At 44.5% G+C, this 64,578-nt stretch overlaps 2 protein-coding genes across 2 annotated transcripts; both read right to left on the reverse strand.

Moving 5' to 3' along the window:
• Window positions 1-3,070: 3,070 nt before the first annotated feature.
• Window positions 3,071-24,116, reverse strand: LOC135532893 (calcineurin B homologous protein 1-like). Its single transcript, XM_064960321.1, has 7 exons — window positions 23,688-24,116; window positions 22,188-22,260; window positions 16,420-16,500; window positions 14,116-14,243; window positions 11,010-11,071; window positions 8,876-8,998; window positions 3,071-3,547 (listed from the first exon to the last, which is right to left on the reverse strand). The coding sequence occupies exons 1-7, from the start codon at window positions 23,752-23,754 to the stop codon at window positions 3,494-3,496; spliced, it is 588 nt and encodes a 195-aa protein (XP_064816393.1). The 5' UTR covers window positions 23,755-24,116; the 3' UTR covers window positions 3,071-3,493.
• Window positions 24,117-29,574: 5,458 nt separating this feature from the next.
• LOC135532894 (legumain-like) lies at window positions 29,575-57,332 on the reverse strand. Its single transcript, XM_064960322.1, is given in 14 exon segments — window positions 29,575-30,211; window positions 32,128-32,195; window positions 33,054-33,224; window positions 35,088-35,300; window positions 41,258-41,341; window positions 41,707-41,813; window positions 44,326-44,392; window positions 46,058-46,120; window positions 47,167-47,242; window positions 47,611-47,693; window positions 48,108-48,189; window positions 53,028-53,125; window positions 54,959-55,120; window positions 57,243-57,332. Coding segments are annotated over 13 exon segments (1,359 nt in total). The 5' UTR covers window positions 55,094-55,120; window positions 57,243-57,332; the 3' UTR covers window positions 29,575-30,099.
• Between the last annotated feature and the right edge of the window lie 7,246 nt (window positions 57,333-64,578).

The following is a 64,578-nucleotide window of genomic DNA, read 5'->3' on the forward strand; positions in this document are numbered from 1 at the left end:
TCAGCAAAAGAGCACAGTACTGTATGGAGGAGGAGAGAGGGGTCAGAGAGGGGATAGAGTATGGGGAGAGGGGATAGTACTGTATGGTGGAGGAGGGGAGACAGAGAGGGAGAGGGGGATAGTACTGTATGGTGGAGGAGGGGTCAGAGAGACAGAGAGGAGGGGAGGGGCAGAGAGGGGATAGTACTGTATGGTGGAGGAGACAGACAGAGGGGGAGGAGAGGGGGATAGTAGTACTGTATGGTGGAGGAGGAGACAGAGAGAGGGGATAGTACTGTATGGTGGAGGAGGAGACAGAGAGGGAGGGGATAGTACTGTATGGTGGAGGAGGTCAGACAGAGAGGGGGAGAGGGGATAGTACTGTATGGTGGAGGAGGAGACAGAGAGAGGGGATAGTACTGTAGGGTCTGGAGGGGGTGGAGGAGGAGACAGAGAGGGGAGGGGTAGTACTGTCAGAGAGAGAGGGGTGGTGGAGGAGACAGTATGGTGGAGGAGACAGAGAGATAGTACTGTATGGTGGAGGAGGAGACAGAGAGGGGATAGTACTGTATGGTGGAGGAGGGGTCAGAGACAGAGATGGAGGAGGAGGGGTCAGAGGGAGGGGATAGTACTAGTACTGTATGGTGGAGGAGGAGACAGAGGGAGGGGCAAGAGAGATAGTACTGTATGGTGGAGGAGGAGACAGAGAGGAGGGAGAGAGGGGTCAGGCATAGTACTGTATGGTGGAGGAGGAGACAGAGTACTGAAGGGGCATAGTACTGTATGGAGGAGGAGGAGGAGACAGAGATGGTGGAGGAGACAGGGGATAGTACTGTATGGTGGAGGAGGAGACAGAGAGTATGGTGGAGGAGGGGCAGAGAGATAGTACTGTATGGTGGAGGAGGAGACAGAGAGGGAGGGGCAGAGAGATAGTACTGTATGGTGGAGGAGGAGACAGAGATGGGGAGGAGGGGCATAGTACTGTATGGTGGAGGAGGAGACAGAGAGGAGACAGGGGCATAGTACTGTATGGTGGAGGAGGAGACAGAGAGGGAGGGGCTAGTACTGTATGGTGGAGGAGGAGACAGAGAGGGAGCATAGTACTGTATGGTGGAGGAGGAGACATAGTAGAGGGAGGAGACAGAGAGATAGCATAGTACTGTATGGTGGAGGAGGAGACAGAGAGATAGCATAGTACTGTATGGTGGAGGAGGAGACAGAGATGGTGGAGGAGGAGACAGAGATAGCATAGTACTGTATGGTGGAGGAGGAGACAGAGGGAGATAGTACTGTATGGTGGAGGAGGAGACAGAGAGAGGGGCTAGTACTGTATGGTGGAGGAGGAGACAGAGAGGGAGGGAGAGGCTAGTACTGTATGGTGGAGGAGGAGACAGAGATGGGGAGGGGCTAGTACTGTATGGTGGAGGGAGGAGACAGAGATGGTGGAGGAGGAGACAGAGAGGGAGGGCTAGTAGCTGTACTGTATGGTGGAGGAGGAGACAGAGAGAGGGAGGGGCTAGTACTGTATGGTGGAGGAGGAGACAGAGGAGACAGAGAGGGAGGGGCTAGTACTGTATGGTGGAGGAGGAGACAGAGAGGGAGGAGCTAGTACTGTATGGTGGAGGAGGAGACAGAGAGAGGGGCTAGGATGGTGGAGGAGGGCTGTATAGTACTGTATGGTGGAGGAGGAGACTGTATGGTGGAGGAGGAGACAGAGGGAGGGGCTAGTACTGTATGGTGGAGGAGGAGACAGAGAGGGAGGGGCTAGTACATGGTAGTACTGTATGGTGGAGGAGGAGACAGAGAGGGAGGGGCTAGTACTGTATGGTGGAGGAGGAGACAGAGAGGGAGGGGGCTAGTACTGTATGGTGGAGGAGGAGACAGAGAGGGAGGGGCAAAGTACTGTATGGTGGAGGAGGAGACAGAGAGGGAGGGGCTAGTACTGTATGGTGGAGGAGGAGACAGAGAGGGAGGGGCTAGTACTGTATGGTGGAGGAGGAGACAGAGAGGGGGACTGTATGGTGGAGGAGGAGCTAGTACTGTATGGTGGAGGAGGAGACAGAGAGGGAGGGGCTAGTACTGTATGGTGGAGGAGGAGACAGAGAGGGAGGGGCTAGTACTGTATGGTGGAGGAGGAGACAGAGAGGGAGGGGCTAGTACTGTATGGTGGAGGAGGAGACAGAGAGGGAGGGGCTAGTACTGTATGGTGGAGGAGGAGACAGAGAGGGAGGGGCTAGTACTGTATGGTGGAGGAGGAGACAGAGAGGGAGGGGCTAGTACTGTATGGTGGAGGAGAGACAGAGATGGTGGAGGGGCTAGTACTGTATGGTGGAGGAGGAGACAGAGAGGGAGGGGCTAGTACTAGTACTGTATGGTGGAGACAGAGGAGACAGAGAGGGAGTACTGTATGGTGGAGGAGGAGACAGAGAGTAGTACTGTATGGTGGAGGAGGAGTAGGGGCTGGTGGAGGAGGAGACAGAGAGAGGGAGGGGCTAGTACTGTATGGTGGAGGAGGAGACAGAGAGGGAGGGGCTAGTACTGTATGGTGGAGGAGGAGACAGAGAGGGAGGGGCTAGTACTGTATGGTGGAGGAGGAGACAGAGAGGGAGGGGCTAGTACTGTATGGTGGAGGAGGAGACAGAGAGGGAGGGGCTAGTACTGTATGGTGGAGGAGGAGACAGAGAGGGAGGGGCTAGTACTGTATGGTGGAGGAGGAGACAGAGAGGGAGGGGCTAGTACTGTATGGTGGAGGAGGAGACAGAGAGGGAGGGGCTAGTACTGTATGGTGGAGGAGGAGACAGAGAGGGAGGGGCTAGTACTGTATGGTGGAGGAGGAGACAGAGAGGGAGGGGCTAGTACTGTATGGTGGAGGAGGAGACAGAGGGAGGGGCTAGTACTGTATGGTGGAGGAGGAGACAGAGAGGGAGGGGCTAGTACTGTATGGTGGAGGAGGGGACAGAGAGGGAGGGGCTAGTACTGTATGGTGGAGGAGGGGACAGAGAGGGAGGGGCTAGTACTGTATGGTGGAGGAGGAGACAGAGAGGGAGGGGCTAGTACTGTATGGTGGAGGAGGGGACAGAGAGAGGAGACAGGGCTAGTACTGTATGGTGGAGGAGGAGACAGAGAGGGAGGGGCTAGTACTGTATGGTGGAGGAGGAGACAGAGAGGGAGGGGCTAGTACTGTATGGTGGAGGAGGAGACAGAGAGGGAGGGGCTAGTACTGTATGGTGGAGGAGGAGACAGAGAGAGGGAGGGGCTAGTACTGTATGGTGGAGGAGGAGACAGAGAGAGGGAGGGGCTAGTACTGTATGGTGGAGGAGGAGACAGAGAGGGAGGGGCTAGTACTGTATGGTGGAGGAGGAGACAGAGAGGGAGGGGCTAGTACTGTATGGTGGAGGAGGAGACAGAGAGGGAGACACAGCTTCGGTCTTGTTCCAGCGGGCATGGTGGTGGTAGTAAAAGATCCAGCCAATCAGAGAGACAGTCCTGTCAGGAAGTGCAACCAATCGGTGTCTCAGTGCAGGAAGCGGATGCTCATCTTCTGTTCAACATCTACCTTCTCCAGAACCTGAGGAGGAAGGGAACAGCCTCAGTCGGTATCCTCAACAACATGCTATTAGTTGGCTCTCCTGTCTGCTGCTGGCAGCAGCCTTTCACCAAGTCAAACTCTGGGTATATGTCAATGTCCTTGGCAAGTCACGGCGATTCTAATTTATTACAGAGAGGGAGGGGCTAGTACATTACCAGACGTTACATTAGCCGTACTGTATGGTGGAGGATCAACATTACATTGGCCGTCAACATTACATCTTCGTCAACATTACAGAACCTTACACTAGCAATCATAATACATAACCGTCAACATTACATTAACATTACCAATCATGATACATGAGGAGGAAGGGAACAACATCGGTATCCGTCAACATTACATTGGCCGTCAACATTACGTTACACTAGCAATCATAATACATAACCGTCAACATTACATTGGCCGTCGACATTACATTACATTAGCAATCATGATACATAACTGTCAACATTACATTGGCCGTCGACATTACATTGGCCGTCAACATTACATTACAGTTGACTGTACATGTTAAAGCAGACACCAAGCCATGAGGTCAAAATTGTCCTCAGAATTGTCCGTAGAGGTCAGAGACAGGATTGTGTTGAGGCACAGATCTGGGGAAGGGTACCAAAACATTAAATCAAATCAAATTTTATTTGTCACATACACATGGTTAGCAGATGTTAATGCGAGTGTAGCGAAATGCTTGTGCTTCTAGTTCCGACAATGCAGTAATAACCAACAAGTAATCTAACTAACAATTCCTAAACTACTGTCTTATACACAGTGTAAGGGGATAAAGAATATGTACATAAGGATATATGAATGAGTGATGGTACAGAGCAGCATAGGCAAGATACAGTAGATGGTATCGAGTACAGTATATACATATGAGATGAGTATGTAAACAAAGTGGCATAGTTAAAGTGGCTAGTGATACATGTATTACATAAGGATGCAGATCGATGATGATAGAGTACAGTATATACGTATGCATATGAGATGAATAATGTAGGGTAAGTAACATTATATAAGGTAGCATTGTTTAAAGTGGCTAGTGATATATTTACATCATTTCCCATCAATTCCCATTATTAAAGTGGCTGGAGTTGAGTCAGTGTCAGTGTGTTGGCAGCAGCCACTCAATGTTAGTGGTGGCTGTTTAACAGTCTGATGGCCTTGAGATAGAAGCTGTTTTTCAGTCTCTCGGTCCCAGCTTTGATGCACCTGTACTGACCTCGCCTTCTGGATGATAGCGGGGTGAACAGGCAGTGGCTCGGGTGGTTGATGTCCTTGATGATCTTTATGGCCTTCCTGTAACATCGGGTGGTGTAGGTGTCCTGGAGGGCAGGTAGTTTGCCCCCGGTGATGCGTTGTGCAGACCTCACTACCCTCTGGAGAGCCTTACGGTTGAGGGCGGAGCAGTTGCCGTACCAGGCGGTGATACAGCCCGCCAGGATGCTCTCGATTGTGCATCTGTAGAAGTTTGTGAGTGCTTTTGGTGACAAGCCGAATTTCTTCAGCCTCCTGAGGTTGAAGAGGCGCTGCTGAGCCTTCTTCACAATGCTGTCTGTGTCGGTGGACCAATTCAGTATGTCTGTGATGTGCATGCCGAGGAACTTAAAACTTGCTACTCTCTCCACTACTGTTCCATCGATGTGGATAGGGGGGTGTTCCCTCTGCTGTTTCCTGAAGTCCACAATACATCTCCTTAGTTTTGTTGACGTGGAGTGTGAGGTTATTTTCCTGACACCACACTCAGAGGGCCCTCACCTCCTCCCTGTAGGCCGTCTCGTTGTTGTTGGTAATCAAGCCTACCACTGTTGTGTCGTCCGCAAACTTGATGATTGAGGTGGAGGCGTGCGTGGCCACGCAGTCGTGGGTGAACAGGGAGTACAGGAGAGGGCTCAGAACGCACCCTTGTGGGGCCCCAGTGTTGAGGATCAGCGGGGAGGAGATGTTGTTACCTACCCTCACCACCTGGGGGCGGCCCGTCAGGAAGTCCAGTACCCAGTTGCACAGGGCGGGGTCGAGACCCAGGGTCTCGAGCTTGATGACGAGCTTGGAGGGTACTATGGTGTTGAATGCCGAGCTGTAGTCGATGAACAGCATTCTCACATAGGTATTCCTCTTGTCCAGATGGGTTAGGGCAGTGTGCAGTGTGGTTGAGATTGCATCGTCTGTGGACCTATTTGAGCGGTAAGCAAATTGGAGTGGGTCTAGGGTGTCAGGTAGGGTGGAGGTGATATGGTCCTTGACTAGTCTCTCAAAGCACTTCATGATGACGGAAGTGAGTGCTACGGGGCGGTAGTCGTTTAGCTCAGTTACCTTAGCTTTCTTGGGAACAGGAACAATGGTGGCCCTCTTGAAGCATGTGGGAACAGCAGACTGGTATAGGGATTGATTGAATATGTCCGTAAACACACCAGCCAGCTGGTCTGCGCATGCTCTGAGGGCGCGGCTGGGGATGCCGTCTGGGCCTGCAGCCTTGCGAGGGTTAACACGTTTAAATGTTTTACTCACCTCGGCTGCAGTGAAGGAGAGACCGCATTTTTCCGTTGCAGGCAGTGTCAGTGGCACTGTATTGTCCTCAAAGCGGGCAAAAAAGTTATTTAGTCTGCCTGGGAGCAAGACATCCTGGTCCGTGACTGGGCTGGATTTCTTCCTGTAGTCCGTGATTGACTGTAGACCCTGCCACATGCCTCGTGTCTGAGCCGTTGAATTGGGATTCTACTTTGTCTCTGTACTGACGCTTAGCTTGTTTGATAGCCTTACGGAGGGAATAGATGCATTGTTTGTATTCAGTCATGTTACCAGACACCTTGCCCTGATTGAAAGCAGTGGTTCGCGCTTTCAGTTTCACGCGAATGCTGCCATCAATCCAAGGTTTCTGGTTAGGGAATGTTTTAATCGTTGCTATGGGAACGACATCTTCAACGCACGTTCTAATGAACTCGCACACCGAATCAGCGTATTCATCAATGTTGTTATCTGACGCAATACGAAACATGTCCCAGTCCACGTGATGGAAGCAGTCTTGGAGTGTGGAGTCAGCTTGGTCGGACCAGCGTTGGACAGACCTCAGCGTGGGAGCTTCTTTTTTTAGCTTTTGTCTGTAGGCAGGTATCAGCAAAATGGAGTCGTGGTCAGCTTTTCCGAAAGGGGGGCGGGGCAGGGCTTTATATGCGTCGCGGAAGTTAGAGTAACAGTGATCCAAGGTTTTTCCGCCCCTGGTTGCGCAATCGATATGCTGATACAATTTAGGGAGTCTTGTTTTCAGATTAGCCTTGTTAAAATCCCCAACAGCAATGAATGCAGCCTCCGGATAAATGGTTTCCAGTTTGCAAAGAGTTAAATAAAGTTCGTTCAGAGCCATCGATGTGTCTGCTTGGGGGGGGATATATACGGCTGTGATTATAATCGAAGAGAATTCTCTTGGTAGATAATGCGGTCTACATTTGATTGTGAGGAATTCTAAATCAGGTGAACAGAAGGATTTGAGTTCCTGTATGTTTCTTTCATCGCACCATGCCTCGTTAGCCATAAGGCATACACCCCCACCCCTCTTCTTACCAGAAAGGTGTTTGTTTCTGTCGGCGCGATGCGTGGAGAAACCCGTTGGCTGCACCGCTTCGGATAGCGTCTCTCCAGTGAGCCATGTTTCCGTGAAGCACAGAACGTTACAGTCTCTGATGTCCCTCTGGAATGCTACCCTTGCTCGAATTTCATCAACCTTGTTGTCAAGAGACTGGACATTGGCAAGAAGAATGCTAGGAAGTGGGGCACGATGTGCCTGTCTCCGTAGTCTGACCAGAAGACCGCCACGTTTCCCTCTTTTTCTGAGTCGTTTTTTTGGGTCGCTGCATGCGATCCATTCCGTTGTCCTGTTTGTAAGGCAGAACACAGGATCCGCGTCGCGAAAAACATATTCTTGGTCGTACTGATGGTGAGTTGACGCTGATCTTATATACAGTAGTTCTTCTCGACTGTATGTAATGAAACCTAAGATGACCTGGGGTACTAATGTAAGAAATAACACGTAAAAAAACAAAAACTGCATTGTTTCCTAGGAACGCGAAGCGAGGCGGCCATCTCTGTCGGCGCCGGAACTCCATACATGTTGCAGCATTGAAAGTCCCCAAGAACAGTGGCCTCCATTATTCTTAAATGGAAGTTCGGAACCACCAAACTTCCTTGAGCTGGCCGCCTGGTCAAACTGAGCAATCAGGGGAGAAGGGCCTTGGTCAGGGAGGTGACCAAGAACCCGATGGTCACTGACAGAGCTCCAGTGTCTGGAAGGAGATGGGAGAACCTTCCAGAAGGACAACCATCTCTGCAGCTCTCCACCAATCAGACCTTCATGGTAGATTGGCCAGACGTGCCTTTTACTGAGAAGTGGCCTCCATTACAGCCTGCTTGGTGTTCGCCAAAAAGCACCTAAAGAACTCTCAGACCATGAGAAACAAGATTCTCTGATCTGATGAAACCATGATTGAACTCTTTGGCCTGAATGCCAAGCGTCACGTCTGGAGGAAACCTTGCACCATCCCTATGGTGAAGCATGGTGGTGGCAGCGTCAAGCTGTGGGTTTGTTTTTCAGCTGCAGGGACTGGGAGATTAGTCAGGATCGAGGGGAAGATAAACGGAGCAAAGTACAGAGAGATCCTTGATGAAAACCAAGGATCCAGTGCACTCAGGACCTCAGACTGGGATGAAGGTTCACCTTTCAACAGGACAACGACCCTAAGCACACAGCCAAAATGCAGTAGTGGCTTCGGGACAAGTCACTGAATGTCCTAGAGTGGCTCAGCCAGAGCCTGGACTTGAAACCGACCTGAAAATAGCTGTGCAGCGACGCTCCCCATCCAACCTGACAGAGCTTGAGAATCTGCAGAGAAGAACGTGGAGACACTCCCCAAATACAGGTGTGCCAAGCAGGTAGCGTCATACCCAAGAAAACTGGAGGCTGTAATCGCTACCTATGGTGCTTCAACAAAGTACTGAGTAAAGGGTCTGAATGTTTATGGAAATGGGATGTTTCCATTTTTACCCCCCCCCCAAAACAACAACTTGTTTTTGCTTTGTAATTATGGGGTATTGTGTGTAGATTGATGAGGGGAAAAAACAATTTCATCAATTTTAGGAATAAGGCTGTGGAAAAAGTCAAGGGGACTGAACACACAAACTGAACAAATATCAACGGACTTGGCTCACACACTGCTACAAAGTCAGTCCTGTAGAACTGACAACAGAATGTATGTTCTAGGTTAGTGTTAGGTCATGACCCCCGGCCCAAACATAAATATGTTGTAAGTTTCCAACCTTGATGAACTCATTAAAGGAAATGGAGTTGTCTCCGTTCTGGTCGGCCTCCTGGATGGTTCTATCAGCGATGCTGCCCAGCTGCTCGTCAGAGATGTTCACACCAACCATCATCCTCAGAACCTGGAATAAATCACGTTCACACCAACCATCATTCTAAGAACCTGGAATAAATCACGTTCACAGCAACCATCATCCTGAGAACCTGGAATAAATCACGTTCACACCAACCATCATCCTCAGAACCTGGAATAAATCACGTTCACACCAACCATCATCCTCAGAACCTGGAATAAATCCCGTTCACACCAACCATCATCCTAAGAACCTGGAATAAATCCCGTTCACACCAACCATCATCCTAAGAACCTGGAATAAATCCCGTTCACACCAACCATCATCCTCAGAACCTGGAATAAATCACGTTCACACCAACCATCATCCTAAGAACCTGGAATCGTTCACACCAACCATCATTCAGAACCTGGAATAAATCACGTTCACACCAACCATCATTCTAAGAACCTGGAATAAATCCCGTTCACACCAACCAACCTGGAATAAATCCTAAGAACCTGGAATAAATCACGTCACACCAACCATCATCCTAAGAACCTGGAATAAATCACGTTCACACCAACCATCATTCTAAGAACCTGGAATAAATCCCGTTCACACCAACCATCATCCTCAGAACCTGGAATAAAATCTTGTTCACACCAACCATCATCCTCAGAACCTGGAATAAATCACGTTCACACCAACCATCATCCTCAGAACCTGGAATAAATCACGTTCACACCAATGTTCCCTAGGGTCTAAAGTTGACCGTTTTCTCCAAGTCTTAACAGCAGAGTTGTAAAGTACAAGAGGACATCCTAAATGTACTATACATAAAATGACAAATAATGAGTATAAGTGAGAAAAAAAAAAATATATATATATATATATATTATATACTTCATTGTGCTGGTAACATGAAGGGTGCAGAAAATGATTCAGGCTTGAAGTTCCTGTGTTGATAAGCTCTAGAAAAGGCACGTTCAATGGCGTCACGAAGAACGTCAGGCAGCAATGTTGTTTGCAAAACAAGAGATCGGTTTTCACTGAGTCATTGAACCCGGAGATTACAGTGATTGTAGGTCATAATCCCAGACCAGTCACACAGAGAAGAGCAGGGGTGTATTTATTTAGTTTAAAAGTTTATTGGACAAATTCAGGTAGGTCCCGTCCTGGTTTCCTCTGTTTGGTTCAGAGTAAAAACACCCCAGGTGTCATATTGGCTGTGCAGTGCCCTGACATGGAATAAACAGGAGCTAGAATGGGGACAATGTAGTATGACGAAAACAACATTTAGTTAGAGGGGGGGGGGGGAGAAGAGGAGAGACAGGAGGAGAGGGGGGAGAAGAGGAGAGACAGGAGGAGAGGGGGAAGAAGAGGAGAGACAGGAGGAGAGGGAGGGGGGGGATAGACAGGAGGAGAGAGTTAGATGGGGACAGGAGGAGAGGGAGAAGGGGAAGACAGAGGAGAGACAGGATTCTAAGAGAGGGAGGGAGGGGGAAGAAGAGGAGAGACAGGAGGAGAGGGAGGGGGGGGAGAGGAGAGACAGGAGGAGAGGGAGCTAGAATGGGGACAATGTAGTATGACGAAAACAACATTTAGTTCGGGTTGGAAATTGGCACAATTGTTTACTGTCCAGGGCAAATTCCCTCTCCTTCTCAATGCCAAAAACACTTGGAAATTCCCGTAAGTATGTGCTGAGCAGCAGGGCTCCTGACAAATAAATCTTTTCCTCCTTGTCCGTCTTGGTGTTAACTTCAATAGGCTCAAATTACATACTGACACGAGGAACAATCCGAAGGACAATTCTCTCTCTGCCTAAGATCTTGCTATTCAGCTCTAGGGTCATTTCTTCATCAGGGGGAACAGATACCTGGTCCCCCTTGATGCAAACTCTTAACATCAAACTACTCCACAACATTCAAGTCCTGATTTTATTGAATGAGAATATGGTGTTGAGGTCTGGCATCAAGTAGATTAACCCTGTTGGTATATAGTATTCTAAAAAAAAAACAAAGATTTCTAGTGGGGGAACCACAAGAGTGTGTAATTTTAACCCCGACTCTATTCTCACCTGTAGCAGCTCGTCACGGGAGATCTTATCATCTCTGTCCAGGTCGTACAGCTGGAAAGCAACTGGAAGGGGGGAGGGGGAGGGAGAACGAGAGACAGGAGAAAAGGGCTTTTGGAGTATTCAAATACAGTTCGAGCCTGTTGGTATATAGTATTCTATAGTAGTTATCCAATCAGGCTGTTGGTATATAGTATTCTATAGTACAGTTAACCAATAGGCTGTTGGTATATAGTATTCTATAGTACAGTTAACCAATAGGCTGTTGGTATATAGTATTCTATAGTACAGTTAACCAATAGGCAGTTTAACCAATAGGCTGTTGCTATATACAGTATATTCATTTAAGTCAGTTAACCAATCTATAGTACAGGCTGTTGGTATATAGTATTCTATAGTACAGTTAACCAACCAACAGCCTGTTGGTATATAGTATTCTATAGTACAGTTAACCAACAGGCTGTTGGTATATAGTATTCTATAGTACAGTTAACCAACAGGCTGTTGGTATATAGTATTCTATAGTACAGTTAACCAATAGGCTGTTGGTATATAGTATTCTATAGTACAGTTAACCAACAGGCTGTTGGTATATAGTATTCTATAGTACAGTTAACCAACAGGCTGTTGGTATATAGTATTCTATAGTACAGTTAACCAACAGGCTGTTGGTATATAGTATTCTATAGTACAGTTAACCAACAGGCTGTTGGTATATAGTATTCTATAGTACAGTTAACCAACAGGCTGTTGGTATATAGTATTCTATAGTACAGTTAACCAACAGGCTGTTGGTATATAGTATTCTATAGTACAGTTAACCAACAGGCTGTTGGTATATAGTTATTCTATAGTACAGTTAACCAACAGGCTGTTGGTATATAGTATTCTATAGTACAGTTAACCAACAGGCTGTTGGTATATAGTATTCTATAGTACAGTTAACCAACAGGCTGTTGGTATATAGTATTCTATAGTACAGTTAACCAACAGGCTGTTGGTATATAGTATTCTATAGTACAGTTAACCAATAGGCTGTTGGTATATAGTATTCTATAGTACAGTTAACCAATAGGCTGTTGGTATATAGTATTCTATAGTACAGTTAACCAATAGGCTGTTGGTATATAGTATTCTATAGTACAGTTAACCAATAGGCTGTTGGTATATAGTATTCTATAGTACAGTTAACCAACAGGCTGTTGGTATATAGTATTCTATATAGTTACAGTTAACCAACAGGCTGTTGGTATATAGTATTCTATAGTACAGTTAACCAATAGGCTGTTGGTATATAGTATTCTATAGTACAGTTAACCAATAGGCTGTTGGTATATAGTATTCTATAGTACAGTTAACCAATAGGCTGTTGGTATATAGTATTCTATAGTACAGTTAACCAATAGGCTGTTGGTATATAGTATTCTATAGTACAGTTAACCAATAGGCTGTTGGTATATAGTATTCAGCAAAAAAAGAAATGTCCCCTTTTCAGGACCCTGTCTTTCAAAGGTAATTCGTAAAAATCTAAAATAACTTCACAGATCTTCATTGTAAAGGGTTTAAACACCATTTTCCATGAACCATAAAACACTGTACTATAAACACTATTTATGAACCATAAACAATTAATGAACACGCACCTGTGGAACGGTCGTTAAGACACTAACAGCTTACAGACGGTGGCAATTAAGGTCACAGTTATGAAAACTTGGGACACTAAAGAGGCCTTTCTACTGACTCTGAAAAACACCAAAAGAAAGATGCCCAGGGTCCCTGCTCATCTGTGTGAACGTGCCTTAGGCATGCTGTAAGGAGACATGAGGACTGCAGATGCGGCCAGGGCAATAAATTGCCATGTCCGTACTGTGAGACGCCTAAGACAGCACTACAGGGAGACCGGACGGACAGCTGATCGTCCTCGCAGTGGCAGATCATGTGTAACAACACCTGCACAGGATCGGTACATCCGATCACCACACCTGCGGGACAGGTACAGGATGGCAACAACAACTGTTGAAGGTACACCAGGAACGCACAATCCTTCCATCAGTGCTCAGACTGTCCGCAATATGCTGAGAGAGGCTGGACTGAGGGCTTGTAGGCCTGTTGTAAGGCAGGTCCTCACCAGACATCACCGCAACAACGTTGGCTATGGGTACAAACCCACCGACAGGACTGACATAAAGTGCTCTTCACTGGCGAGTCACGGTTTTGTCTCGCCAGGCGTGATGGTCGGATTCATGTTTATTGTCAAAGGAATGAGCGTTACACCGAGGCCTGTACTCTGGAGCGGGATCGATTTGGAGATGGAGGGTCTGTCATGGTCTGGGGCGGTGTATCACAGCATCATCGGACTGAGCTGGTTGTCATTGCAGGCAATCTCAACGAGGTGCGTTACAGGGAAGACATCCTCCTCCCTCATGTGGTACCCTTCCTGTAGGCTCATCCTGACATGACCCTCCAGCATGACAATGCCACCAGCCATACTGCTCATTCTGTGTGTGATTTCCTGCAAGATAGGAATGTCAGTGTTCTGCCAAGGCCAGCGAAGAGCCCGGATCTTAATCCCATTGAGCACGTCTGGTACCTGTTGGATCGGAGGGTGAGGGCTTGCCCCCCCCAGAAATGTCTGGGAACTTGATTGGTGGAAGAGTGAGGTAACATCTCACAGCAATAACAGGCAAACCTGGTGCAGTCCATGAAGAGGAGACGCACTGCAGTACTTAATGCAGCTGGTGGCCACACCAGATACTGACTGTTACTTTTGATTTTGACCCCCCCCTTGGTTCAGGAACACATTATTCCATTTCCTGTTAGTCACATGACTACGGAACTTGTTCAGTTTATGTCTCAGTTGTTGAATCTTGTCATGTTCATATAAATATTTACACATTACAAGTTTGCTGAAAATAAACGCAGTTGACAGTGAGCGGACGTTTCTTTTTTTAACAGGGTTTAGTACTCTATAGGAAATTGTCAACTGATCTGGCCTGGGTCGCAGTTCTGTTTGTGCTGTCTTGACTCCTTGTCACTCATCATTTATTGTCAAGACGGCACAAACAGATCTGGGACTCGGGCTAGGACCCCACCCTCTGATTAGACTTACAGAGCAGCTTATTGGTCCTGCTGTTGAGAGGTTCAGAGGCAGTGGGGTCCTTGTTCTTCTCGTTGTCTTCTATAGGTCGGAAGTGAGCCAAGGTTCTCATGAAGCCCCTGAAGTTCACCTGGTCCTCCCTGAGCAAAAAAAAAAAAAACACACAGCCGGGACAACAACAATTACATCAACCTGACCAGAAGAGCCTTCATTGAGACATAGGATATTTCTATTTTTAAGCTGTATAATTTGCTGAATAGACACACAGCAAAACAGGTAATTCACATGATTGGTCATGACACCTTAGACTGAACAGGCAGTTAACCCACTGTTCCTAGGCCGTCATTGTAAATAAGAATTTTTTTTTAACTGACTTGCCTGGTTAAAAAAAGGCAATTTTTAAAATGTATAATTATTATTTTTTTTTACCTTTATTTAACCAACGCAACCTTCTAATACCAGGCTATTCATTGTGGCCCACATGACTAGGGCTGTTTAGCAGCGGTCATTTAGCAGACACTATCTGCTTGGACTTACCGTGGTATTATTTTATAGTATTTACAATACAAGTGATCACAACTGAATAAAAATAGATTTCCGAGGGGAGTGTGCAAACGCATCAATTCCATGTTGAGCAATTAACAAAGACAGGATTTGAAACTGGTCCTCCTATAATAGGGTTAAATTACAGTTGATTATACAACACTAGTTATGATAGAAACCTTAGGCTATACACTGACCAGGTGAATGCTACAATCCCTTATTGATGTCAAGTGTTAAATCCACTTCAATTCAGTGTAGAATGAAGGGAAGGAGACGGGTTAACTGATATTGTTTAAGCCTTGAGACAATTGAGACATGGATTGTGTATGTGTGCCATGTAGAGTTTAAATGGACAAGACAAAAGATGCCTTTGAAAGTGCCTTTGAACAGGGAATAGAGCCCTGAGTACCAGGCCATTAGGACCTGGAGGGACAATAGAGCCCTGAGTACCAGGTGATTAGGACCTGACGGAGGGACGATAGAGCTCTGAGTACCAGGTCAATTAGGACCTGATGGAGGGACAATAGAGCCCTGAGTACCAGGCCATTAGCAACCTGATGGAGGGGAAATAAAGCCCTGAGTACCAGGCCATTAGCAACCTGATGGAGGGGAAATAAAGCCCTGAGTACCAGGTCATTAGGACCTGATGGAGGGACAATATAGCTCTGAGTACCAGTCCATAGGACCTGACGGAGGGACGATAGAGCCCTGAGTACCAGGTGATTAGGACCTGACGGAGGGACATTAGCAACCAGGTGATTAGGGATGGAGGGAAATAAAGCCCTGAGTACCAGGTGCCCTGATGGAGGGTACCAGTCCATTAGGACCTGATGGAGGGACAATAGAGCCCTGAGTACCAGGTCATTAGGACCTGATGGAGGGACAATAGAGCCCTGAGTACCAGGCCAATAGCGACTGGTCGTTAGCAAGCTTGGTAGGCTACTAATGACCATTTACATTTACATTACATTTAAGTCATTTAGGCTTATCCAATGACCATCAGCAGCATCAGAGCGCCGTTTTAGAGAAGCCTAGTTACTGTGACTCAAATGGTCACATGGAATTTGACTGCGGCCATGACATTGTTAAAAGCTAAAATTAAGTTGTCTACACACTACGTTTTGGGATTGTAATGATATTAGGTCTATCCGAGGCTGTTTGTTTTGGGATTGTAATGATATTAGGTCTATCCGAGGCTGTTTGTTTTGGGATTGTAATGATATTAGGTCTATCCAAGGCTGTTTGTTTTGGGGTGTAATGATATTAGGTCTATCCGAGGCTGTTTGTTTTGGGAGTGTAATGATATTAGGTCTATCCGAGGCTGTTTGTTTTGGGATTGTAATGATATTAGGTCTATCCAAGGCTGTTTGTTTTGGGATTGTAATGATATTAGGTCTATCCGAGGCTGTTTGTTTTGGGATTGTAATGATATTAGGTCTATCCAAGGCTGTTTGTTTTGGGATTGTAATGATATTAGGTCTATCCGAGGCTGTTTGTTTTGGGATTGTAATGATATTAGGTCTATCCAAGGCATGTTGTCGAAAAAAACATGAAACTTTCATGTGAATTTCAAAGACCAGCACAACCGGTTTTACGCACTTAAAAACTTAAGAAAATGCATTACAATATAAATACAATGTTAAGGTAGACTCAAACAAAGGAATGTCTACTGTATGTTTAACATACATTACTAAATGGGTTTGTTCGTGTGGTGAGTGACTCGAGTCAAAGCTATGTGCATCTTTAAAGGAAATCAGGGAAACATACTACTCACCCTCGGGAAAGAAGGCATTGATGATTCTGTCTCCCAGAGGATTGATGGCCAACTCCGGGATCCGTTGGAAATCTTCCCGACTTCAGAAACAGGAGAGGAGAGGAAGAATTTACCCAACGACAACAAAGGGAACTATTTTCCCAAGGCTGCGTTTACACAGACAGCCCAATTCTGATCTCCCACCCCCCCAACTAATAGGTCTTTTGACCAATCACATCTGATCTTTTTCAGTGCTGATCGGATTGGTCGAAAGATCAATTAGTGAAACATATCAGAATTGGGCTGCCTGTTTAAAAACGCATCCTATGAGTTTGACCCCACTTCCAATCACACACCATGGATCAAAGACCAGCAGATGAGTGGAGAGATACTGACATCACTCTGGGCAATGTCTTGTAGAAATGATATCACACATCACTCTGGGCAAAGTCTTGTTGAAATGATATCACACATCACTCTGGGTAATGTCTTGTTGAAATGATATCACACATCACTCTGGGTAATGTCTTGTTGAAATGATATCACACATCACTCTGGGCAATGTCTTGTTGAAATGATATCACACATCACTCTGGGCAATGTCTTGTTGAAATGATATCACACATCACTCTGGGTAATGTCTTGTAGAAATGATATCACACATCACTCTGGGTAATGTCTTGTTGAAATGATATCACACATCACTCTGGGTAATGTCTTGTTGAAATGATATCACACATCACTCTGGGTAATGTCTTGTTGAAATGATATCACACATCACTCTGGGCACTCTGGGCAATGTCTTGTTGAAATGATATCACACATCACTCTGGGTAATGTCTTGTTGAAATGATATCACACATCACTCTGGGTAATGTCTTGTTGAAATGATATCACACATCACTCTGGGTAATGTCTTGTTGAAATGATATCACACATCACTCTGGGTAATGTCTTGTTGAAATGATATCACACATCACTCTGGGCAAAGTCTTGTTGAAATGATATCACACATCACTCTGGGCAATGTCTTGTTGAAATGATATCACACATCACTCTGGGCAATGTCTTGTTGAAATGATATCACACATCACTCTGGGCAATGTCTTGTTGAAATGATATCACACATCACTCTGGGCAAAGTCTTGTTGAAATGATATCACACATCACTCTGGGTAATGTCTTGTTGAAATGATATCACACATCCCTCTGGGTAATGTCTTGTAGAAATGATATCACACATCACTCTGGGCAATGTCTTGTTGAAATGATATCACATTTCACTTAGGTCAATTTGAGGTGTACCTTTGGATGTATTTCAAGGCCTACATTCAAACCCAGTGCCTCTGTTTGACATCATGTGGAAATTAAAAAAAATCAGCCAAGACCTCAGAATTTTTTTGTTGTAGACCTCCACAAGTCTGGTTCATCCTTGGGAGCATTTTCCAAACGCCTGAAGGTACCACATTCATCTACAAACAATAGTACGCAAGTATAAACCCCATGGGACCACACAGCCGTCATACCACTCAGGAAGGAGCGGTCTCCTAGAGATTAACGTACTTTGGTGTGAAAAGTGCAAAGGACCTTGTGCGGATGCTGGAGGAAACAGATACAAAAGTATCTATATCCACAGTAAAACGAGTCCTGTAGACATAACCTGAAAGGCCGCTCAGCAAGGAAGAAGCCACTGCTCCAAAACCCCCATAAAAAAGCCAGACTACGGTTTACAACTGCACATGGGGACAAAGGTTGTACTTTTTGGAGAAATGTCCTCTGGTCTGATGAAACAAAAATAGAACTGTTTGGCCTTAATGACCATCGTTATGTTTGGAGGAAAAAAGGGGGGGCTTGCAAGCCGAAGAACACCATCCCAACTGTGAAGCACGGGGTGGCAGCATCATGTTGTGGGGGTGGTCTGCTGCAGGAGGGACTGGTGCTCTTCATATAGATGGCATCATGAGGCAGGGAAATTATGTGGATATATTGAAGCAACATCTCAAGACATCAGTCAGGAAGTTAAAGCTTGGTCGCAAATGGGTCTTCCAAATGGACAATGACCCCAAGCATACTTCCAAAGTTGTGGCAAAATGGCTTAAGGACAACAAAGTCAAGGTATTGGAGTGGCCATTTGTGGGCAGAACTGCACGCTAGCCCCACTGTATACCCCAATACCGACTGGACGCCAGCTCCACTGTATACCCCAATACAGACTGGACGCCAGCTCCACTGTATACCCCAATACAGACTGGACGCTAGCTCCACTGTATACCCCAATACAGACTGGACGCTAGCTCCACTGTATACCCCAATACAGACTGGACGCTAGCTCCACTGTATACCCCAATACAGACTGGACGCTAGCTCCACTGTATACCCCAATACAGACTGGACGCTAGCTCCACTGTATACCCCAATACAGACTGGACGCTAGCTCCACTGTATACCCCAATACAGACTGGACGCTAGCTCCACTGTATACCCCAATACAGACTGCGCTAGCTCCACTGTATACCCCAATACAGACTGGACGCTAGCTCCACTGTATACCCCAATACAGACTGGACGCTAGCTCCACTGTATACCCCAATACAGACTGGACGCTAGCTCCACTGTATACCCCAATACAGACTGGACGCTAGCTCCACTGTATACCCCAATACAGACTGTATGCTAGCCCCACTGTATACCCCAATACAGACTGCATGCTAGCTCCACTGTACACCCCAATACAGACTGCATGCTAGCTCCACTGTATACCTGACGTGGCTGTAGTGTTGTGTCAACTGATGAATGATTAAGACAAGTCACCTTGGATTCACCGGACCAGCTTTAAAATCCGGCCCAGCGCCACTGTATACCCCAATACAGACTGGACGCTTCATTGAGAGGACATAGAAAACCCACACTTGTTGTGTGTAAACAGACAAAGTGGTGCAGTTACTTTTCAGTATTACACCCGGTTAAATGACCCCCCCACCCGACTTAATAGTCAGTAGTAACATCATTTCATAGACGGACTGGATAAATGGGGTCAATGTGTGGCTGGAATCCCGGAGGTTTCTTTCTGCATAGTGGGTGAAAACTATAGAGCCTCGGCCACTCAGAGAGAGAACAGAGCTGGAGTTGAACTGTGATGGGATTTAAAAATGACCGATTGTTTTCCCTCTGAAGGTCAGCGAGCAATTGAGATCTCAGAGGTCAATCACACCGTCTCCCACGTCTGTTAGCAATGTCGTGCTTACTCGCCATCACTAGATGTGGAAATAAAGAACTACATAGTGAGGTCTGTGGCACGCAAGTGCTGCAGTTCATATCGAAGTTCGAGTTGTCAGACTCCGGTCAAAACAATCTGTTTCTTCTAGACACAGTGACACACACCAGTATGGGTAGTAGGGTACTGCAGGCAACGCCCGAGCCAAGAGTGATGAATCTTGGGAAGCCTCTTGAACCAAAGGAGTAGTGTTTTCACAGACCAGAGGTTTTTTATTTTACATTTATTTAACCAGGCAAGTCAGTTAAGAACAAATTCTTATTTCCAATGGCAGCCTAGGAACAGTAGGTTAACTGCCTGTTCAGGGGCAGAAAGACAGATTTGTACCTTGTCAGCTCGGGATTTGAACTTGCAACCTTTTGGTTACTAGTCCAACTCTCTAACCACTAGGCTACCCTGCCACCCCAGGTCGAGGCGACAAACTTCAAAATCACATCAGCTCAGAACATTCTGTACTTACACGGCCACTTTGAAGTAAGGAAAATGGTCACGTGCCTAGCTAAGCGATATTCACTGGCATGGAGGCATACTGTGTTCCTACACAACATTGCCAAGTTGGCTCTGATGGTCACAGAGAAGTGATATGGGGACGAAGGGCAATCATGAACACAGTCAAGTAAATGTCTTACAGCTGTCTCACATCCTCAATACTCTCTTAACGAAGAGACTACATTCCATAACCAATAGAACGTAAAGAACAGCAGCTATCGGCATAAATCAACTATTTTCCAGTGGACAAACACCATTAGCTCTAATTTAAATGAATTGTAAATCATTTACAATGCCTCCTAGGGCTGGGAATTCCCAGGAACCTCACCGTAGGATATTATCACCATACCTAGGTGCTATTTTGAAATTAACTACACATGTGTGATGCTATACGAATAGTGAGATTCTCCATGAATAGTGTGATTCTATATGAACAGTGATTCTACATGTATTCTGAGTCTATACGAATAGTGAGATTCTACACGAATAGTGAGATTCTATATGAATAGTGAGATTCTATATGAATAGTGTGATTCTACACGAATAGTGTGATTCTATATGAATAGTGTGATTCTACATGAATAGTGAGATTCTATATGAAGTGAGAATCTATATGAACAGTGTGATTCTATATGAACAGTGTGATTCTATATGAACAGTGTGATTCTATATGAACAGTGTGATTCTATATGAACAGTGTGATTCTATATGAACAGTGTGATTCTATGAAGTGAGATTCTATATGAACAGTGTGATTCTATATGAACAGTGTGATTCTATATGAACAGTGTGATTCTATATGAACAGTGTGATTCTATATGAACAGTGTGATTCTATATGAACAGTGTGATTCTATATGAACAGTGTGATTCTATATGAACAGTGTGATTCTATATGAAAGTGTGATTCTATAAGAACAGTGTGATTCTATATGAACAGTGTGATTCTATATGAACAGTGTGATTCTATATGAACAGTGTGATTCTATATGAACAGTGTGATTCTATATGAACAGTGATTCTACATGTATTCTGATTCTATATGAATTTGCGATTCGATACTGTGATTTGATGTTCCAAACATATTCCTCACTATATCTGCTGTAGAGAGACAAGAGCGTAAGAAAACTAAAATAAAGGAATAAGTGCTGATAAAAGGCCCCGCTATTTTATTTACAATGACTGAGAACAAGCTATAGGATTAAAAATAGCTGAGTTTTGGCTAACACCACCTACAGTTGCAACATACATACACACACACACAAACACACACACACACATACATATATATATTAAATGATACAAGTCAAATAGATTTAATATCGTCCAAAAATAATATTGCAACTATGGATCCCCCACATCACTAATGCCCCCCACATCACAGATTCCCTTGTCCTCCTTTCTGTGTAGGCCTATCATGTCATGGCTATGACTTCAGTGTTTGGCTGGAAGTCTGAGGGTGTGTTCGTAAATTCAATCTGAAGTGCAAGAGAGCGTTCAGAGTGGCGCTCTGGGCATTGATCTGGCTGTGGGAAGAAACACACCTGTCAGTACATTCTGAGCTTTTCGCTCTCCGGAGCGTTCAGAGTGCACACTGGACGCTCTGGCCAAGGAGAAGGGTTGATCCGATCGTTCTGACCCAAGCTAACGTTGGCTAGCTTGTCAGCTACTTCCAGACACAAATGACAGAACATCTCACACGGAACATTTTACTTCTCCCTAGCAGAGCTGGTTAGGCTGTTTTCATGTTATCCAGAGCGTTGGTGACTGTAACTCTGCTGCTGGCAACAATTTATTTATGCTTTTTTTGCCAAAGTTTACAGACACCGGTCATATTCAGCAGTGTTGAGTGTTCTTAAATTCATCAGTTATTCTGCCCTCTGGCACACTCAGGCGAGAGTGCTCTGAAAATCGGAGTAGACAGCCAAAGTGAATTTACGAACGCACCCTGGGAAGTGTTTCATCAAGCTTGTTGTGTGTGTGTGCGTGTCCCAGTGGCATTGCGTGATGGGGCTGCTGTCTGTACCTGAGTGTGCCGTTCTCTCCTTTGTCCAAGCTGGTGAAGCGACTGTAGAGCCGGGTGATCTGGCTGTGGGAAACTGCAAAGAAACACACCATGTCAGTGACAGGGATAGTTGGGATCATGCTTTTATTAAAGGCCTCAGGTCTTAATGTACGAACAACACTTCTACACAGGACTACGATAATGTAAAGGAGATTGGTAGCTTGTCCATACTTTGTCAGTAGTTTGTTTCATTGTCGTGATCCACTGGACTAACACACGCGTGTAATGATTTAGTAGAGCTTTCCTCTGGTAACAATAATGGCTCTGCTCAAGTCACAGATCAGCAGAGAAACCTAAAACCCACCAGGCATAACATACCACAACACCAGTATACATAACACTACATGAACAAAAGTATGTGGACACCTGCTCGTCGAACATCTCATTCCAAAATCTGGGAAGGCATTAATATGGAGTTGGTCTCTCCATTGCTGCTATAACAGCCTCCACTCTTCTGGGAAGGCTTTCCACTAGATGTAGGAACATTGCTGCTGGGAAGGGGGGACTTGCTTCCATTCAACCACGGGCATTAGTGAGGACGGGCACTGAAACAGGAAAGGGCATTCCTCAAACTGTTTCCAAAATATTGGCTGCACAGAATAATCTAGAATGTCATTGTATGCTGTAGCATTAAGATTTCCCTTGACTGGAACTAAGTGGCCAAGTCTGAACCATGAAAAACAGCCCCAGACCATTATTCCTCATCCACCAAACTTTATAGCTAGTACTATGAATTGGGGCAAACCCAGATTAGTCCGTCGGAGTGGCAGATGGTGAAGCGTGATTCATCACTCCAGAGAGCGTGTTTCCACTGCTCCAGAGTCCAATGGCGCGAGCTTTACACCACTTCAGCTGACGCTTGGCATTGAGCGTGGTGATCTTAGGCTCGTGTGCGACTGCTCGACCATGGAAACCCATTTCATGAAGCTCTCGTCAAACAGTTATTGTGTTGAAGTTGCTTCCAGAGGCAGTTTGTAACTTGTTATTGAGCGTTGAAACCAAGGACAGACTATTTTTTTTAACGACCTACATGCTTCAGCACTCGGCAGTCCAGTTCTGTGAGATTGTGTTACCTACCACTTCGGTGTTGCTCCTTGACATTCCCACTTCACAATAACAGCACTTACAGCTGACCGGGGGCAGCTCTAGCAGGGAAGAAATTTGACAAACTGACATGATGAGAATGTGTCACCCTATGACGGGAGCTCTTCAGTAAGGCCATTCTACTGCCAATGTTTGTCTATGGCTGCGTGCTCGATTTAATACACCTGTCAGCAACGGGTGTGGCTGAAATAGCCGAATCCACTATTTTGAAAAGGGTGCCAACATACTTTTGCATATATAGCTTAACTAGTTATGTGAAATAACAACGTGCTATGATATTACAAGATAGTGAGAGCTTGTCATTAACGGCTCGTTGGCCCCACACCCGCTTTGGTAAAAGTGGAGAAGTCAACTCACAGCCTGTCTCCTTTTTGATTTCTTCAATCTCCTCTTCTCTCAGTAATGTCGATGCTCTGGATCCCATTGTAAAGTCCTTCCTTCACAACAAAAGCAAAAAAAAATATATAATATAATAACAATAATAAAATAAAAAAAATCCCTAGTTACGCTAACAAGTTGTTTGACGCAGGTTTCGAAGAGATTTGTTAGCTAACGTTTGCTGATTCGTGCTAACTAGCGGAAGAGAGAGACAGAGAAAAGAAACTGGATATAAACGAAGCAAGCTAGCAAATTTCGCAACGTTTCGATAGTCTACGTTGAATCCAATTGTCTACCGTTAATAATTTCCTTATAATCGTTCTTTTTAATGATTATTCCGAGTTTGCCTGTGAAACAGCTGACCGGAGAGCTGTCAGTTTGCTCTGTTCAGCACTGTGAAGAGGTCAGGCGGGGTCACGCCTGAAGCGCCGAATTCATGACGTAGTCACGCAGAGTGAGTCGAATGGAAATTAAATGATTATAATAACATTTTTTTCTATGATTACAATTGCACTAGAATTGTTTATTTAAAAAATATGTTTCGTTTGTTTGTTCCAGTATTTTCTCATTAATACCTGCGTTCTGTTTTGCTGTAATGTAAGAACGTAAATTGTTGATCTGTATTTTGAATTAAAAAATAAAATAGAAAGAGCACTTCAACGCTGCGATTGGGTTGGTCTTCATTTAAGTTTAGAGTTACGCATACGATTAGCAGTGTGGTTAAACTCATGGTTTAGGATTCAAATCTGAATTTAAGAAGATAAATTGTAGGAATAGGCGGGGTTTAGGCAATAATTATGACTTTGTGGCTGTGGGAACAAGTGACAGCCCGTGATTTTACTACACACTCCAGTACAGTAGGTGGCGGCACTTGTTAGCGGACAGACACAATATTATAGAAGAGCCTTTCGCAGAGCACCTCGACACGAGACCGTTGTACTGGTCATTCGTAACGGGTTGCCGTTACGTTACCTAATTGGCATGTCACGATGGCATCCAGATGACCAATATCAAAATAGACATAACTTTATTTGACAAGTTTTAACTAGCGCCATGCTGCTATTTAACCTTTATTTAACTAAACAAATCAGTTAATAACAAATTATTATTTACATTGATGGCGAGTGGGTTAATGGGCCTTGCCTTGTTCACATTTTACCTTGTCAGCTAGGGGATTCGATCTCGCAACCTTTCAGGTTCAATTCCAACGCTCTAACCACTAGGCAACCTACCATAAACTTGATTGTTGGGAAGGGCTCATCAGCACCACTTCTTCTATGGTATATTGGCGATTATAAACTGGGTGGTTCAAGCCCTGAATGCTGATTGGCTGACAGCTGTGGACGACGCAATGCGGAGTTACCATATACCTTCTCTGGCCTTATTGCTTAATTGCACGATTTAATGTACATTCCGTTACCTGCTGGGCAGGATGGAAACAGGATTCCAAAAAAAAAAAAACATAACTACATATATCAATGGAGGCTGCTGAGGGGAGGACGGATGGCTCATTATAATGGCTGGACTGGAGAGAATAGAATGGTATCTAACACACCATGAACACTTTGTGAAGACACTGTAGTTATTGTACAGGCTTTGCATTGAAAGGTGTGACTTGGGCCAGCAGCAAATCACCCAGCATCCCACTGCTACCTTGGCTCTGAAGCTAATGTCACCGATGTGAAATGGCTAGTTACTTTGCGGTGGTGCGGGCTCACGGCGTTTCAATCGGTGACGTCACTTGCTCGCGAGACCTCGAAGTAGTTGTTCCACCATTGATTTGTTTCTCTTTTGGTCCATTCGACAACAGAGCGATACGATCCGTGTTTCAGCAGGATGTTGTATCTATACCTTATGTCATGTCATGCCTTATTGGAATGGATTTATTGATAATATCTCTTGGGAAAAAGTTTGGATGTTGCCACACACATACCTACTTGTTAACAAAATTAAGGAAGTTTCCTTTAAAATTATCCATAAATATTATCCTGCCAACCACTATATGAAGAAGTTTAAGGAAAACATCAACTCAAATTGCTCCTTTTGTAATGACCACCCAGAAACAGTTTGGCAATCTTTTTTGGCATTGTATTAATGGAAGAAAACTGGCAAGACATCAGTGGGTTTATAATTGAACACATTTATGAAAATTTGACACTTTTGTGGAGAGATGTACTGTTTGGATTCTTTACATACAATAGAAATAAGCGGAAACATTTTTATGTAATTAATTTCATTATTCTTTTGGCCAAATTTCATATACACAAATGTAAATTTACAAACAGAAAACCACATTTTCGTACCCTACAAAAATAAATTGAACTGTATTTCAAGACGGTTAAATGCTCTACGAACAAAACAGCTGTTAGAATTGTAAGTATATGCATGTCCCTTAAGGTCCGTGTGTAATTGTAATGTGATATTGTACATCCTAGCTCGATTGTCTATTGTTTGTTATCTATGTATGCTTGTGTTCCCTCATGTGCTTTATGTATTGATTTGTTGTTAATTAATAATAAATAAAAAGTTGTTCCACCATTGCTCTGCAAAGGCATTTTTTGTGGACTGATTGGTAACGATGCTTCGTGGGTGTCAGTTGTTGATGTGTGCAGAGGGTCGAGGAGAGGGACGGAAGCTATACTGTTACACTAAGCAGGGTTGGTCCAGGGACTGACCCCCTGGATGGGAGACCAGATGCTGCTAGAAATTGGAATCCAAGTCAAAATCATTTTTTTCTGCCTCCTAACTCAGGATTTGTTTAACCCTCCTGAGTAACATTTGTGTTCCCCTTCCTGTAGAATGTAGTTCTCCGGGAGATAATAGGTGCAGATTTTCACTGCAGGATTTCAAAAGAAAATAATCTGGCCAGCTAGACTTTGTTGATGGCAAAAACCAAACATCAACGTGGAAGAATAGACATTGAATTGACATCTGTGCACAATTTCTTCATTGGAGGTTCTGGGATAAAACAAATCAGTAGTTTGTTTTATCAGCAACCAGCAGCATACCACCCTGCAGGTGTACCAGTTGTTAAAGTACTATGTGAATTTCACCAGGTTCATATATCAATATGTTGTGTTGATTTGTTATGCATGCCTGCATCCTGGGAGAAGGGGAGTGTGTACTTACGTCGAGGTAGGCACGCTTTTTCTGTCTTCAGAAAAGTTTGATTCTTTTAAGTACAAAGTCATACACACAGTGTTTTGTTCATGAATAATGATGTATATTTAGAGGTTACTCATAAGTGGATGGTATTGTTACGATGCACTTGTAATTGTACTTTTTAGGATGATGTCAACATTCTGAATTCAACATGTGGTTAATAGCTAGCTAAGGTATTAGCAGGCTATTGTATGTGTGAACGATGTTTAGCTCCTCGAATAATCCCAGTCCCTCCTATTGTTCATCTGTTGTAGAAAGAGGCGACGATTCTCAGAACATATGTGGCTCTACAAATGTTTTATTTCCTTTTGGATGCAGACTTCAGAGAGTGAATTCTGCTTGATTAAAACGTCCTGATCTCCAAAGTCCACGTCTATAGTCTCAATCAACCAACACAACGCAGAGCTACAGTGGTGCAGCATAGCACCGGTTTGCTTCTGAAGCTAAGCAGGGTTGGTCCTGGTCAGTCCCTGAATGGGAGGCCATGCTGCTGGAAGTGGTGTTGGAGGGCCAGTAGGAGGCACTCTTTCCTCTGGTCTAAAAATAAAAAAGGGTAGTGATTGGGGACACTGCCCTGTGTAGGGTGGTGTCTTTCAAATGGGATGTTAAACGGGTGTCCTGACTCTCTGTGGTCACTAAAGATCCCATGGCTCTTATCATAAGAGTAGGGGTGTTAACCCTGGTGTCCAGGCTAAATTCCTAAACTGTCCCTCATACGGGCACCTAATCATCTGACTTAGAATACGTGGACAACTACAAATACCTAGGTGTCTGGTGAGACTGTAATCTCTCCTTCCAGACCCATATCAAACATCTCCAATCCAAAGTTAAATCTAGAATTGGCTTCCTATTTCGCAACAAAGCATCCTTCACTCATGCTGCCAAACATACCCTTGTAAAACTGACCATCCTACCAATCCTCAACTTTGGCGATGTAATTTACAAAATAGCCTCCAATACCCTAAACAAATTGGATGCAGTCTATCACAGTGCAATTTGTTTTGTCACCAAAGCCCCATATACTACCCACCATTGCGACCTGTACGCTCTCGTTGGCTGGCCCTCGCTTCATACTCGTCGCCAAACCCACAGGCTCCATGTCATCTACAAGACCCTGCTAGGTAAAGTCCCCCCTTATCTCAGCTCGCTGGTCACCATAGCATCTCCCACCTGTAGCACACGCTCCAGCAGGTATATCTCTCTAGTCACCCCCAAAACCAATTCTTTCTTTGGCCACCTCTCCTTCCAGTTCTCTGCTGCCAATGACTGGAAGGAACTACAAAAAGCACTGAAACTGGAAACACTTATCTCCCTCACTAGCTTTAAGCACCAACTGTCAGAGCAGCTCACAGATTACTGCACCTGTACATAGCCCACCTATATTTTAGCCCAAACAACTCTTTCCCTACTGTATTTAATTTTATTTATTTAGCTCCTTTGCATCCCATTATTTTTATTTCTACTTTGCACATTCTTCCATTGCAAATCGACCATTCCAGTGTTTTACTTGCTATATTGTAATTACTTTGCCACCATGGCCTTTTTTTGCCTTTACCTCCCTTATCTCACCTCATTTGCTCACATCGTATAAAGACTTGTTGATACTGTATTATTGACTGTATGTTTGTTTTACTCCATGTGTAACTCTGTTGTTGTATGTGTCGAACTGCTTTGCTTTATCTTGGCCAGGTCACAATTGTAAATGAGAACTTGTTCTCAACTAGCCTACCTGGTCAAATAAAGGTGTTCTCAACTAGCCTACCTGGTCAAATAAAGGTGTTCTCAACTAGCCTACCTGGTCAAATAAAGGTGTCCTCAACTAGCCTACCTGGTTAAATAAAGGTGTTCTCAACTAGCCTACCTGGTTAAATAAAGGTGTCCTCAACTAGCCTACCTGGTTAAATAAAGGTGTCCTCAACTAGCCTACCTGGTTAAACAAAGGTGTTCTCAACTAGCCTACCTGGTTAAATAAAGGTGTTCTCAACTAGCCTACCTGGTTAAACAAAGGTGTTCTCAACTAGCCTACCTGGTTAAATAAAGGTGGTGAAATAAAAAAATATAAATAAAAAATCCCCAGTTTACAATTGGCTCATTCCTCTCCTCTATAACTATTCCCCAGGTTGTTGCTGTAAATGACTACTTACCTGGTTTAAAAACAAACATTACTATTAAGAATGTCATGGCAACCATTAAACAATACTGAATTATGAGCAAACCAATCTCCACTTCAAAATGGGTGTTTTATTCACACAATTGCTGGAGTCTGCTCCTCAATTCCTTCCACCGCCTCCTAGACGAACATTCAGAAACCTCACCTTTTAAAAAAAGAGCATCGTGTCTGTTGTACCTATCCTCAGCAAAACCAGGTACAGCAGCTGTATCGTTTAACTCAAAACAATCCTAATATGATAACAATTATCTGACTCGGGCAATATCTTAATTAAACCTTGACTAGATATAGAAGGTTCCGACGGCGAGAGCAATGACTAGTCCACAGCGGTTTTAGACTGTCCAGGTTATATTTCAAAATCCGTGTGACAACATCAACATAACCCAATCTCCTGTTTTTAAAGGATCAGGCTATATTGCAGATCATGTGTGATGCTGCAGGATTCCACCTCCAGGTCAGTCTCGCTCAGGGGTGAAGTCCTTCTCGGATCTGCTTCCCCTTCTACAAGTCATAAACTTAACCATTAGTGGGAGGGGGGGGAGCAGAACTGACATTAAGATCAGAAACTAGGTGAACTTCACCCTACTGCAGCAGAGCTACCAGCAGAGCAGAGCTACCAGCAGAGCAGAGCAGAGCTACCTGCAGAGCAGAGCAGAGCTACCTGCAGAGCAGAGCAACCAGCAGAGCAGAGCTACCAGCAGAGCAGAGCAGAGCTACCTGCAGAGCAGAGCTACCAGCAGAGCAGAGCTACCTGCAGAGCAGAGCAGAGCTACCTGCAAAGCAGAGCTGACAACCAAGTGGGCAAACTGGCTCCAGATCTCCTCTCAGTGTTCATAGAAATCAGAGCAGTAAAAAAATAAAAAAATAGAAAAACATTCTTCTCATCAAAATCAAAACAAACTGTCACAGGGATATAGTGAATTTCAACATAAAAAAAAAAACATATTTAAAAAAAGGTCTCATTAAAACTGGAGGGGAAAAAAACAAGTTTGAAATCAAAGCTATGATTAGAAGAGAGTAGTGATTAAAAAATAAAAAAGATTCAAACTTTATTTCTTGTCAGTGAAAAGACGAGACTCGTCTTCTCAGACACCCCTGTCTGTAGACACAGCAACCTGATTGGAGGTTTCTCTCTTCAACTAGACACACTTTCTCGATTGTCATCAGGATACTGAGGGGGGAGACAGAAAAATAACACGATTAGACCATGGAAGCAGCTCACTGGAAATGAAATAAACCTTAAACAAAAAAACAATTTTTTATTTTTGTTGGTCAAATCGTACATTAGTGAAACTTGTCTTCATTGAAAAGCTTGAATTTTAACATGTAACGCAAGGTTGGGGTCACTTCCAATTACAGTGCCTTGCGAAAGTATTCGGCCCCCTTGAACTTTGCGACCTTTTGCCACATTTCAGGCTTCAAACATAAAGATATAAAACTGTATTTTTTTGTGATGAATCAACAACAAGTGGGACACAATCATGAAGTGGAACGACATTTATTGGATATTTCAAACTTTTTTAACAAATCAAAAACTGAAAAATTGGGCGTGCAAAATTATTCAGCCCCCTTAAGTTAATACTTTGTAGCGCCACCTTTTGCTGCGATTACAGCTGTAAGTCGCTTGGGGTATGTCTCTATCAGTTTTGCACGTCGAGAGACTGAATTTTTTCCCATTCCTCCTTGCAAAAACAGCTCGAGCTCAGTGAGGTTGGATGGAGAGCATTTGTGAACAGCAGTTTTCAGTTCTTTCCACAGATTCTCAATTGGATTCAGGTCTGGACTTTGACTTGGCCATTCTAACACCTGGATATGTTTATTTTTGAACCATTCCATTGTAGATTTTGCTTTATGTTTTGGATCATTGTCTCGTTGGAAGACAAATCTCCGTCCCAGTCTCAGGTCTTTTGCAGACTCCATCAGGTTTTCTTCCAGAATGGTCCTGTATTTGGCTCCATCCATCTTCCCATCAATTTCAACCATCTTCCCTGTCCCTGCTGAAGAAAAGCAGGCCCAAACCATGATGCTGCCACCACCATGTTTGACAGTGGAGATGGTATGTTCAGGGTGATGAGCTGTGTTGCTTTTACGCTAAACATAACGTTTTGCATTGTTGCCAAAAAGTTCAATTTTGGTTTCATCTGACCAGGGCACCTTCTTCCACATGTTTGGTGTGTCTCCCAGGTGGCTTGTGGCAAACTTTAAACAACACTTTTTATGGATATCTATAAGAAATGGCTTTCTTCTTGCCACTCTTCCATAAAGGCCAGATTTGTGCAATATACGACTGATTGTTGTCCTATGGACAGAGTCTCCCACCTCAGCTGTAGATCTCTGCAGTTCATCCAGAGTGATCATGGGCCTCTTGGCTGCATCTCTGATCAGTCTTCTCCTTGTAAGAGCTGAAAGTTTAGAGGGACGGCCAGGTCTTGGTAGATTTGCAGTGGTCTGAGACTCCTTCCATTTCAATATTATCGCTTGTACAGTGCTCCTTGGGATGTTTAAAGCTTGGGAAATCTTTTTGTATCCAAATCCGGCTTTAAACTTCTTCACAACAGTATCTCGGACCTGCCTGGTGTATTCCTTGTTCTTCATGATGCTCTCTGCGCTTTTAACGGACCTCTGAGACTATCACAGTGCAGGTGCATTTATACGGAGACTTGATTACACACAGGTGGATTGTATTTATCATCATTAGTCATTTAGGTCAACATTGGATCATTCAGAGATCCTCACTGAACTTCTGGAGAGAGTTTGCTGCACTGAAAGTAAAGGGGTTGAATAATTTTGCACGCCCAATTTTTCAGTTTTTGATTTGTTAAAATTGTTTGAAATATCCAATAAATGTCGTTCCACTTCATGATTGTGTCCCACTTGTTGTTGATTCATCACAAAAAAAATACAGTTTTATATCTTTATGTTTGAAGCCTGAAATGTGGCAAAAGGTCGCAAAGTTCAAGGGGGCCGAATACTTTCGCAAGGCACTGTATCTTCAATGAGGAAAATGTGGAATTTTCTGAATAGAAATTGAATTGATCTGAACCCTTGTGGGAAGGTGTAAAAAGAGGTATGAGATGGATACAGTACCAATCTGTTCGATATCCTGACCCACACAGGTTGAACAACGCATACAGGTGCCGCAGATGATACCCATACTGCAACACAAGAACACACGTCACAACTTCCACATACTGTACTCTGATCTAACTTAAAATCACAACAATGACAACTGGGACAGAGCTGTGGAGAGACTTGGGGGCTGGGGCTGGGTCAGAGCTGGTGAGGGCTGGGTCAGAGCTGGTGAGGGCTGGGTCAGAGCTGGTGAGGGCTGGGTCAGAGCTGGTGAGGGCTGGGTCAGAGCTGGTGAGGGCTGGGTCAGAGCTGGTGAGGGCTGGGTCAGAGCTGGTGAGGGCTGGGTCAGAGCTGGTGAGGGCTGGGTCAGAGCTGGGGAGGGCTGGGTCAGAGCTGGTGAGGGCTGGGTCAGAGCTGGTGGGGCTGGGTCAGAGCTGGTGAGGGCTGGGTCAGACCTGGTGAGGGCTGGGTCAGAGCTAGTGAGGGCTGGGTCAGAGCTGGTGGGGCTGGGTCAGACCTGGGGAGACCTGGGGCTGGGTCAGAGCTGGGGAGGCCTTGGGGCTGGGTCAGAGCTGGGAGACCTTGGGGCTGGGTCAGAGCTGGGAGACCTTGGGGCTGGGTCAGAGCTGGGGAGACCTGGGCTGGGTCAGAGCTGGGGAGACCTTGGGGCTGGGTCAGAGCTGGGGAGACCTTGGGGCTGGGTCAGAGCTGGGAGACCTTGGGGCTGGGTCAGAGCTGGGGAGGCCTTGGGGCTGGGTCAGAGCTGGGGAGGCCTGGGTCAGAGCTGGGGAGGCCTGGGTCAGAGCTGGGGAGGCCTGGGTCAGGCTGGGGAGGCCTGGGTCAGAGCTGGGGAGGCCTGGGTCAGCTGGGGGGCCTGGGTCAGAGCTGGGGGGCCTGGGTCAGAGCTGGGGTACCCTGGGGGCTGGACGGGCTGTACGTACCTCAGTGGAAAACCAGTCTGAGCAATGTGTCTTGTAATGACTGACAGCATCCTTGTAGCACTGGTGCTGCGTCAGATCCATCTTCACACTCAGAATTTTCGGATTCTCGTGGTTAACGCCCGTCACACACTGCACCACCTTCACCATCTTCTGTCTCAGCTGCTCAACCGCCTAGTGGACACACAGGACACAGACAACCAGAACAGTTCTCCAAGGTCCCCACTTCTATTAAATAACAGAAGCATCTTATGATAAAGCCCGGGTCATGTTCATTAGGCACTAAAACGGAAAACGATCCGAAATAGAGCGAAATGGGGAGGTACCATGCGACTTCATTGAGAAACACTTTGGTTTCCATTACCGTGTGCCCAGATACATACAACCCAGGTTCGTCAGGAAATAATAAAAAATAAAAAAAAAGTTTAAAGAAGTGTAAAGTAAACACTATTTCCTGTCCATTACGCCTCTCAGAGATGGAACGCAGTGGTTAGAGTGTAGAGGCGGCAGGGTAGCCTAGTGGTTAGAGGGGAGGGGCGGCAGGGTAGCCTAGTGGTTAGAGTGTAGAGGCGGCAGGGTAGCCTAGTGGTTAGAGTGTAGAGGCGGCAGGGTAGCCTAGTGGTTAGAGGGGAGGGGCGGCAGGGTAGCCTAGTGGTTAGAGTGTAGAGGCGGCAGGGTAGCCTAGTGGTTAGAGGGGAGGGGCGGCAGGGTAGCCTAGTGGTTAGAGTGTAGAGGCGGCAGGGTAGCCTAGTGGTTAGAGGGGAGGGGCGGCAGGGTAGCCTGGTTGGTTAGAGTGGTTAGAGTGGGAGGGGGGCAGGGTAGCCTAGTGGTTAGAGTGTAGAGGCGGCAGGGTACCCTAGTGGTTAGAGTGTAGAGGAGGCAGGGTAGCCTAGTGGTTAGAGTGGAGGAGGCAGGTAGCCGGCAGGGTAGCCTAGTGGTTAGAGTGTAGAGGAGGCAGGTAGCCTAGTGGTTAGAGTGTAGAGGGCAGGGTAGCCTAGTGGTTAGAGTGTAGAGGAGGAGGCATAGCCTAGGTAGAGTGTAGAGGAGGCAGGGTACCCTAGTGGTTAGAGTGTAGAGGAGGCAGGTACCCTAGTGGTTAGAGTGTAGAGGAGGCAGGTACCCTAGTGGTTAGAGTGTAGAGGAGGCAGGTAACCTAGTGGTTAGAGTGTAGAGGAGGCAGGGTAGCCTAGTGGTTAGAGTGTAGAGGCAGGGGCTAGGTACCCTAGTAGTTAGAGTGTAGAGGAGGCAGGGTAGCCTAGTGGTTAGAGTGTAGAGGAGGCAGGGTAGCCTAGTGGTTAGAGTGTTGGACTAGTAACCGGAAGGTTGCGAGTTCAAACCCCTGAGCTGAGAAGGTACAAATCTGTCGTTCTGCCCCTGAACAGGCAGATAACCCGCTGTTCCTAGGCCGTTATTGTAAATAAGAATTTTTCTTAACTGCCTCACCGCCTTGTTAAATAAAGGTAAAAAAGGTAAAAAAAATTTTTAAAAACTCCCGTGGAGTGAAAGAGGTGTGGGACTGCTGGGTCAGAGCTGGGGAGACCGGTACCGTTTACAAGGAATTTATTCTGTCACACGGTCAACCTACCCTCTCCTACCTAACTTAGCACCACCTGGTGCACTAACCAAAATACAGGGGGTGGTCCGCCCAGGTCTTAGGGTGTGTATAGACAGTAAATACTACAGGTTATGTATACCCGCAGGCCTCTTGCCTAAGCACACCCAAGGTGCCTTCCCCTTTCCCCCTTGGAACAAAAACAGAATAACAAAACAATTTAAATGATCACAACAGTCCTTTGGACATAAACAAATGACCAGCTACAAAAACACTTCACAAAAAAAGCTCTTGAGAAACAACCAACACAGGATATAACAATAAGGCCTCTCCCCCTGATCAAAACACTTTTACAGCTTCAGAAGGAGAATGGAAGACAGCTGTTTCTGACAAGAGGGTAGAGGTCAGCTCCAATCATCAATGGGGCCGAACAATCAGCTGATTGGGGAATTTCACACACACACATACAAACAAAACCACAACACAGAAACTGGGGAATGTCACAATTACCTTGAGGTGTGAGTAGAGAGCTGGTTGAGATACTCCTTGGCTGTGGCTGTGTATGTCCTATTGAGGATGGCCATAGGGACGTCAGGGCTGGGGATTAGACCTGGCTCCACTACAGGCTGCAGGGTCATGGGGGCAGGCCGGGCGTTGGCATTACCTTGAAAAGACTTTACCTTCATATTGGCCAGAGTCTAGGGAAAGATTACACAAATATAGATATAGTTGGTTCAACACAGAGACCCCCAGTTGGTTCAACACAGAGACCCCAGTTGGTTCAACATAGAGACCCCCAGTTGGTTCAACACAGAGACATTTACATTTAAGTCATTTAGCAGACGCTCTTATCCAGAGCGACTTACAAACCCCAGTTGGTTCAACACAGAGACCCCCAGTTGGTTCAACACAGAGACCCCAGTTGGTTCAACATAGAGACCCCCAGTTGGTTCAACACAGAGACCCCCAGTTGGTTCAACACAGAGACCCCCAGTTGGTTCAACACAGAGACCCCCAGTTGGTTCAACACAGAGACCCCCAGTTGGTTCAACACAGAGACCCCAGTTGGTTCAACACAGAGACCCCCAGTTGGTTCAACACAGAGACCCCCAGTTGGTTCAACACAGAGACCCCAGTTGGTTCAACACAGAGACCCCAGTTGGTTCAACACCGAGACCAGTGGCTACCAGTCATTCAGGGTCTGTTTTGAGCCCCACATTTTTAGCAAAAACAAATTGATTGGCTGAGTGTTCTGTCACTCATGGAGACACATCACTGCAACATCTACGGGGAGAGCTCGAAAATTCAAGCCCCTTTGGGTGCTGCCAACATTAGAATTGCCCATCCAAGAAGGCTCAAGGCCATTTGCCACAGATGATTTGACGTCAAATCATGTTATATCTACCGTAGCTTTGATTGGACTGATCAGATCAACATCTAACTTTCAAAATCTTAGCTAGCAGTCGTCATCATGAATCATGGGGCGGCAGGGTAGCCTAGTGGTTAGAGTGTTGGACTAGTTACCGAAAGGTTGCAAGTTCAAATCCCGAGCTGACAAGGAACAAATCTGTCGTTCTGCCCCTGAACAGGCAGTTAACCCACTGTTCCTAGGCCGTCATTGAAAATAAGAATTTGTTCTTAACTGACTTGCCTAGTAAAATAAATAAAAGGTAAAAAAAAAAAAGTATTAAAAAGTTTACAATCTACTGGCAAATCCTTTTAATCCTTGTCATATGAAGAGAAATTATAGATAAAACGTATTGGTGCTCATCGGCAATTTGTCAAACATTACACAACAAGTTGGAAATCTGCAAATTCGACAACGAGTGGTTTGGGAATGAATCAGTGGCTAACTGCAAGCTTTACATACACCTTAGCCAAATACATTTAAATTCAGTTTCTCAATTCCTGACATTTAATCCTAGTAAAAATTCCCAGTTTTAGGTCAGTAAGAATCACCACTTTATTTTAAGAATGTGAAATATCAGAATAATAGTAGAGTGATTTATTTCAGCTTTATTTCTTTTATCACATGCCCAGTGGGTCAGAAGTTTACATCCACTCAATTAGTATTTGGTAGCATTGCCTTTAAATTGTTTAACTTGGGTCAAACATTTCGGGTAGCCTTCCACAAGCTTCCCCAACAAGTTGGGTGAATTTTAGCTCATTCCTCCTGACAGAGCAGGTGTAACTGAGTCAGGTTTGTAGGCCTCCTGACAGAGCTGGTGTAACGAGTCAGGTTTGTAGGCCTCCTTGCTGCACACGCTTTCAGTTCTGCCCACAAATTTTCAATAAAGGTCAGGGCTTTGTGATGGCCACTCAATACCTTGACTTTGTTGTCCTTAAGCCATTTGCCACAACTTTGGAAGTATGCTTGGGGTCATTGTCCATTTGGAAGACCCATTTGCGACCAAGCTTTAACTTCATGACTGATGTTTTGAGATGTTGCTTCAATATATCCACACACTTTTCCATCCTCATGATGCCATCTATTTTGTGAAGTGCACCAGTCCCTCCTGCAGCAAAGCACCCCACAACATGATGCTGCCACCCCTGTGCTTCACGGTTGGGATGGTGTCTTCGGCTTGCAAGCCTCCCCTTTTTCCTCCAAACATAAAGATGGTCATTATGGCCAAACAGTCCTTTTTTGTTTCATCAGACCAGAGGACATTTCTCCAAAAGGTACAATCTTTGTTCCCATGTGCAGTTGCAAACCGTAGTCTAGCTGTTTAATGGCAGTTTTGGAGCAGCGGCTTCTTCCTTGCTGAACGGCCTTTCAGGTTATGTCGATATAGGACTCATTTTTTCAGTTTCCTCCAGCATCTTCACAAGGTCCTTTGCTGTTGTTCTGGGATTGATTCGCACTTTCGGACCAAATTACATTCATCTCTAGGAGACCGAACAAGTCTCCTTCCTGAGCGGTATGACAGCTGCGTGGTCCCATGGTGTTTATACTTGCATACTATTGTGTTAATATGATTAGAATATTACCCTCTGAGACCATAACTCTGAAACCATATGATAGTATGAAATTGATTAGCATCATTAGACTATTTTAATGCTGTGTGTGATTTAGTCAGTAGAATTATATCTGAGAGTGTTGTTTGTAGTTGGAATTAATGTTTTGGTGACAATATATCTAGTGTCTTGATAACGGACTGTCTGAGCAAGAGTCGGGCCGACCTTGGCTGGGGCCCTCAGAGCTTCCCAGGGTCTCGGCACTGAGAGCTTCCCAGGGTCTCGGCACTGAGGACTTACCCGGGTCTCGGCACTGAGAGCTTCCCAGGGTCTCGGCACTGAGAGCTTCCCAGGGTCTCGGCACTGAGAGCTTCCCAGGGTCTCGGCACTGAGAGCTTCCCGGGTCTCGGCACTGAGAGCTTCCCCGGGTCTCGGCACTGAGAGCTTCCCCGGGTCGGCATGAGAGCTTCCCCGGGTCTCGGCACTGGGAGCTTCCCCGGGTCTCGGCACTGAGAGCTTCCCCGGGTCTCGGCACTGAGAGCTTCCCGGGTCTCGGCACTGAGAGCTTCCCAGGGTCTCGGCACTGAGAGCTTCCCAGGGTCTCGGCACTGAGAGCTTCCCAGGGTCTCGGCACTGAGAGCTTCCCAGGGTCTCGGCACTGAGAGCTTCCCAGGGTCTCGGCACTGAGAGCTTCCCAGGGTCTCGGCACTGAGAGCTTCCCAGGGTCTCGGCACTGAGAGCTTCCCAGGGTCTCGGCACTGAGAGCTTCCCAGGGTCTCGGCACTGAGAGCTTCCCAGGGTCTCGGCACTGAGAGCTTCCCAGGGTCTCGGCACTGAGAGCTTCCCAGGGTCTCGGCACTGAGAGCTTCCCAGGGTCTCGGAACTGAGAGCTTACCAGGGTCTCGGAACTGAGAGCTTACCAGGGTCTCGGGACTGAGAGCTTCCCAGGGTCTCGGCACTGAGGACTTACCCGGGTCTCGGCACTGAGGACTTACCCGGGTCTCGCACTGAGGACTTACCGGGTCTCGGCACTGAGGACTTACCCGGGTCTCGGCACTGAGAGCTTCCCAGGGTCTCGGCACTGAGAGCTTCCCAGGGTCTCTCCCTACGTCGGCTGGGTAGCAGGACAGTGTGGGCGTATGATAACTAATGTTTTGTGTGTAAGTATGTGTGTCACTATAAAAGTAGGTCTTTGTACTGTGCACGCCAGAACGTTCCCATGAATAAACATGTGACTATTGTGGATTGGCCCTCTGTCAGTTTTCATTCGACCAGGATCTTACAAATTCTGGTGTGCAGACAGAGTAATATAATTAAATTGGGTTATATACCTTGAGAACATAATTCTCTTATGATATTGTTTGTACAGATGAACGTGGTACCTTCAGGCATTTGGAAATTGCTCCCAAGGATGAACCAGACTTGTGGAGGTCTACCATTTTTTTCTGAGGTCTTTGCTGATTTCTTTTGATTTTCCCATGATGTCAAGCAAAGAGGCACTGAGTTGAAGGAAGGTCTTGAAATACATCCACAGGTACACCTCCAATTGACTCAAATGATGTCAATTAGCCTATCAGAAGCTTCTGAAGCCATGACAACATTTTCTGGAATTTTCCAAGCTGTTTAAAGGCACAGTCAACTTAGTGTATGTAAACTTCTGACCCACTGGAATTGTGAAACAGTGAATTATAAGTGAAATAATCTGTCTGTAAACAATTGTTGGAAAAATAACTTGTGTCATGCACAAAGTAGATGTCCTAACTGACTTGCCAAAACCTATAGTTTGTTAACAAGAAATTTGTGGAGTGATTGAAAAACAAGTTAATGACTCCAACCTAAGTGTATGTAAACTTATGACTTTAACTGTAATATTATATATATATATTTGATCAATTCCTTTCTTAGATTTATGTGTATTTTGAGTACCGGTATATGTTGTGAAACTGTTAGATGTTACTTGTTAGATATTACTGCTCTGTTGGAGCAAGAAGCACAAGCATTTAGTTAGATACTACTGCCCTGTCGGAGCTAGGAACACCAGCATTTAGTTAGATACTACTGCACTGTTGGAGCTAGAAACACCAGCATTTAGTTAGATACTACTGCACTGTTGGAGCTAGGAACACCAGCATTTAGTTAGATACTACTGCACTGTTGGAGCTAGGAACACCAGCATTTAGTTAGATACTACTGCACTGTTGGAGCTAGAAACACAAGCATTTAGTTAGATACTACTGCACTGTTGGAGCTAGGAACACAAGCATTTAGTTAGATACTACTGCACTGTTGGAGCTGGGAACACCAGCATTTAGTTAGATACTACTGCACTGTTGGAGCTAGGAACACAAGCATTTAGTTAGATATTACTGCACTGTTGGAGCTAGGAACACAAGCATTTAGTTAGATACTACTGCACTGTTGGAGCTAGAAACACAAGCATTTCGCTACACCCACAATAACATCTGACCAATACATTTTATTTGAAAACGTGTTAAACAAATATTTTTGATTCTTCAAATAGCCACCCTTTACCTTGATGACAGCTTTGTACACTCTTGGCATTCTCTCAACCAGCGTCAGCTGGAATGCTTTTCCAACAGTCTTGAAGGAGTTCCCACATATGCTGAGGACTTGTTGGCTGCTTTTCCTTCACTCTGCGGTCCAACTCATCCCAAACCATCTCAATTGGGTTGAGGACGGATGATTGTGGAGAACAGGTCATCTGATGCAGCAATCCATCACGCTCATTCTCGGTAAAATAGCCCTCACCCAGCCTGGAGGTGTGTTTTGGGTCATTGTCCTGTTCCAAAAGCCATGAGTCTCACTAAGCTCAAACCAGATGGCGTATTGCTGCAGAAGGCTGTGGTAGCCATGCTGGTTTTAGTGTGCTTTGAATTCTAAATGTAACACTGACAGTGTCACCAGCAAAGCACCATCACACCACCTCCTCCATGCTTCACGGTGGGAACCACACACGTGGAGCTCATCCGTTCACCCACACAGCGTCCCACAAAGACAAAGCGGTTGGGACCAAAAATCACAAATTTTGACTACAGATCAAAAGGACAAATTTCCACCGGTCTAATGTCCATTGCTTGTGTTTCTTGGCCCAAGCACGTCTCTTCTTATTGGTGTCCTTTAGTAGTGGTTTCTTTGCAGCAATTCGACCATGAAGGCCTGATTTACACAGTCTCCTCTGAACAGTTGATGTTGAGATGTGTCTGTTACTTGAACTCTGAAGCATTTATTTGGGCTGCAATCTGAGTCTGGTAACTCTAATGAACTTATCCTCTGCAGCAGAGGTAACTCTGGGTCTTCCTTTCCAGTGGCGGTCCTCATGAGAGCCAGTTTCATCATAGCACTGGATGTTTTTTTGCGACTGCACTTGAAGAAACTTTCAAAGTAAAACTTTTCCGTACTGACTGACCATCATGTCTTAAAGTAATGGACTGTCGTTTCTCTTTGCTAATTTGAGCTGTTCTTGCCATAATATGGTCTTTTACAAAATAGGAGTATCTTCTGTATACCACGCCTACCTGATTGTCTCAAAAAGCATTAAGAAAAAATATTATCCTATTTAACTTTTCTTTTAGATTTAAAGCTAGACAATAGATTTGAAGTTAACAGAATATATTGTGATTCCTTATCGCCATTTCAATGGGAATTAGTTACTTTTCCCCCCCTCTGAATCCCTCACCTTGTTTCCAAATTGCTTGACGTGTCTGGTGTGGCTCTGGACGATCTTGAACTGACTCATTAGGGTCTTCTTGCTCAGGTCCCCCTGAACAACAAAATCAGGGAGAGGAAGACATTAATCACATCAGTCTTCCATCCAATCAAATCAAATGTATTTATAAAGCCCTTCTTACATCAGCTGATGTCACAAAGTGCTCTACAGAAACCCAGTCTAAAACCCCAAACAGCAAGTAATGCAGGTGTAGAAGCAAGGTGGCTAGGAAAAACTCCCTAGAAAGGCCAAAACCTAGGAAGAAACCTAGAGAGGAACCAGGCTATGTGGGGTGGCCAGTCCTCTTCTGGCTGTGCCGGGTGGAGATTATAACAGAACATGGCCAACATTTTTCAAATGTTCATAAATGACCAGCAGGGTCAAATAATAGTAAACACAGTGAACAGTACCAGACTTACCACATCAGAGTTTTCCATCCAATTAACACTGTACCAGTCCCCCAGGTAGGTCTTCCTCTTCTCGTCATAGTAACAGGCACTGGAGCTGGTTGCTGTGGTGGCATACACTGAAGGAGAGACATAATGATTTATTAAGACACTGGAAGAGGGAGAGTGTTAAAAACAGGCTATATGGCTTCCAGGACACTGGTTATACACCATCACAAAATATGGTAGAGGCCACGGCTGCGAATACAGAGTTCTCCCTCCGGAAACCTCTCTCAAAGCTAAGGAGCCGGATCACGTTCTGATCAGGATTGATTTAAGGTGGCTACTGCTCCCCCCCCCCCCCTACCTTAAGGTTTCTCTCTACTCACCCTCTTACGCACCATGATGATGAAGTCTCTCTCTGCAATGATTTGAACGAACAATCCCCAAAATATTTACTGACGTTGTCGTAGTGACCAGATCTACCCTTAACCCATAACTTAACCCTTTATACACCTACCAGTATACCGACCAGACCTACCGTAACACTTTATACACCTACCGGTGTACCGACCAGACCTACCATAACACTTTATACACCTACCATTATACCGACCAGACCTACCATAAGAACCCTTTATACACCTACCAGTATCCCGACCAGACCTACCATAACTTAACCCTTTATACACCTACCCGTATACCGACCCGATCTACCTTAAGAACACTTTATACACCTACCGGTATACCGACCAGACCTACCTTAAGAACACTTTATACACCTACCGGTATACCGACCAGACCTACCATAAGAACACTTTATACACCTACCAGTACACCGACCAGACCTACCATAAAACACTTTATACACCTACCAGTATACCGACCAGACCTACCATAAGAACACTTTATACACCTACCAGTACACCGACCAGACCTACCTTAACACTTTATACACCTACCGGTATACCGACCAGATCTACCTTAACACTTTATACACCTACCCGTATACTGACCAGACCTACCATAAGAACACTTTATACACCTACCAGTACACCGACCAGACCTACCTTAAGAACCCTTTATACACCTACCAGTACACCGACCAGACCTACCATAAAACACTTTATACACCTACCAGTATACCGACCAGATCTACCTTAACACTTTATACACCTACCGGTATCCCGACCAGACCTACCATAAAACACTTTATACACCTACCAGTATACCGACCAGACCTACCTTAAGAACCCTTTATACACCTACCAGTACACCGACCAGACCTACCTTAAGAACCCTTTATACACCTACCAGTACACCGACCAGACCTACCATAAGAACACTTTATACACCTACCAGTACACCGACCAGACCTACCATAAGAACACTTTATACACCTACCAGTACACCGACCAGACCTACCATAAGAACACTTTATACACCTACCAGTACACCGACCAGACCTACCATAAGAACACTTTATACACCTACCAGTACACCGACCAGACCTACCATAAGAACACTTTATACACCTACCAGTACACCGACCAGACCTACCATAAGAACACTTTATACACCTACCAGTACACCGACCAGACCTACCATAAGAACACTTTATACACCTACCAGTACACCGACCAGACCTACCATAAGAACACTTTATACACCTACCAGTACACCGACCAGACCTACCATAAGAACACTTTATACACCTACCAGTACACCGACCAGACCTACCATAAAACACTTTATACACCTACCAGTATCCTGACCAGTATACCGACTTTGGGTTGTTAATATAAAAATGGGCTGTTTTTGGAATGCGTAAAGCACAACAGTAACTGTAATTGCGGGGCTGGAGGGTAGTAATTTCAAACAACGACACGTCTGTCTGCTCCTTACGGTTAGGAGAGCTTAAAAATAGCACCTTTATAGTTGAAGGCTCTTTTGAGTCATAAAAGTGCATTGAAATAACTTAGAAACTGGTGTGTTTGGGGGGTGGAGTCAAAGAGCCGTTAAAGAGAGGTCAACCTCGTCCCCCAGTCACGAGGGACGGTCAACCTCGTCCCAGTCACGGTCAACCTCGTCCCCCAGTCACGAGGGACGGTCAACCTCGTCCCAGTCACGGTCAACCTCGTCCCCCAGTCACGAGGGACGGTCAACCTCGTCCCAGTCACGGTCAACCTCGGCCCCCCTCTCGTCCCCCAGTCACGGGGACGGTGCCTCGTCCCCAGTCACGAGGGACGGTCAACCTCGTCCCCCAGTCACGAGGGACGGTCAGCCTCGTCCCCCAGTCACGAGGGACGGTCAGCCTCGTCCCCCAGTCACGAGGGACGGTCAACCTCGTCCCCCAGTCACGAGGGACGGTCAGCCTCGTCCCCCAGTCCCCAGTCGTCCCCCAGTCAGGGACGGTCAGCCAGCCCGTCCCCCCAGTCACCTCGTCCCCCGAGGGACGGTCAGCCTCGTCCCCCAGTCACGAGGGACGGTCAACCTCGTCCCCCAGTCACGAGGGACGGTCAGCCTCGTCCCCCAGTCACGAGGGACGGTCAAGTGCATCTTTAAAGATTAAAATAAATTGTGATAGTGTTTTGGGTTTGTTCCTGGAAAGTGATAGAGTCACAGGGGAGGTTCAAGCGCAGCGTAACTCACCATTGATGTCATCAGGCAGCTTGGTCATCATTGATCCTGACCCACAGGCATCAATATAGAACACCAACTGTGTAAGAAGATTAAGAACAAGATCAGTCAGTCGACACTATCTTCTCCTGTACTTTCAGTGGAAGTAACGCTATGACAATGTTCGCCAAAATATTTAAATCAACTGGAAAACCGGGAAAAAAGTTTGATGCTATCAATCTAGTAGTATCCAATTTTAAAATCAGAAGGATTTTTTGTTTTTTAAACAGGTAAAAATTACACCTAACGTGCTGACTAGACCGGGTATACGAGTGCGTATGTTGATTTTGTCTACCCACACCAAATGCGATCAGGACACGCAAGTTGAAATATCAAAACGAACTCTGAGCCAACTATATTAATTTGGAGACAGGTCAAAACGCATGAAAGAGTCAACGCAATTCAGCTAGCTAGCTTGCTGTTGCTGGTAAATTTTTCCTGGGATATAAACTTTGGGTTGTTATTTTACCTGAAAGGCACAAGTTCCTCTACTTGACAATTCATCCACAGATAAAAAGGTAAACAGAGTTTGTTTCAAGTAATCTCTCCTCCGTCAGGCTTCTTCTTCGTTGGACTTTATATGGCGGTTGGCAACCAACTTTGAGGTGCTTTACCACCACCAACTGGACTGGAGTGTGAACCTCAGTTCATCTTTTAATCACCCACATGAGTATATGCTCCTAACAACCAATGAGATGGAAGAGGCGGGACTTGCAGTGCGTCAAGCATCACAAATAGAATCAAGTTCTATATTAGCTCTTCGCTACGCAGACACTCGTTGACGCGCGAAAGCAGGTTGGATGAAATGATTGAATAACATGCATGTGTACATTTATTGTATAATGAGAGCAGTGTGGCCAGAATGGAACAGCAGGGACTGTGGAGAGAGAGACACACACACACAGTAATATAGTTGTATGGTGGTATTATACATGTTGTATTGTAGATATATAGCGGTGTAATAATGCTATTTGATGTACTGATTTATCTGTTGTTTTATGGGGAATGTAAGTAGTATCTTAATGTGTTTGGGCGCCAGGAAGGGTAGCTGCTGCCTTGGCAGGAACTAATGGGGATCCATAATAAACCCGAGGAAGAGTAGCTGCTGCCTTGGCAGGAACTAATGGGGACCCATAATAAACCCCAGGAAGAGTAGCTGCTGCCTTGGCAGGAACTAATGGGGACCCATAATAAACCCCAGGAAGAGTAGCTGCTGCCTTGGCAGGAACTAATGGGGATCCATAATAAACCCCAGGAAGAGTAGCTGCTGCCTTGGCAGGAACTAATGGGGATCCATAATAAACCCCAGGAAGAGTAGCTGCTGCCTTGACAGGAACTAATGGGGATCCATAATAAACCCCAGGAAGAGTAGCTGCTGCCTTGGCAGGAACTAATGGGGATCCATAATAAACCCCAGGAAGAGTAGCTGCTGCCTTGACAGGAACTAATGGGGATCCATAATAAACCCCAGGAAGAGTAGCTGCTGTCTTGACAGGAACTAATGGGGATCCATAATAAACCCCAATAAGAGTAGCTGCTGCCTTGACAGGAACTTTGTGTACTATCAATCAGAATAGTGTATGTCTAAGATCAACATTAAATGTCATTTTGGCATATTGTTACACGAGATTTCATCAACTGCAGCCTGTCATGTGATGATATGTCCTCCACAGCCAGAAAACAATAACAAGTTTAACTTCCACACCTTTTTGTATTTCTTGTTCTTATGCATGTAGTTAATAACGTCCATGAGGTCGGCAGCATAGAGCTGTAGAAAGAAGAAAAACACAACATAAAAGTTTCATTTTTGTTGTTTTTTTGTTGACCCCCCCCCCCTCAGTACAATAACATTTATTTTAGCTTAACCCCCCCCCCCCACAAAAAATAGAGGCACTAGAAACGCATGAGGTCCAAGCCACAAAAGTCAGTGACAAGATCATTCAGTTTTTTTGCCTTTACCTCCCTTATCTCACCTCATTTCCTCACATATGTAGACTTATTTTTCTACTGTATTATTGACTGTATGTTTGTTTTACTCCATGTGTAACTCTGTTGTTGTATGTGTCGAACTGCTTTGCTTTATCTTGGCCAGGTCACAATTGTAAATGAGAACTTGTTCTCAACTAGCCTACCTGGTCAAATAAAGGTGTTCTCAACTAGCCTACCTGGTCAAATAAAGGTGTTCTCAACTAGCCTACCTGGTCAAATAAAGGTGTTCTCAACTAGCCTACCTGGTTAAATAAAGGTGTTCTCAACTAGCCTACCTGGTCAAATAAAGGTGTTCTCAACTAGCCTACCTGGTCAAATAAAGGTGTTCTCAACTAGCCTACCTGGTCAAATAAAGGTGTCCTCAACTAGCCTACCTGGTTAAATAAAGGTCAACTTCTCAAATAAAGGTGTTCTCAAGCCTACCTGGTTAAATAAAGGTGTTCTCAACTAGCCTACCTGGTCAAATAAAGGTGAAATAAAATAAAAATAATTCAGTCACTCACTCTTTCCCACAAAACACTTACTGCTGAGTGAGAGAACATAAATTTCATTCATCCAGTCTTAAATATTAGATCTTTATGATAGACTCAAACTGTTCTGAACGATTGTTTAAAAAAATAACTACATATGTCAGCGGTCTATTTCACAGGGCAGAAATAGGTCATTCATCCACATGCAAAGGGAGAAGTGTCCTAAACAGCACCCTATAAAGCACACTATTTTTTGCCCAGGGCCCTGTGAACAGGGAGCCCTTTGTGACAGACCCGATAGATAGCGTTGAGACAAACATTGACCGAGGAGCACAGGATGTGTTAATATACTAACCTCATCATTGGGGAAGGCCAGCAGACCAGGCGCTCCGTGAGCAGTGATGTACACAAACACATGGTCGTTGGGACCGCTGTCAACAGGAAGAGAAAAATAAAGCCTTCTTTGAACAAAATGTGAACTGAAAGATGACAAAATAAAACATTATTTTTTTTTTTTTTTTTTTAGAGAACACAAGTACAGAAACATTACCTGAAAAAAAAAAATAATAATAATAAAATAAATAAAAAAAATAAACAATGAAACATTCTGTTCAGAAAATGTATAACAGTACCTTGTTCTAACAAATTATTTTCATATCATTTTAGAATTCTACCTTAAAGTTCCGGAATAATTTCTCCCTCGTGTAGACCTTTCTACAATACATTCCAACCCATCCTCCATGCCCTCACTCAAATTCCTTTTCTCCATCATTTCTCAATCCTCCCTTTCATTACTTGCCTCTTCAGTACCTTTCCAGAACCCCACTTTGTACTGGCAGAGTCACCCTTCAGCACCGCCAGGAAGTTGTCAGGGGTCACAGCCTGCAGGACACAAAACACATCATTAATAGACAAACACAACACGACATTGTGAACATTACACTATAGTGCATGTAAACAGAAGATATATATCTTATCTGTTCCATTTGTATACAACATTGATTGTTTTGTTTTTTTTACCTTTATTTAACTAGGCAAGTCAGTTAAGAACAAATTCTTATTTTCAATGACGGCCTGGGAACAGTGGGTTAACTGCCTTGTTCAGGGGCAGAATGCCAGATTTGTACCTTGTCAGCTCAGGGGTTTGAACTCGCAACCTTCCAGTTACTAGTCCAACGCTCTAACCACTAGGCTACCCTGCCGCCCCATTGTTGATCGTTATGTAATGATATTAGCTCCATAGACAGACACACAGACAAAGAAAAAAAGGGCATTTGAAACGTTCCATCCACTCACGGTTCTAGTGTAGTCTTTGGGGACTCCCTTGTAGACGTTTGTCCCATTGGGTCGGTTGATCACCACCCCTGGGGTGGGGTTTCTGAAAAACAAAGAGGGTAGATAACCTGAATCAGATACATTCCAGGAGGAAACGCAGGACAGACAGATCTGTTTTATGACCGTAAAAAAAACGTACAGGACATTTATACACTCCCTTCCACTGTGACCTTAACCTCTCTAGGGTACACTAGCGTCCCACCTCGACAACAGCCAGTGAAACTGCAGGGCGCCAAATTCAAAACAACAGAAATGTATTTTACACCATTTTAAAGATACACTTGTTGTAAATCCAGCCACAGTGTGCGATTTCAAAAAAAGCTTTAGGACGAAAGCAAACCAAAACGATTATGTTAGGTGAGTGCCTATTCACAGAATAACATTTTTCCCAGCCAAAGAGAGGATTCACAAAAAGCAGAAATATAGATAAAATTAATCACTAGCCTTTGATGATCTTCATCAGATGACACATGTATTGTGTAACATGAAGTCCCATGAGTATGTTTTGTTCGGTAAAGTTCATATTTACATCCAGAAATCTGAGTTTACATTGGCGCGTTGTGGTCAGAAATGCATTGTCTCAAACAAACATCCGGTGAAAGTGCAGAGAGCCGCATCAAATGACAGAAATATTCATCATAACATTGATAATCAATACAAGTGTTAAGCATGGAGTTATAGATAAACTTCTCCTTAATGCAACCGCTGTGTCAGATTTCATGCTAGGTCTGCACCGAGCCACAGAAACGCATACAGCCATTTTCCAGCCAAGGAGTGTCACCAAAGTCAGAAATAGCATTAAAATGAATCACTTACCTTTGATGATCTTCACCTGGTGGCACTCCCAGGTCTCCATGTTAGACGACAAATGTTTGTTTTGTTCGATAATGTCCCTCTTTATGAGCAAAAACCTCCTTTTTTGTTCGCGCGTTTTGTCCATTAATCTGAATGCAGAAGGCGCGAGCACTAGTACCAGGATGAAATTTTTTTTTTTAAAGTACAATAAAAGTTAGTATTAACATGCGAAACGATGTTTAAAATTAATCCTTCGGTTGTTTTTGTCATAAATAATCAATAATATTTCAACCGGACAAAAGTTTGGTCCGTAGGAAAGGTGAAACAAGAAAGGCGCGTTCCCGATCAGGGCGCGTGGCTGATGAATGGAAATTTCCACTGGCCACTGATTGAAAGTGCTGTATCTCCCTCATTTTTCAGAGTAAAAGCCTGAAACAATGCCTAAAGACTGGTCACAATGAGAGGAAGGCACAGAGCTCGTGAACTGGGTCCTAAGTCTTCTAAGGCTTCCAATGGAAAAACAGCCTTTCAAAACAATAGTCCTTCCTGGTTGGATCTTCCTCAGGTTATCGCCTGCCATATCAGTTATGTTATACTCACAGACATTATTGTAACAGTTTTGGAAACTTTAGAGTGTTTTCTATCCAAATATACTAATTATATGCATATCCTATATTCTGGGACTGAGTAGCAGACAGTTTAATTTGGGCATGCTTTTCATCCAAAATTCTGAATGCTGCCCCCTACCCGAGTGAAGTTAAGCAAAGCACCTAACCACAAAACTAGCGTCGGGGTACTGTGGCTGATCCGTGTGTGTGTGCGGAAGGGTGGACAGTGTACTCTGATGGGGTTCACCTTGGGGTCATGAGAGGGGCTGCACCAAATGATTGATGTATTATAATAATTGATTATGCTTATGTTGTATTAATAGAAGTGGAAGGGCTATAAGACCCCTCCCCCACTAAATCTATAGGGTCCTGGATCACAGATTAGCAATATATATATATTCATTATAAGGTTTAATACCTTTCCACAGTTCATTTCTAGTCTCTGTCCCTTATAAAGAAACGGTCTGAGAGATGCGTAAGTTATTATTGTCTGTCTGTGAGAAAGCGCCTCAAGGCTAAAAAAGATTCATGGACATTTACTGCTGAGCCCTGCTGAGAACTATTTTCTCTCCTGCAAGTTTGTATAACTATATATGCATGGTCTTGGTCTCATGAGTAGAAGGTGTTAACGTAGGCAGTGGCATCACTAGGGGTTGACTGCAAGCATAATTAAAGCAACTTGGACACTTTCCTATTTGGCAGAACTTACTCGGAAACATGCGCGCTATGTTCCCGTTGTCAACTTCTAGTCTGCAATTGCATTAATAAAAGTTTGATTGATTTACATAAAGATATTGTCTAATTGCTGATTTCGCCAATAAGCCAATGATTGACAAGGAACTCACAGGCCTTGAAAGTCTTGTGTCTCCCATCTAGGGCCCATAACTCACAGGCCTGGCAAGTCTCGTGTCTCCCATCTAGGGCCCATAACTCACAGGCCTGGCAAGTCTCGTGTCTCCCATCTAAGGCCCGTAACTCACAGGCCTGGCGAGAAAAGAGGAGCTAAATGACGTCCTTGTGACTTCCACAGCAGCGTCTCACGAGTTCCAAACGGTTTCCCCATGGGCCTGGCCATCTGCATACCACAGCACGGCGAGGACAGGGTTTAGGCCTGTGCATCCACAGATAGGATGATGTACATGCGCTGCCTTAGTCTCAAGAACGTAACTATTGCAGAACAAACTCCTACTAACCATCTTGTGCTGGTGACATCAGAGGACTGTATGGCTATGGTGATTATAAACTATTTACATGTGTAAATATTTGAATGAACATAACAAGCTTCAACAACCGAGACATAAACTGAACAAGTTCCACAGACATGTGACTAACAGGAATTGAATAATGAGTCCCTGAACAAAGGGGGGGGGGTCAAAATCAAAAGTAACAGTCAGTATCTGGTGTGGCCACCAGCTGCATTAAGTACTGCATTGCATCTCCTCCTCATGGACTTCACCAGATTTGCTGTGAGATGTTACCCCACTCTTCCACCAAGGCACCTGCAAGTTCCTGGACATTTCTGGGGGGAATGGCCCAAGCCCTCACCCTCCGATCCAACAGGTCCCAGATGTGCTCAATGGGATTGAGATCTGGGCTCTTCGTGGCCATGGCAGAACACCGACATTCCTGTCTTGCAGGAAATCATGCACAGAACAAGCAGTATGGCTGGTGGCATTGTCATGCTGGAGGGTCATGTCAGGATTAGCCTGCAGGAAGGGTACCACATGAGGGAGGAGGACGTCTTCCCTGTAACGCACTGCGTTGAGATTGCCTGCAATGACAACAAGCTCAGTCCGATGATGCTGTGACACACCGCCCCAGACCATGACGGACCCTCCACCTCCAAATCGATCCCGCTCCAGAGTACAGGCCTCGGTGTAACGCTCATTCCTTTGACAATAAACATGAATCCGACCATCACCCCTGGTGAGACAAAGCAGTGACTCGCCAGTGTAGAGCACTTTTTGCCAGTCCTGTTGGTGGGTTTGTACCCATAGCCAATGTTGTTGCGGTGATGTCTGGTGAGGAGCTGCTTTACAACAGGCCTACAAGCCCTCAGTCCAGCCTCTCTCAGCCTATTGTGGACAGTCTGAGCACTGATGGAGGTATTGTGCGTTCCTGGTGTAACTCGGGCAGTTATTGTTGCCATCTTGTACCTGTCCCGCAGGTGTGATGTTCAGATGTACCGATCCTGTGCAGGTGTTGTTACACATGATCTGCCACTGCGAGGACGATCAGCTGTCCGTCCTGTCTCCCTGTAGCGCTGTCTTAGGCGTCTCACAGTACGGACATTGCAATTTATTGCCCTGGCCACATCTGCAGTCCTCATGCCTCCTTGCAGCATGCCTAAGGCACGTTCACGCAGATGAGCAGAGATCCTGGGCATCTTTCTTTTGGTGTTTTTTAAAGTCAATAGAAAGGCCTCTTTAGTGTCCTAAGTTTTCATAACTGTGACCTTAATTGCCTACCGTCTGTAAGCTGTTAGTGTCTTAACGACCGTTCCATAGGTGCATGTTCATTAATTGTTTATAGTTCATTGAACAAGCATGGGAAACAGTGTTTAAACCCTTTACAATGAAGATCTGTGAAGTTATTTGGATTTTTAACCAATTGTCTTTGAAATACAGAGTTTATATGTAGGGCTGGGCGATATGGTAAAGATAACATATCACAATATTTTTCACATTTGACTGTATTTTATGTTGTCTAACAATAACATGTCTAAATGTGCTTTATGAGTAGTGAGACCCTGGGCTGGCAACACTATAAGTCATGTAAATTTGGTCTTTCTCTATTCTGATTGTTTTATACTGTTCAATTCATATTCAACCAAAAATTATTTCCTGCATTTTTCATACATTTCCTGCACTAGAGAATTTCCACACTGCCATTGTAGGGCTGCACGATATTGGCAAAAAAAACTCTAGGCCTTATTTTTAACCAAATGTTGCATTTACAATTTGATTTGACTTGTGATTTAGATCAAATCACTTGGGTGAACTGTTGGAATCAAATATAACATTCATTCTATATTTAGAATATAAATAATAGTGAGCACTTTGAATACGGTTAACTAGGAATTAGCAGCTAAGACAATTTGGCTAAAACTTGAAGACTGAACACAAATGTCTTGTGGCCAAAAAGATGCACTCCTTGAGTGACAGGGGGTGGGCCTAGATCTGTGGTGAGCGTCATGGCAAGTGTGTGTAAACTTTTTTTTTTTTAAATGGCCATTACACACGGCATATCACATTTAACAAAACAAACATTAAAATACCATAATAGAAGGTAAAAGCCCAAACCAGTCAATGCATCAGTACCGGTATATAGTAAAAAAGCCCTAAATTAATGTGATGACAGTCATCCTTTATATCGTTATATATAGGCTGAGATAGTTGATTAAATTATTGTTGATGTCGCCCAACCCTAGGACACCGTTCAGATGGAGAACAGAAAGGAAGTGGAAGTGAATACTCACTTCTCATTGGTTGCCAGATCATCATACATCATCACAACAATCTGCTTGTCAGGGATGCCATTCTTGTGGACGATCTGGTACGCATGGCAAGCATCGGCCTAGGAAGATAAATAAGGTACTGTAAGTCAACAAATGAACTCCATCACATACTGATAAATGAAAATCAATCAATGAAATCAATCAATCAATGAATCATACTACACCAGCACTGATGCTCGTCGGATGTGGCAGGGCTTGAAAACCATTACAGACTACAAATGGAAGCACAGCCAAGAGCTGCCCAGTGACACGAGCCTACCAGACAAGCTAAATCCCTTCTATGCTCGCGCCGAGACAAGCAACACTGAGGCATGCATGAGAGCATCAGCTGTTCCGGACGACTGTGTGATAACGCCCTCCGTAGCCGACATGAGTAAGACCTTTAAACAGGTCAACATTCACAAGGCCGCATATAGAATAACTATCTTCAAAGTAATGACTCGGGACGTCGGGTTTGAAATGAAAGCTTCTTTTAGTAATACTACTTGTTCACGTTACATTTAACAACTTTAGATTCTACAAAACAATAAAAGAAAGTTGATAGCGAAAGTCAGAATAATCACTTGTACATAACTGCCGCGTTCTCTCTCTACTTCCTGTCGCAAGGCATTCTGGAACAGTCAAAAAGCATAATCCAATACTAACTAATACAAACAAAAATATTTATGTAGTTCTCTCAATCCCCAACACATGAATTCTGTGAAGTGCTTTGAAAGGCTAGTCATGGCTCACATCAACACCATTATCCCAGAAACCCTAGACCCATTCCAATTTGCAGACCACCCCAACAGATCCACAGATGATGTAATCTCTATTGCACTCCACACTGTCCTTTCCCACCTGGACAAAAGGAACACCTATGTCAGAATCCTATTCATTGACTACAGCTCAGCGTTCAACACAATAGTGCCCTCAAAGCTCATCAATAAGCTAAATACCCTGGGACTAAACACCTCCCTCTGCAACTGGATCCTGGACTTCCTGACGGGCCACCCCTAGCTGTTGAGGGTAGGTAGCAACATATCTGCCATGCTGATCCCCAACACTGGAGCCCCTCAGGGGTGCGTGCTCAGTCCCATACTGTACTCCCTGTTCACTCATGACTGCATGGCCAGGCATGACTCAAACGCCATCATTAAGTTTGCTGACGACAACAGTGGTAGGCCTGATCACCAACAACGACGAGACAGCTTATAGGGAGGAGGTCAGATACCTGGTCGTCTGGTGCCAGGACAACAACCTCTCCCTCAACGTGATCAAGACAAAGGAGATGATTGTGGACTACAGGAAAAGGAGGACCGAGCACAGCCCCAATCTCATCGACCGGGCTGTAGTGTAGCAGGTTGAGAGCTTCAAGTTCCTTGGTGTCCACATCACCAACAAACTAGAATGGTCCAAACAACAAGACAGGCGCGAAGAGGGCACGACAAAACCTATTCCCCCTCAGGAGACTGAAAAGATTTAGCATGGGTCCTCAGAACCTCAAAAGGTTCGATAGCTGCAACGTTGGTTGCATCACTGCCTGGTACGGCAACTGCTCGGCCTCCGACCGCAAGGCACTACAGAGGGTAGTGCGTACGGCCCAGTACATCACCGGGGTCAAGCATCCTGCCATCTAGGACCTCGATACCAGGTGATGTCAGACGAAGGCCCTAAAAATTGTCAAAGACCCCAGCCACCCCAGTCATAGACTGTTCTCTCTGCTACCACATGGCAAGCGGTACTGGAGTGCCAAATCTAGGACAAAAAGGCTTCTCAACAGTTTTTACCCCCAAGCCTCCTGAACAGGTAATCAAATGGCTACCCGGACTATTTGCAGTGTGCCCCCCTCAACCCCTATTTTACTCTGCTGCTACTTTTTGTACATGTTCAAACTTGAACTTTGCACTTGCCTGGTGTCTGTAGTTGTGCCAGCCATTGGAGCCAGCGACAATCACCACCCAGTTCTTCCCGTTTCTAGACTGCTGCATGGGGCAAGCATTAGCCACCAGTCCTATACTGAGGCCCAGAAGGGCTAGAGTCAACATGATCCTCTCCCAGTGTCCGTCTGTGTCCTGGAAAAGGATAAATACATTTAAAAAAAGGTGTTATCACTGTGATCACATTCACTGCATGTGGAAAGGACGTCACGTTGCTTAGCGTGTTTTCGGGCACCTACACAGTGCTCACAGTGCTCAAACTCCTCACCTTCACAAACACTTAAGTGTCTTCCTACCGGTCGCAGCCACTCAAAAAACTAGCAACTGACCAGCGCAAAACGTGGACACAAGGCCGAGGAGTACGTCTCACATCTCCATGTGTTACTAACTAAATGTTTAGTTTTAGTCTCCACTGTCCTTAACAGTCAACGATGATACTCACACACATTCTTTTGTAAAATACTAGTTAGCTACAGAGCAGTCGTGTCAAGTACTTAAGGTAAAAATATTTTAAAGTACTACTTAAGTTAGTTTTTGGGATCATTTATATTTCTGACAACTTTGACTTTCTCCGCTACATTCCTAAAGACAATAATGCACATTTTACACTGTAAAATAAGAATTTGTTCTAAACTGACTTGCCTAGTTAAATAAAGGTTAAATAAAAATGTACCATTGTGCTCTCATTGAAAACACTGACATAAACTATTTCCACTTTAAGTTGACTTAAAAGTGCAGATCTCGGTTCCTTATCGCTTACGTTTGACTCATCCTACGGTCTAAACTTTTGTTGCATAATATACTTTTTTTTTCATATGATTATGGTGGGCCGAGTTCTCTGGACTTTACTACCTTTAAATAATACTTTTAAGATCAATTGGATAAAACAATTCCTAAGAATAAGACGCGCGTCTATCTGGCATTTCTTTCCTCGCCGTGTCTCCTCTACTTGTGGTGGCCTTAACTTCATGTTGCTTTGCGATTATAATATTGACAAAGTTCCAGTGAAACGTTCGGCTTTTCATCGGCAGGTTTTCTTGTCATGGTCCTTCATTTATAAACATATTTTTCTCCACACAGATATTATATATGGAATAAATCGGGACATATTGTATTAAAATACTTCTTTGTTCTTAGAATATTGGTTCCGAAGTAATATCCTATTGGTGAGCCAACTGGTAAATGCAGAGGGTCTTTTACTCAGTTATAAGGAATTCGTATCACCTTACAAGGTCCCTGTAACACCTAAAGATTTTGCAATTGTTTTAGATGCCATTCCCTCAGGTGTTGCTCTGTTATTCAGGAACATGTCAAGACCCTCAGAGCCGACCTTCTATTGACTCATCAGTAGGAAAGATTTGTTTATCTTTTGGTCCGTTGAACAACAGAGCGATACAAACCTTCAGCAGGATGTTGTCATGCCTTTATTGGAGCAGATTTATTGATAATATCTGTTGAAAAACGTGTGGATGTTGACACGCATATACCTACTTGTTATTGTCCTGCCAACCACTATATGAAGAAGTTGAAGGAAAACATCAACTCAAATTGCTCCTTTTGTAATGACCACCCAGAAACAGTGTTGCATCTTTTTTGGCATTGTATTAATGGAAGAAAACTGTGGCAAGACATCAGTAGGTTTATAATTGAGCACATTCATGAAGATTTTACACTATTGTGGAGAGATGTACTGTTTGGATTCTTCACCTATAATAGAAATAAGCTGAAACAATTTTATGTAATTCATTTCATTATTCTTTTGGCCAAATTCCATATTCACAAATGTAAATTTACAAACGAAACACCACATTTTCTTACCTTGCAAAAATAAATTGAACTGTATTTTAAGACAAATAATCTACTAACAAAAAAAGCTGTTAGATTTATAAGTGTCTGTATGTCCCTTAAAGTCCTTGTGTAATGTGATATTATACACCCCAATTGTCCTTTGTATATTATTTATATATACACTTGTGTTCCCACATGTACTTCCTGTAATGATTTGATGTTAAAATATATATTTTTTAAAATAAAACACTGACATCCGGTTTGCCGTCAACCTTGTACCATCTTAAAGCATCATAAGTGCTGTTGATCCTATGGCTGCCAACAAACATTGCTAGCTAAGTTAGCTGTTACCTACTTCATCATTTACAAAGCACAGGTCTCGCTACAAGTAGCACAGTATATCACTGTAAATTATCTCAAGTTAGCTATATTTAGAGGTGCCGTAGAAAATTAAAAAACCTTTGATTACCTTTTTTTTTTAAAAAACCTCTTTGCTGCTATCAGGAAGACTCCCAAAAACGTGTGGAGCTGGGACATGCGACAGGACTTTTATACACATGTTGGTGATGGGGAAAACATGAGGGTTTTGCCCGACAGCCAATCAGACTGCGCCAAGAGCGGGGAAGGGGGGGCGATGACCGTAAACACAGGATTCAAAGAACTGTGCTTTTTCTCTTTCTTTGATAAAATCAGCGTCTTTGAAAGTGCTGTCTTTGCTGTTAAACAGACAATAGGGCATTTTGTATTAAATCTAGCTTGCCTATATTAGGTTATACTGTAGTAACAATTTGGACAAAGGTTGATTTTGATTTCCTTTTACGAGGAAGACACTTATTGTGCGATGTGTTATATGTATGCATAAAGAAAACAGTAATGTTAACATGTATGTTTGAATAACTGCAAAGGGGTGTTTATTTTAGTCACTGATGTGTGTTATACTGCAAGTCACCCAAATAACACTGATGTGTGTTATACTGCAAGTCACCCAAATAACACTGATGTGTGTTATACTGCAAGTCACCCAAATAACACTGATGTGCACAACAAAAACAAATATGGTGCACTTCGTTTGTTTCTCAATAACCTCCCAAATCGGCACCATCTCGCTCGTCTCTCCATAAACTCCCATATTGGCACCGTCTTGTGACCCATTTCTATGAAAAACATCTATTTTATTGGACTGCTCAGCAGAAATCGTACAGCGACATCCTGAACACCATAGATACCTCGTCACTAGTTTTAGTAAAGCATCCCACTCAGGTCAGCACCTGCCCCTGTGTACTATGGAACTAGGGTGAAATGTTCCTAGATTTATACTGTACTTGTTGGCTCTCCATCATTTGGGACGGCAGGGTAGCCTAGTGGTTAGAGTGTAGAGGAGGCAGGGTAGCCTAGTGGTTAGAGTGTAGAGGTGGCAGGTAGCCTAGTGGTTAGAGTGTAGAGGAGGCAGGGTGGCCTAGTGGTTAGAGTGTAGGGACGGCAGGGTAGCCTAGTGGTTAGAGTGTAGAGGAGGCAGGGTATCCTAGTGGTTAGAGTGTAGAGGTGGCAGGTAGCCTAGTGGTTAGAGTGTAGAGGTGGCAGGGTAGCCTAGTGGTTAGAGTGTAGGGGCGGCAGGGTAGCCTAGTGGTTAGAGTGTAGGGACGGCAGGGTAGCCTAGTGGTTAGAGTGTTGGAAGGTTGCAAGATCTAATCCCCGAGCTGACAAGGTACAAATCTGTCGTTCTGCCCCTTAACAGGCAGTTAACCCGCTGTTCCTAGGCCGTCATTGAAAATAAGAATTTGTTCTTAACTGACTTGCATGGTTAAATAAATGAAAAATACTGCATATGGCCCTGGTCTAGACAAACTACTGCAGTGTCATGTCATGATAAATCACATTAATTGTACCCCCCCCCCAAAGTAAATTGTTCCTTTCTGAATGTTTATGACTGAAATATATTTTTTTAAATGTATACGCCATTTTTTAAAGTTCCACATAAATAGCTAGGTTTCCTTCCAATTGGCGACAACCGTTATGAAATCAGCATAAAAAATAAAATACTGATTAGTTTTGCGTTTTGCGTTTCTTTTTCTCTTTTTTCTTAATAACAAATCAATACAGGAAGTACATGTTTGAACACAAGTATATATAAATAACATACAAAGGACAATTGGGGGGTAAAATATCACATTGCACAAAGACCTTAAGGGACATACAGACACTTATAATTCTAACAGTATTTATTTGTCTTAAAATAGTTCAATTTATTTTTGTAAGGTAAGAAAATGTGGTGTTTCGTTTGTAAATTTACATTTGTGAATATGGAATTTGGCCAAAAGAATAATGAAATGAATTACATAAAATTGTTTCAGCTTATTTCTATCATAGGTGAAGAATCCAAACAGTACATCTCTCCACAATAGTGTAAAATCTTCATGAATGTGCTCAATTATAAATCGACTGATGTCTTGCCACAGCTTTCTTCCATTAATACAATGCCAAAAAGATGCAACACTGTTTCTGGGTGGTCATTACAAAAGGAGCAATTTGAGTTGATGTTTTCCTTCAACTTCTTCATATAGTGGTTGGCAGGACAATAACAAGTAGGAAATATGCGTGTCAACATCCACACGTTTTTCAACAGATATTATCAATATTTCTGCTCCAATAAAGGCATGACAACATCCTGCTGAAGGTTTGTATCGCTCTGTTGTTCAACGGACCAAAAGATAAACAAATCTTTCCTACTGATGAGTCTGAGGGTCAGGTCTTGACATGCTCCTGAATAACATAGCAACACCTGAGGGAATGGCATCTAAAACCATTGCAAAATCTGTAGGTGTTACAGGGACCTTGTAAAGTGATAAGAATTCCTTATAACTGAGTAAAAGACCCTCTGCATTTACCAGTTGGCTCACCAACAGGATTTTACTTTGGAACGAATATTCTAAGAACAAAGAAGTATTTTAATTCAATATGTCACGATTTATTCCATATATAATATCTGTGGAGAAAATTATGTTTATAAATGAAGGACCATGACAAGAAAACCTGCCGATGAAAAGCAGAATGTTTCCTAGATGGCAGGCAGCTTAGCCCCAGTGATGTACTGGGCCGTACGCACTACCCTCTGTAGTGCCTTGCGGTCAGAGGCCGAGCAGTTGCCGTACCAGGCAGTGATGCAACCATGCTCTCGACGTTGCAGCTGTAGAACCTTTTGAGGTTCTGAGGACCCATGCTAAACCTTTTCCGTCTCCTGAGGGGGAATAGGTTTTGTCATGCCCTCTTCACGGCTGTCTTGATGTGTTTGGACCATTCTAGTTTGTTGGTGATGTGGACACCAAGGAACTTGAAGTTCTCAACCTGCTACACTACAGCCCCAACGATGAGAATGGGGCTGTTCTCGGTGCTCCTTTTCCAGTAGTCCACAATCATCTCCTTTGTCTTGATCACGTTGAGGGAGAGGTTGTTGTACTGGCACCAGACGACCAGGTATCTGACCTCCTCCCTATAGGCTGTCTCATCGTTGTTGTTGATCAGGCCTACCACTGTTGTCGTCAGCAAACTTAATGATGGCGTTTGAGTCATGCCTGGCCATGCAGTCATGAGTGAACAGGGAGTACAGGATGGGACTGAGCACGCACCCCTGAGGGGCTCCAGTGTTGAAGATCAGTGTGGCGGATATGTTGCTACCTACCCTCAACACCTGGGGGCGGCCCGTCAGGAAGTCCAGGATCCAGTTGCAGAGGGAGGTGTTTAGTCCCAGGGTCTTTAACTTAGTGATGAGCTTTGAGGGCACTATGGTGTTGAACGCTGAGCTGAAGTCAATGAATAGCATTCTGACATAGGTGTTCCTATTGTCCAGGTGGGGAAGGGGAGTGCAATAGAGATTACATCATCTGTGGATCTGTTTGGGCGGTATGCAAATTGGAGTGGTTCTAGGGTTTCTGGGATAATGGTGTTAATGTGAGCCATTACCAGCCTTTCAAAGCATTTCACGACAATGGATGTGAGTTCTACATTTACATTTACATTTAAGTCATTTAGCAGACGCTCTTATCCAGAGCGACTTACAAATTGGTGAATTCACCTTCTGACAGTTCTACTGGTCTGTAGTCATTTAGGCAGGTTTCCTTTGTGTTCTTGGGCACAGGGACTATGGTGGTCTGCTTGAAGCATGTTGGTATTACAGACTCAATCAGGGACATGTTGAAAATGTCAGTGAAGACACCTGCCAGTTGGTCAGCACATGCCCGGAGCACACGTCCTGGTAATCCGTCTGGCCCCGCGGTGTTGTAACTTTAATGGGTTACAGAGTTAATGTTTATAGTTAATTCATTGAGCTATATCTACAGATATTTTCTTTACAGTTATTTACATATGTAATTGTATTAGAATTCATGTGTTGGAGATTGAGAGAACTACATAAATATTTGTTTGTATTAGTTATCATTGGATTACTCTTTTGACAGCAAGTTCCAGAATGCCTTGCGACAGGAAGTAGAGAGAGAGAACCAGTGATGTACAAGTGATTATTCTAACTCTAAAATTTGATTTGAACTCTCGCAAGCAACTTTCTTTTATTGTTTTGTAGAATCTTAAGTTGTTAAATGTAACGTGAACAAGTAGTATTACTAAAAGAAGCTTTCATTTCAAACCTGACGTCCTTAGTCATTACTTTGTAGATCGTTATACTATATTTTGGTGGCGAAACTCGGGAAAAGTATGAGCTGCGACAAAGATCGTAGGGATGAAGCGGCTCAAATTGCTGAGGAGGAACGTCGGCATGAAGCAGAAAGAATGAGACGAAAGCGGGGTTCCATTCGAGGCGCCACAACGCGGATTTTGAATCAGATTGACGTGGAAATAACCCTGTCAAATCCGGATACCGAACACTTGAGTACATTGTTGGAAATTGCTACCAGTTTAGGAGGACAGCTTGTTTGAACTTGATCGTGGAATTGAGCAGTTAACGCCATTAGACGGATTGGAGGCAGAGATTGCGGAGGATTACAAAGAGCGCATGCATTGGTCATGCTGAAGAGCCATGCACAATGAGTGATAAAGAAAGAAAGAGGACGTCAATCCACTACCAGCTCGTGTGAGTGACGCAAACTCAAACAGGTCACAGAGACAATCAAAGTTGATTATTGAGAAATGGAGATGTCAGTTTGTGGCAGGAGTTTTGGAGCCAGTGTGAGACTGCTATTCACAACAATGATTCACTGTGTAAAAAAGAGAAGTTTATCTATCTGAAAACACATCTCACTGGACCAGCTGCAAAGGCAGTAGCAGGACTGATGTTAACAGACAGTAACTATGATGATGCAATCGCTCTGCTCAAGAGCAGATTTGGAAGGTAAGATCTTGTGATTAGTTCTCATGTCAAAGCTGCTGAATCACACACCTGTGAAGAAATCCTCTGACCTAAATGCATTGAGGCAGCTATATGTTGAATGTGAAATTCAGATTAGGAGTCTGGAATCACTGGGTGTAGTGTCAGAAACCTCTGGAAGCCTACTATGCCCAATCTTACTGCAGATGATTCCAGAGGACATAGCTCTTGACTATAGTCGTCAGAGGGGAGTAGATGATGAATGGAAAGTGCCTTAGATCGTCCGTTTCCTACAGAAAGAGGTCCAGAGCGCTACAAATGACAAGATCATACAACCAACAGAAAGAGAGCAAACCATGGAACAAGTCCTGCTTCTCCAATGAAATGAAAACAAAAAGACCCAACATGCCCTCTGCTGCAGCACTGCATACAGCCAGCCAGCCAGAAGGAACACAACGGTCTATTCTGTGACAGTGCACCCCACAAATCAGAAAACTGCCCTGACCACAATATTGCTACACGCAAAGAGAAACTAAAGAACATGGGAAGATGCTTTGTATGTTTAGGACAGAGACACGTAGCAGAATTCTGTAAAGTCAAAGATGTGTCATGTGCAACATGTGGAAGCAGACATCACATTGCTGTGTGTACCAGTAAGAGTAGTGAGGTTCAACCCCCTACTGTTTCTGAAGCAGACATCACATTGCTGTGTGTACCAGTAAGAGGAGTGAGGTTCAACCCCCTACTGTTTCTGAAGCAGACATCACATTGCTGTGTGTACCAGTAAGAGGAGTGAGGTTCAACCCCCTACTGTTTCTGAAGCAGACATCACATTGCTGTGTGTACCAGTAAGAGGAGTGAGGTTCAACACCCTACTGTTTCTGAAGCAGACATCACATTGCGGTGTGTACCAGTAAGAGGAGTGAGGTTCAACCCCCTACTGTTTCTGAAGCAGACATCACATTGCGGTGTGTACCAGTGTGAGGTTCAACCCCTACTGTTTCTGAAGCAGACATCACATTGCGGTGTGTACCAGTAAGAGGAGTGGTTCAACCCCCTACTGTTTCTGAAAGCAGACATCACACTGTTTCTGAAGCAGACATCACATTGCGGTGTGTACCAGTAAGAGGAGTGAGGTTCAACCCCCTACTGTTTCTGAAGCAGACATCACATTGCTGTGTGTACCAGTAAGAGGAGTGAGGTTCAACCCCCTACTGTTTCTGAAGCAGACATCACATTGCTGTGTGTACCAGTAAGAGGAGTGAGGTTCAACCCCCTACTGTTTCTGAAGCAGACATCACATTGCTGTGTGTACCGGTAAGAGGAGTGAGGTTCAACCCCCTACTGTTACTGAAGCAGACATCACATTGCTGTGTGTACCAGTAAGAGGAGTGAGGTTCAACCCCCTACTGTTTCTGAAGCATGCATGCATTCTGGGAGCTTGAGTCTCTGGGTATTATAAGCGAGAAAACACAGAACCCAGAGGAAAACGAGGCCCTACAGAGGTTCGAGGAAACAACCACCTTCAAAAGATGGACGATACCATGTGGAGTTGCCATGGAAACGAGAAATGCCAGAACTCCAAAGACGACTATAGAATCGCCAAGAAACAGTTTGAAGGTCTGAAGAAAAAGACGTGACGTTGTACAGCAGATCCAATGAAGTAGTAGAGGACGACTTACAACAGGATATGGCAGAGGACGTGCCCAAGGACAACGCATCAAGTGCAGACAATGTAAAATACTACTTACCTCACCATGCAGTACTCCGGGAAGATGAGGTGACAACAAAACAGAGGGGTGTTTGATGCCTCGTCCCATGAAGATGGCTGTCCATCCCTCAATGACTGTCTACTCACAGGACCGAACCTGAATCCGGATCTGCTCAGCGTTCTGATAAAGTTCAGACTACATGAGATCACATTCATGGCAGACATCAAGAAGGCCTTCCTGCAGATATCAGAGAGAGACAGAGACGCCGTGAGATTCCTATGGCTCACTGCCCCACCAAGGGGAGAAAATGAAGAGGAGCTGCGTTTGCTGAGGATGAAAAGAGTGGTATTTGGAGCTTCGCCAAGTCCATTCTTGCTGGCAGCAACAACCAGGAAGCACTTGAAACAATATGAAACAGAACAACCAGAAGTTATAGAGATCCTGAGAGAGTCACTCTACGTAGATGACTTCAATGCAAGTTCTGTCAATGTTGAAGAGGCTTACCTTGTGACAACAACTGCAAAGCGAATGATGTCGATTGCAGGCATGGACCTCTGCAAGTGGATGACCAACTCTCCGGAACTGAAAACAAAATGGGAGGAGAGTATGACAATTGACCACCATGTTGGCGCTAGAAACACAAGGATTAGTGCTGAAGGTTTTAGGTTTAGCGTGGAGACCGGGAACAGATGACTTTGTGTTTGACCTCAGGCCGTTACTGAACATTTTAAAGCAAAAGGAAAACACAAAGAGAAGTGTTCTGCAGTCGTCTGCACGTA

Source organism: Oncorhynchus masou, unplaced genomic scaffold (genome assembly GCF_036934945.1).
Source record: "Oncorhynchus masou masou isolate Uvic2021 unplaced genomic scaffold, UVic_Omas_1.1 unplaced_scaffold_2091, whole genome shotgun sequence".
Taxonomy (NCBI): domain Eukaryota; kingdom Metazoa; phylum Chordata; class Actinopteri; order Salmoniformes; family Salmonidae; genus Oncorhynchus; species Oncorhynchus masou.

Excerpts from the sequence above, each read along its gene's own strand:
- LOC135532893 (XM_064960321.1), bottom strand. The coding sequence starts at position 23,754 with ATGGGATCCAGAGCATCGACATTACTGAGAGAAGAGGAGATTGAAGAA. Across the intron at positions 11,072-14,115 it reads CAGGACCAATAAGCTGCTCT|TTGCTTTCCAGCTGTACGAC; the intron begins GTAAGTCTAATC and ends CCCCCCTTCCAG. Across the intron at positions 3,548-8,875 it reads CCTTTAATGAGTTCATCAAG|GTTCTGGAGAAGGTAGATGT; the intron begins GTTGGAAACTTA and ends CTTCCTCCTCAG.